Here is a 72,089-nt window from a genome sequence, read left to right as displayed (position 1 = left end):
GGGACTTCACATGTCTAAAATATAACTTACTACTCCTTTAACTCATTCATACCTAAGCTGAATTTATGGGATATTACAGGGGGTTCCTACTCGAAAGCCACGGAGGAATCTTATCCAAGTGAACGTAGATTTGGTCCTCCAATTTATGGAAGATGAAGAAAATGAGGGCAAAAGTCGACGTTGATGCCCGAACTAGGAATCCGGTTGAAGCCATCGAGCCCTCAGAACTGGAGACTTTGCCTCATGGTGAGGAAACTATGAAAAAAGACTCAGGCAAAGCCCTCAAGTCCCCTGAGATCGAGATCATTCCCCCTCTTTCAACAAGTACACCGGAGAGGGCAAGTGCCGAGAATCCCGAAGCTAACTAGAGCTCCCCGAGTTAGGAGCTCGAGGCTATGGCAATAGATCATTCCCCTTGTCTACCATCTTATTCTAAGGAGGCGATAAAGGACGCTCGAGCTCTGCGAATTCCCGACCTAAGCAAGATTCTCGAATAAGGTCCTTTTTAGGATTGTTTCACCGGGGTTGAAGATATCGCCGACCTTAATGACCCATCCACCCTCTTTGGAGAGGCTCATCATCTCTTTTCTCGGGTAAACACTAACTTTTATTGTTGTAATTTTCTTTCTTCTCCTCTTCTTTTGACTAATATCTCTTTGTTTGATGTGTAGGCCATCACCAAGTTTAAGGCCTAGCTCAGGAAGGCTTCGAATTAAGAGAAGGCCCTAAGGTCCGTTGTAGCCAAAAGGAGGAGGAGCTCAAGGACCTTTTGGCTGATTTGGCCAAAGCTCGAAAAAATGAGGTAATATGTACAAGTAGGTAACCATGATTTTGAAAAAGTATTATCTTCTTGGCCTTACTATGGAGGCTAACACTTCAATGTCTCAGCTGCAACAAAAGTTGGAGATGATCGGGCAGCTCCAGGGCGAGGTCGATCAGGTTAAGATTGATTGTCACCGATGGAAGGAGAATATGGATCGGCTTGCTGCTGATAAAAAAGCTGCTCTAGCCCTACTAGCCTTGGCTGAGACTCAGCTCTGATGTATTAAAGTGAAAATTTTGGCCCAAACCAAGAAAATTGAGGAGCTCGAGGACAAACTTGTTGAAGCCAGGGCCGAGGTTGCGGAAGCTAGGGTCGAAGTGGAGAGGACGAAGGCCACGACTGACAAAACCATCACTGTGTACTTAAGGGATGTTGAGGTTGTTCAAGAAAAACTAGGGGAGGCCTCTGACCGGGAAAAATGGAGTAATGATTTGGCCAAGTGCCAATCCTGGAGGGAGACTCTCAAAGAAATACACGCCTGAGGGTTTGACCTCATTGAAGAAATAGCCCAAGCAAAGGCGCTGAGACCGATGCCAGGTTACTAGTTTCTTCCGATGATGAAGATTCCGCTAATAGTTCCGAGAGTAGGGAAGATAAAGATGGAGTCCCCGAGGAGGAAGTTCCCGAAGACGCAACTCCTGAGGATGGAGCTCCCGATGATTTGGCTCCCAAGTACGTGGCTTCCAAAGATGTGGATCCCAGGGAGGCAGCCCCGAAGTAGATTAGGTTCCTTTGTTTAATTTTGTGTAAGGCCCTTTGTGGACGTTGTAAATACTCTATATGAATATAAGTAATTCCCTTTCTTCTTGCTTTATTTTCGATGTGTATCGAATTCTGCTTTGTCTTCTTTTTGTGGAAATTTTTGATAACTTCAGTGATCCGGTGAACATTGACTAGGATTCTGAATATAACAAACCCTTAGATTTTTAGTGATCAATAGGCGATCTTCAAAGTTATAATAGAGTACCTTTTAAGGTTATTGTCAACGCTCGAGCTATGTTTAAGTCAATTTTGCGAGCTCGGGATGATGGGATTCTTAAGTCCGAGTTGAGTGAGAGTAAAGCTCGAACTCCGCATGCTTCGGCCCTTAGGCTCTTTTATATTGGCTCTTAAACTCTTTTAGGTTGGCCCTTAGGCTCTTTAAGTTGGGCCAACTCGGCCTCTAAGAAGGCTATAATTTTTTCCTTTTTTCGGCTAAAAGACTTAGTGAAAATTTCTTTATGCCTTAACATGTGTTTTTGTACCCGTTGGATTTTTCGAAGGTTCAATCGATCAAAACCCCATTTGTAATCCGTTTGTGTTACGATAATTTAACACCTCTTGAGGCCTTTTTGAAAGCTGATATTATCGAAGCCTTTAAATTATTCGAGGGACTGATTTTATCGAAGTCCTGTCTTAATTGCTTTTGCCAAGGGTAGCTTAGTATAACCGGTTTTTCAAAGTATTTGAAGGTTTTTAACTTATGACGGAAGTCGAACATCTCTGAGCTGCATTATTTCGGCTGTAGCCTTTTTTTTATATGACCGTAGTCTTTAATGTGGTCATAGCCTTTAATATGGCAGTAGCCTTTGGGGTGTGTCTCTTGGACTTGTTTCCCAATAACCCTTTGAACTTGTTCAAAAGGTTAGTCCCCGAGTATGATGGTATTGGCCTTGATGTCGAGGGGACGCCTCTTTGAGGTCTTATGAATTCGAGTTTAGGTGACTCGAATGTGTTGACTGTCGATGACAGTCCCAGAGTATTCGAGGTGTATTCGTGTTTTGGCCCTTCAGCCATTTCTTGCAAAATCACAAGCATGATGTTTGTATAGTAGCAAATTTCTTTGAGACACAAAGTGTTTTGATATAGAAAGAATGCTTCTTTTAGTAATTGATACATGCGTACATGTTTTTCCGTTGGGGCTCGACTATTCTATATGGACACTGTTCATCTGACCGTTTGGTCCATTACAAAATCTTCCTATCCAAACCTTCTTTGGCATGAAGTATTTTCTCAAAAATATAATCTCCGAGGGTGATGCCCCCAGTATTCGAGGTTGATAGAAAATAAGCCTTAGATACTGTTGAGTTCTCCTTAGGTAGCACATAGTTGTTGCCTCGTTAAAAACCTTGCCGGTAAAACCCATTTGGGACAAAATCTGATCTAAAAGAAAAAGAGTGCAACACGTGCTTTAAAACCTAAGGTCTTCGTGTAAAAGGGTGCCCTCGATATCTTCAATCGAACACCGGCAATGAGTTAGTTTTAAATTTAAATGTACAGAAGGAGAAAGTCATACCTTAGCAGTAGTATCATTTGAGTAGTGATACGTTCCAATGTTTTGGTAGTTGTTCGCCTCCCATCGTGCCAAGTTTGTAAGATCCTTTACCTACAACTCCGATGACTCAGTACGATCCTTCCTAATTTGGGACCAATTTCCCTTTGTTCGGGTCTCGAGTATTGAGGGTGACCTTCCGTATAACTAAGTCCCTGATTTCGAAATGTCGAAGGTTAGTCCTTCTGTTATATATCTCTCGATTCTTTGTTTTTGCGCCGCCATCCAAACAAGTGCGGCTTTTCACTTTTCATCTAATAGCTCGAGGCTAGTATTCATAGCCCCGTGATTTGACTCCTCCGATGTATGTAAAAACCTAGCGCTGGGTTCTCCGACCTCGACCGGGATTAAGGCCTCGGAGCCATATTCTAAAGAGAATAGAGTAGCCCCTGTGCTGGACTTCGATGTCATTTGATATGCCCAAAGAACCTCGGGTAGAACGTCTCTCCATTTTCCTTTTGCATCGTCCAACCTTTTCTTTAGGTTTTGGAAGATAGTTTTGTTTGTTGACTCGGCCTGTCCGTTCTCGGTGGGTGGTATGGTATTGATAAGATCCTCTTTATTTTGTCTGTTTCAAGGAACTTCGTTACCTTGCTGCTGATGAATTGCTTGTCATTGTCGCATACGATTTCGGCAGGTATCCCGAATCAACACATAATATGGTCCCAAATGCAGTCAATAACTTCTTTTTCTCTGACCTTCTCGAAGGCTTGTGCTTCCACCCATTTAGAAAAGCAGTCAGTCATAAACAAAATGAACTTAACTTTAACTGGGGCCGTTGGCAGGGGGCCGATGATATCCATTTGCCATTTCATAAAAGGCCATGGGGATAGAACTGAGTGAAGTTGTTCTCCGGACTGATGAATCATCGGTGCAAACCTTTGGCATTTATCACATTATTTGACAAACTCCTTAGTGTCTTTTTCCATGTTATCCCAGTAATACCCTACTGTAACAATTTTGTGAATCAAAAACTCGGCACCGGAGTGATTAATTCCACAAGTGCCTCCGTGGACTTCTCGTAGAACATAATCGGTATCCCCCGGTCCTAAACATACCGCCAATGGTCCATCGAATGTCCTTCTGTATAATGTTCCATCTTTATCCATCGTGAACCTGGCAGCCTTGGTTCGCATAGCCCTCGACTCTTTGTGATCTGATGGGAGCTTTCCATTTTTTAAATACTAGATATACTTATTCCTTCAATCCCACATCAAACTTGTATAATTTATCTCAGCATGACCCTCTTCGACCACATATCTCGATAACTAGACAATGGTCCCCAGGACAATATCATCATCTTCAACTGATGACCCCAAGTTAGCGAGTGCATCGGCCTCACTTTTTCTTCTCGAGACACATGGTCTAGAGTTCACTCTTTGAAACGATGCAAGGTTACTTGTAATTTGTCCAAATATCTTTGCATTCTATCCTCTCAAACTTCAAAGCTTTTGTTTACTTGATTTACGACCAACACGAAATCGCACTTGGCTTCGCTGACTTCTTCCCCCAGGCTTTTAGCTAGCTCGAGACCTGCAATCATGGCCTCATACTCGGCCTTATACTCGGCCTCATTAATATTCAACCTAGAAGTTTTAATAGATTGTCTAATAGTACTACCTGTTGGTGGTTTCAAACAATGTCGAGCCAGGACCATTTCACATTCGAGGCACCGTCCGTGAAAAGGGTCCATACCCCCGATAATATACCCGATTTTAACAAAAGTTCTTTCTCCACTTCAGTACGAGGGTCGGCGTAAAATCATCCACGAAGTCAGCTAAGATTTGAGACTTGATAGCCATTCGGGGTTGATATTCGATATCGTACCCGCCATGTTCGACTGCCCATTTAGCCAATCGGCCTGATAGTTCGGGCTTATGCAAAATATTTCAGAGAGGATAAGTGGTTAATACACATATGGTATGACATTGAAAATATGTCTTTAACTTTCTAGAAGCGCTTATTAATGCAAGTGCTAATTTTTCTAAGTGAGGGTATCTAGTTTCAACATCTCTTAGAGTTCGGCTTACATAATAAACAGGGAATTGCGTACCTTGCACTTCTCAAACTAGTACCCCACTTACCACTATCTCGGACATAGTCAAAAATAATTAAGCTTTTCACCTACCTTCGGGGTGTGAAGCAAAGACGAGCAAGATAAGTATCGCTTTAATTCTTCTAAGGCTTGTTGTCATTCCGGGGTCCATGCGAAATCCTTTTTTCCTTTTTAGCAAGGAAAAGAACCTATGACTTCGATCTAATGACCTCGAAATGAATTGACCCAAGGCGGCTATTCGTCATGTTAACCTTTGCAAGGCTTTCACACTATCCACGATTATGATATCTTTGATGGCCTTGATCTTGTCAAGGTTGATTTCGATCCACCTATTTGATACCATAAAGCCGAGGAACTTACTCGAGCTGACTCCAAAGGCACATTTTTCCGGGTTAAGCTTTATGTTGTACTTCCTCAAGATTTTAAATGTTTCCTACAATGATTTAAATGGTCCTCTGTGCGCAAGAACTTAACCAACATATCGTTAATGTAAACTTCCATCGATTTACCTATTTGTTCCTCGAACATTTTGTTAACTAGGGATTGGTATGTAGCTCCTGCATTTTTTAGCCCAAAGGGCATTACATTGTAATAATAAGTTCCAAACTTAGGGATAAACGAGGTCTTCTCCTGGTCCCCTGGGTTCATCTGAATCTGATTGTACCCGGACTAGGCATCGAGAAAGGTAAGGATCTCGTGGTCGGTCGTGGCATCGATCATACGGTCGATGTTAGGCAGTGGACAAGAGTCTTTAAGGCATGCCTTATTTAAATCCTTGTAATCTATGCACATTCTAAGTTTGTTCCCCTTTTTAGGGACTACAACTACATTTGCTAACCATTCGGAGTATTTTACCTCCCGAATGGATCCTGTTTTAAGCAGTTTAGTTACCTCTTCTTTTATGAATGCATGCTTCACCTCGGAGTGGGGCCTTCTCTTTTACTTCACCGGTTTGAATCTGGGGTTAATGCTTAGCCGGTGTGTAGTTATTTTTGGTGGGATCCCTTTTATGTCTATATAGGACCAAGCAAAACAATCCATATTATTGATAAGAAATTGAATGAGTTTTTTCTTGAGTTCAGGGGTTAGCCCCGTTCGCAGGTATACCTTTTTCTCGGACATGTACTCGATCATTATGACTTGTTCTAGTTCCTCGTCCGTTGACTTTGTTGCATCTGACTCTTGGGGAACGACGAAAGTTCGAGGATTAAGGCAATCCTCTTCTTCTTCTTCGATTACTTGTTCCTCCGATTCGGTCGAGGCTGGAGTCGGTGGTTGCTATATGGTTGTCTGTTTATCTTTGATGCTCAATTTTTTCGAGGTCGAAGGCACTGGTGCCGGAGTCACCTCCTCGACTGCAAACATCTCCATTGTGGCGTATTGTTCTCCGTAAACCGTTTTCACACCATCCTCTGTTGGGAATTTCATTATCTGATGAAGGGTCAAAGGTACCGCCCTTATGTTGTGAATCCATGGCCTCTCGAGTAGTGCGTTGTATCTCATATCGCCTTCGATGACATGGAATTTTGTATCTTGGATGGTTCCGGCTACGTTTACTGGTAGGATTATCTCCCCCTTTGTTGTTTCGCTTGCCATGTTGAAGCCATTTAGGACTAGAGAGGCAGGCACAATTTGGTCATGTAGGCCGAGCTGCTCTACGATCCTCGATCTAATTATGTTTGTTGAGCTGCTTGGATCCACTAGAACACGTTTAACTTGAACTTTATTTAACAAAATAGAAATTACCAGGGCTTCATTGTGCGGCTGAGGTATTCCTTCCGCTTCCTCGTCATTGAATGTTAGGATGCCCTTGGGCACATAGCTTCGAGTCCGTTTTTCTCTGGTGATCGACACCTTGGTGCGTTTGAATATGGGTCTTTGTGGAACCTCAACACCGCCAACGATCATATGGATTACATGTTGCGATTCTTCCTGCTCATTTTTTCCGTTTGCATCTCTTTCTCTGAAGTGGTTCTTAGCTCGATCACTGAGGAACTCTCGAAGATGATCCTCGTTGAACAACCGAGTTATTTCTTCTCTGAGTTGCCTGCAATCTTCAGTCCTATGGCCATGTGTTACATGATATTCTGACTTTGAAGTTGAGTGATGGCAATCTGTTGAGCTTGTATAATCTCGAATATTACTTGGGCGCTGATTTCCCCATCTCATACACCATGTGTTCCTTGCCCCCAGGATCGGACTTCCCTGCGTACACTTCCTCCGGGGTTTGCAGCTAGATTCACATTCAAAGCAATGTGTGAACTAACATTAACTGGTTCCACATTTGGCACTTACCCAGGGTTTATTGATGGTACACCGACCCCTACATTGTCATTTTACCCATGAAATCCAAAACCATCGTTGTCGTGTACATGTACGTTTTGCGAGTTTGACATGTTTTTTCCCGAGAAAAAAAATTCTTGACAAGAAAAAGTGTGAAAATAACGTGTGTTATCAGAATCAATACTAAAATAATCACTATTTTCTTTAGCCCCATGGTGGATGCCAAACTATTGACCTCAAAAATATGAGTAACAATTAAATTTGATTTATGGTTTTAAAAATACGTGATTTAGTCCAATACTAATTAATAACCAAGAAAACTAACGTATAAATAAAGGAAATAAGTAAATCAAACCAGTGTGCAAGCCCGTGTCGACCTCGAGCTAAGGTGGTTCGAGGCGGGTTATGAACAATAAAGTAAGAACAATCAAACTAAAGGACAATTCTGATGAACAATGAACAAGAAAGTAAGAGAGTATATTCTTTGCCAAAGATTGATGATGTTTCCAAATGATTGTGGACACCTTTATATAATAGGGGAACCTCAAATAAGGTACATTTATATTTACAATAAAGAATCTTATTGGGACAGCTGTCTAACCGCCTAGTACAGATTCGTACAAATCTATTCCGAGATTTACGCCATGATCTTGGGGACGTGGCAGGAATCTTGCTCATTCTGTTACAAATCTATAACGCCATTATCTCGAGGCCAGTCATATTAGGCTTTGACATTCCTCGAACACTTAATTCTTCGAGCCTTGTACTCTGTCATCGAGCTCGAGATTGGTCCATCGAGCTCGAACTCGATCTATCCTAGATTCGGGCTTAAGGCGACACCTCAAGCCCGGGAAATCGGGCATACTTGATTTCGACCGTATACAAATATTTTTTTTGGTAAGGAGGGAGTACTTCTTAAGTGGGGAGTAGGGCTTCTTGTGTTACATTGTAAAAAAAAAATAACTACATAAATATATATAAATTAAAGTTTGTACAAAAAATTGTGTGATTGTTTTTCTCTAAAAGAAATCGAAAATAAAATTCAACTAGCTAAACTTTTATCTTGCACAAAAAAAAATTCAAAAGATTTTCTGAAACATTATCTTTTTTTCTTCAACTGCTATTTTCTTAATTTGTTTTTTTTACACTTTTAATTATTTAGTTTTAGAAAGTTATAAAGGCTCATAAATAATAGTTGAGTATATTAATCCATATGTATTTCTCAGCTAAAAATTTAAAATTAGATATATAGCAATTCATCGTCGTGCATAGAATGAATAAATTATGAGGAAGCTAAAAAAGTATGGAATATACATAGGTGTATAAAAGGTAAAAGATTTTGTTTATGCAGGATGGAGCATGGTTCTAAAACATGAGTCAAGTTGGGCGGATTGGACTATGACTCATTGTTTAGTCCATTTTGACTCAGCCCATCTTAGCCCAAGTATATTTTGGGATGGGTGAAGCAATGACTTATTTAATGACTCAACTCATCTTGACCCGCCCAAATTCATCATAACTCGTCCATTTGCCATCCCTACATGGAATTCGTTGTACCAAACAACCTTGTAGTGCAATGGTTAATTAGGAATAATGTCGGTTGGAGCTATTGGCATGGAGTGATGATTTTTTTGCCTATTTGGCACAAACCTGAACTAATCGAGCCAATAAATATAAATATCAAATGAAAAGGTCCATATCGAAACCTTAGCCGTGTACACAATTAATCATATACGAAGGTTCATCTTTTTTTTTTTGGGTTTTCCACCGGTGTTCGGTACCCGCATTGGAGTCCGACTATATCCGAATTCGCACCGTGTAAGGCCCCATTCGGGGGAAAGCGCTCCCTACCATAGATTTTTCCATACCCATGACTCGAACCCAAGATCTTTAGTTAAGGGAAGAGCAGTATCATCCACTGCACCACATCCTTTGGTGGTAAGGTTCATCTAACTAATACAGTGTTTAATTTATTTTTTTTAACCATAAAGCGCTATTTTATATCACTGATATAAAGCCTGTTGGGCCAAGTTTTTTGTTTTTGCCAAAATTGCTTTTTTTTTGCCAAATGCACTTTTTGGCCAAAAATTCAGGTGTTTGGCCAAGCTTTTTGAAGGAAAAAAAGTGCTTTTGAGGAGAAGCAGAAGCAGTTTTGGAGAAGCAGAAAAAGTAGTTTCTCTCCAAAAGCACTTTTTTGAGAAACACTTTTGAGAAAAATACACTTAAAAGCAGTTTTTTAAAGCTTGACCAAACACTAATTGCTGTTCAGAAATGTTTTTCAATCTAATTAGTCAAACACAAACTGCTTCTCACCAAAAGTACTTTTGAGAAAAATACTTTTGAAAAAAAGCATTTCTCAAAATAAGTTTATTTTTGCAGCTTTGTCAAACGGGCTAACAGTAGTGTTTAGTCTCTTGTAACGAATCTGACTTGTTTGGTGTGCAATAGTAACGCTGTATAAATAGTTGAGAAATTATACCGGGAATTATTGGAGTATAATCTTATAGATCATATGTGAGATACGAATATATGTATTAAAAATAGGTGAATAAAAGTATTTAATTTAAAGTTTGAATTTGAAGTAGAAAATCTTTGCATAATAACTTGTGTATTTTGTATCTATTACATGAAAATATATACATTCAGCGGTGGAGCTAAGTTCAATGTAAATGTTTTCGTTTATCCCTTTCGTTTATCCCTTTCGTTTAAGTACTATATTGTATAATAGAGTAAAAATAGTATAGTGATTTTTTTATTTTTTTATTTTTTTTTGTATATATGCAAGTTTTTGAATTCCCTAGACATAGATGAAATCTTAAACATAGTGAAAAGACGTTTCAAAAATTATTTTAGATCACAAATCTGAATCTATAAATCTGACATCTTCTTTATTTCTTTTTAATATTCTTAATTAGTAAATTTACCACTAACATAATTGCTATTAGCTGCTAAGTGATGACAACTAAAAATTGTTATTTTATTGTTCGATCACTTCATTAATAGTATTTAATTTGCTACCGTTCAAATTCAAAAAGAAGATTAGAAAAGGACGACAACAACAACAAGTAACATCAAATTGAAAGAAAGTATCATGGATCACTATTATTGCTTTTGGAAACTCAAATCATTCGACTCTTACAAATTAAATTAGTTAAACAACTACTTCTTGACTTCTTGTTGCTCCACCATTTCTTTTTTGGGTTTCACTTCTATAAATTGACACCGTAAACAATAATTGTCTTAAATTATTTGTCAATTTAAAAATTTAAGACAAAATAAATTATTTGTCATCTTAGAAGTTTAAGGCATATATAAGAGTAGAATAATTCAATCACTTTCATAATTAATAGTATTTCTTAAGGGACGTGTAAAAGAGAAACACGACACATAATATGAAACAGAGCGAGTATATCATTGAAGTAATCTCTACGGTAGTTAAAAAATTAATTACTACTCCCAACGATCCATTTTAGTTGTTACATTTCTCTTATTTAATACCCTTCACTTCTAAGTTTCTTATACTATAGCCAATGCTTTTACTTGCAAGAACATTTAATACTAAGGCAAAATGGAAAAAATAAAATAATTATATCTTAATTTTTTAAAAGTAACAACTAAATTGGACCAGATATGTTTAGTAACCACGGTAACATACTAGTATGGACAGGAGAGAGTAATAAGTTAAAAAAAATTATAAATAATTTATATTAACATAAAATTCGACCTTGTGCATGCCTAGCTAGTAATCACTCGAAAGCAGCCCGACTTAGGGTTAGGGTTAGGGTTAGGGTTAGGGTAGGCAGACAGCAGTTGCAATTTTTGACTGGCATTTATTGTTCAAAATCTTCTTAGATAACTTCAATTTGTTTAACTGTTAGATCCAACTACGTAGCCCGTAGGTTCTTATTTGAACGGCATATGTTGTTTATGCATTTTCCTCGAAACCAACTTCCATTCGTGGTTGTTCAAATAAAATAGAAATTTGATAAGCTAGAAATCTTACACTTTCTATCCACTAGAAACAAGTGGCTGAAGTAGAATTTTTATTGAGGGGATTCAAAAAATAAAAAAAGTAAACTAACAAAGAAGATAAGGATAGTCAACATCTAATATATAAACATAAAAAAATATTTAACCTTATATAAATGGTGTTATTTTCGAGCGAAAGGGGTGTTGGATGTGTATGAACAAAGTCTCATATGGAAAGTAAAAAAGATAATAAGCTACTTAGAACCGTCAAAATGGGCTTAACCCGTGAGGCCAGCCCAACTCAGCCCGCTACTTGAATAGGCTTGGGCAGACCCGTGGGTTAAAAATTAACAATTAAATATTTAATATTTAAAAAAGTAAAAACTAAAAAAACTATTAACTATAATCCCCAACCCTAGATTGCTCATTTACCCTTCCATATCAACTAGAATTTACATTTTTGACATGCATGTAATATGACAAAATTAGTTTTTCTTTTGCTTAATTAATAACGAACTCGGAAAATTTTAGTTGGCCAATAATAATCAATTTTCAAAAGAAAATATTACTTTAAGTGGCCAATGATCAGTTTGGATTACTTTAATATACCATTAATATTTAAAGTGCTCTTTAGTATAGAAAAAGAACATTTTTGAATACACCCAAAAAACAACAATTGACCACTAGCAAATTTCAGGAATTTTAAAAATTTTATGGCCTATAATGATGAAATTAGCAAATGATATTAATCCTAAATTAAAAAACCTCAACATTTAAACTTATTGAAGCAATACCTAAATCTGAGGAAAATGAAAGAAAAGCATTAAGAAAATATTCATGTAACTTTAAAAAAGAAGAGTTAGAGATATAGATATTTGCAGTTCAACTACGAGATTCCTCGTCAAATATCAAGTTTTTTTACGCTCTAAGCAAACAGAAATTATTTACATGATTAATTGACTATGTCACGAAAAAATATTTAAGGATTTAAAGAAATTCTTTTTTCTTAAAAATATTGAAGGGCCGACCATTTTAAGGCTCGTTCATGTGGTAGGCCGGCCCGTCCCAGACCACCAAATTTAAAAGCCCGCGAGGCTTGGACTGGGCTGGGCTGGCCCGTTTTGACAACTCTAAAGCTACTTAGCAGTTGGAAACTCTTATTAGTGTGAGGCCATTTTGGTGAAAATCGTGCGGGTTTGGCCCAAAATGGACAATATCACACCATGTTAGGAGTATCTTTGAGCCGTTTTGCCTAACAATTGGTATAAGAGCCAATGGTTTGGCGGGACTATGGAGATGACGGAGTGTGACGTGGGGGACCGACTTAGTGCCTTTGCTCGTCCACAGGGTTTACGACCTTTACACGTAGCTTTGAAAATACATACACAGTCTTTGCGCTTTGGTGTCCGTAAATACTCAAGATCATGTGGATTGCTCATAGTTAATCTCCAAATTAGCCCATAAATAGTGATAAGTCATGTAGAATTTAGTCCATGAAGGAGATTGTTAGGTGTGTGTGAACAAAGTCCACGTAAGAAAGTAGAAAAGAACAATAAGTTACCTATAAGGAGTTGAATATTCTTAATGGTGTGAGACCTTTAGAGAAAAAATGTTCGGGCTTGACCTAAAGCGCACAATATCACATCATGTTAAGAGTACATTTGGGTTAGTTTAGTCCAACATGAGATTCGACTAACCCCCTTCGGCCCACCTAGTTTCGCCCTGCCAAAAGCATTTTATAATTTAAGGCAAAACATGATACACTTGATCAATTGTGCCTCATAGACAATCTACATACAGAGGAAACATATCATTCTGCAACCTTTGCCAGTGATAAGTACTTCTTCATTATTAATTTAAGACCTTGGGTTGGAGTCTTGGGTATGGAATCGTTTGTGTTAGGGCGTGCTTATTTTCAATATGGGACACTCTGACGTAAATACAAATTTAATCAAATTTTAATACAAATATCAAATATCGAGCGGAAACAAAAAATATCATCCCATGGGACTTCACCATCACCATCACCTGCACCTTTCCACCGTTGGGCCCAAATATTTTCTTTTGCACTTGGTCCGCTAGGTCGATTGGCTGCAACTCAAGCCGGCCTTTGTTTTTTCTTCATAAAAATAAGGAAAAGTTTAATTAGACTAGATGCCCGTACTAGTTATAAATTCAAAATAAACTCATTTACTTTTATAACACATTTTAATCAATGTTTACGTATTTTTTTTTTTACCGTTTTTAGCCAATTAAGGAGTTAGGCGAAATGGAAGAAATTTTGATTTTAAATAAAACATAGTATAGCCATGTTTTCCAGAAATGAAAAATGGTATAGCAAGTTTCAACCATTGTTAGTGCTGGTAAAGTAGTACTATATATTATTTGTATATTAATAGTATTTTTTTTATATTTGGCTAGCAGATGTAATTTTTTTGATCGACCGATCAGATGTGTAACTTGTCCAAACATGCAAATGGCCCATTTATTATGGGAAGAAAGACTTTAGAAGATTTAACTGACAAATATAAGGGCCCATTATTCTAAGCCCAGAAGCCCAAGCGTTTCTTCACCAAGCACTTGTACCAAAAACCAACCCCCATTTCTTCTCAATCTCAAATCACAAACCCTAGAATACTTTCAACCAACAAAGAACGATCGGAGCAATAACGCGATGGGGAAGCAACCGGTGAAGCTGAAGGCAGTTGTTTACGCTTTATCGCCATTTCAACAGAAAGTAATGCCAGGTTTATGGAAGGATCTTCCTGGTAAGATCCATCACAAAGTCTCCGAAAATTGGATCAGTGCTACTCTCCTGCTCGCTCCCCTCATCGGAACCTACTCGTAAGTTATTTATTATGTTTGTTGTGTTTTTTGCTCAAAATTTTTATTGTGTTTTTTGCTCAATTTTTTACTGTGTTTATTGTTGTTTTTCCCCTCAATTTATTAAATTCACTTGCTTTTGTATTCGGCTCAGACTCGAATAGAGCGAAATGGATATATAGAATTTATATTTAATCGATTGGACTAATTTATTATCGAGTAACACTTGATTGATTGTTTTCGTAGAGCTAATTTAGTATTGAGGAACTTTCTCATAAGTACTTTTCTATTTTATTTTATTTTTGCTTAATTTTTTTATGTAATTCATGTGTTATTGTTTTGAGCTCGGAACTGAATAGAGCAAAATGAATATAGAGGATTTATATCACTGATTTGAGCTAATTTAATATTGAGGTGTTCTATGTACTTATTGATTGTGGTTTCTTTGCTTAATATTTTAGAAGTTACTTGTTTTTGTTTTGGGCTTGAACCTCAACAGAGCTAAATGGATATAGAAGATTATATAATGCGAACTAATTTAGTACTGGGGCATACTCATAAGTACTTATTGATTGTGTTGTTTGGTTCATTTTTTCACAATTCACTTGTTTTTCTTTTGGGCTCGGACTTGAATAAAGCGAAAGGGATATAGAGAATTTATATAATCGATTTGGACTAATTTAGTATTGAGGCACAGTTAATTGATTGATTTGTTCTCGAGTTATGAATTGAATAGAGTGAAATATAGGTGATTGATGGCTTTGGGACTTTGTTCAATTGACATTTAATCTAGGCCTCCAACTCGAATAAGGTGAAATGGATATGGAGAAATTATATAACCGACTCAAACTAATTTCGTATTGAGGTGTGTTTGTAAGTACATGTTTGTGTTTTCTTTGGTTAATTTATTGTCTCTTTTTTGGGTGGCTTGGACCTGAATAGAGCGAAATGGGTGTATAGGATTTATATAGGAGATAAGTAATTTAGGATTGAGCCAGTTGATTGTTTTTTTTATTCTCGAGTTTATGATTTGAACAGAATTAAATGATATAGGGAATTTATGGCTCCAAGGGTTTGGTTCAATTGGCATTTAATTTAGGGTCGAACATGAATAAAGCGAAATGGGTATGGAGGATCTCTATAACTGACTCGAACTAATTTAGTATTGAGGTGTGATTAATTGGTTGTTCTTTTCTCGATCTTTGATGTGAATTGAGCCAAATTGATATATAGGGGATTTATGGCATATTATCCATTTGGAAGTTGAAACGGCAGATTTCTCAGTCATAAAAAATGGATATAGGGGATTTATTTAGCTGACCCTAACTAATGTAGTATTGAGACGTGGTTAATTGATTGTTTCATAGGGTGAAATGGATATGGAGGATTTATGGCTTCACGGCATTGACAATGGTAAGGAGGCCTCGTTACCTATGGAGTTCTGGAGCTGAAACAACAGATTACTGGTCATAAAAAATTGGATATAATGGATTCATGTAGTTGATCCTAAATAATTTAGTATTGAGGCGTGGTTAATTGAATGTTTTGTCTTGGGGATCTGTCCTAAATAGAACCTAATGGTGATCTTAAGTGACTTATGGCTCCATGGATTTGGTTTAGTTGGCAAAAGAAGGGCGGGCCATTATCCATTGAGTAAGCTGAAACCGCAGATTTCTCAGTCGTAAAAGAAATATATATAGGGAATCCTAACTAATTTAGTATCGAGGCTTGGAAATGTTTGTTTTGTCTTGGGACTTTGGCCTGAATAGAGCATAATGTATATAGGAGATTTATTAAGGGGAATCTTGGAGCAACGGTAAAGTTATCTCCGTGTGACTTACAAACGCTAATGCTTGTATTAGGGTAGTCTATCTATATCACACCTCTTCTTGGTGTGCGACCCTTCCCTGGCCCTGCGTGAACGCGGGATGCCTTGTGCACCGGGCTGTAGTGTTGTCAAAGGCGATCTTAAAGCGTGCTTAAGCTCTGAAGCGAGACTCAAAACATGTTGAGCGCTTCGCCTCGCTTTGTGGGCGCTTCAGTGTCACATCAAGCTCGAAGGCATACTTTTCCTTGCCAATGAGTGTGCTCCTGTAAAGGCGACACTAAACAATTGATATTTCACTTTATCGTAATTTTTTTTTCAATTTTTTTGCACATATATTTGTTATTTATGCTTATAATTATTGTTCTTGGACTACATATACATATGTTTACTTTTTCTCCGGTTGCGCCTTTTTTCATTAAAGCCCACGCTTTATTTGCACTTTATGCCCCAATGGACCTTAGAGTTTTTTTGCGCTTTTCGCCTTTGATAACACTGGGCTGCCCTTAAAAATATAGCCAATCCCAACTAATTTAAGATTGAGGTCTAGGTGATTGAGATTGACTTCTCCTGGGGCTCTGATTTTGAACGTCTCTACCATTTGATTGCGTAGATTGATGCTGTTATTGATGGTTTGACTGATTGTGTATGATATAGAGAGGATGGAAGTGTTGCTTCACCTCCTTAACAATCACTGATCGGATTCTTGACCACATGAATAGTTTATGAAGTGTGTGGAAAAGACTTCAATATACTTATCTTTTTACATGTATTATTAAGGCTTAAAGTTTTTGATTGATCTAGTCTTCCTAGATATTGCTTCCTAGACTATAGCTAATGGAGTGGTTAATTCCTATCGAACTAGTCTCGAGGCTGCTCATTGGTGGGTCCATGATTCTAAATCAAAAGATTGTGGAGTACCGCTGCATTCACTATATCTGTGTGACAACAATAGTGGAGTTAGTATAGATATATATTTTGAAGAAAATAATTAACTTTTTAAGCAACCGCAACCAACATAGACAGGGAAAACAACTTCTTTCTCTATATCATTTTATTTTTTAGAATAGCGGAATAACTAGAACCGTTATAAAAACGCCTCTGTATCTGCTTACAATATATTTGCGATGTGCTAAAAAACAATGAGAATAACAAAATGTAACTCAGACGTAGGAACGTAGATTAGAGCAGAAACATACTCTTACTTGGGCTTTAGTCGGGTTGCAATACCCTATCCGCTTCGTGTAGAGAGAGAATATGCATAAGACTATGGTCTCTAAACTCCTCTTTTTCAGCAAACCGGACCGTGGTTAAGCTGGTAGATGACCTATCAAAATTTTGTACCCTTCACATGTTATGAATTGCAGAACACAGTTCCAAACTTTTGCTGAAGTCGAGATCCATTTTTCTTTCAAATATACGCATGGACTGGAAAAGGCATTGAAATGGACATATACCTTGATTGGTGGAGATCACTGGAGATAAATTTTTGTTTGGAGTTTCCTGTTGTGTGATATCATTCTGCCTGTGTGATCTTTATTCTTAATGAGAGTAGTCAGTATTCTGTTGCCTATTCTCTCAGAGCATAATATGATGACACAGTGGAAGACATATCTAGAGATTTTATGTAGAGGGTCCAACCCTATATTTAATGAGTTTTAAAGCGAGATTAAGCTCAGGTTAACTCAGTAATGTAGATGAGCAGTTTTATTAGAATATTTTTAAAATTTTACAAGGGGATGAAGATTTTCACACTAATAGATAAATGTATTTTGATCACCAATGATATAATGTTTCAGAGAAAGTTCAAGATACTTTATGTTATTAAGATATTTTCCTTTTTTGTAGTAAAAACACAATTCTGTGCAAACATAAATGAGCCAAGTTTACAACTCTAGTCATACCATGCTTTATAAAGTGAAACTTAAAGTTCCCCAGTTTTCACATTCATTATTCAATCAAATAGAATGTCATCGAATGTTTATCTTCTACTTTTTCTGTTCGAATGTAATAAGTAAATTTCCATTTATGAGGACGTTACTCTCAAGTTAAATTCTCAATTTTTATTTTGTCGTTGCTTTCTACATCAGGCAGCTCGCTTACCCTTCTCTAGTACCTTTGGCTAATTATGAAGTAAACTTGTTCTCCTCCTTGCTACATAAATTTGTTTCAACCTCATTGGTTACAAGTTACCATAAATTCTTTTGACCAGTTGAGGTGCTAGAGATTCATATATGTTGGTTGATATTCTAAAAAATATATCTGTGTAAAGAAAAAAGATATCCAACTAAATATATATCTGGCTCTTGAGTTTGATTTAGTTGATAACCTTGAGTGTCTGATGCCTTCCTTCATTCTTTATGCATGCAGATATGTCCAGTACTACCAGGAAAAGGAGAAGTTAGAACACAGATACTAAATCTGTGTTCTTCATATGTCTGAAGAAAACCTCTTATCTCCTTTTGCCATTTTCAACCGGAAATAAGTTACTATTGTTTGTTATTTTTTGGAACTTCTCATTCTGGAGATACTCACTTTTTATGGCCTATAAATTGCAGTTAACCTCTGTATGGTCTTTTGAAATTTTTGTGCATCCTAATCTTATCCAGAAACGGAGTCTGGAAAAAATAAGTTGTAATACCTTTCATTGACATGCTGTTAGATCCCATGGACAAGGAAATATGTTTATTTAAATTGTGGCTTTCGCTTGACTAGGAGTTTAAGGGAATGGTCATAACACATAAGTTGTGTTGCCATGTGGGACGGCATGAAAAGGGTGCTGCATTTTTATTTTATTTTTGCATATGGTGTATGTTGGAAAATGAGCCTTGTTTATCTTCAGAGTCTTTAGTCGTGATCATTCGTTCTCTGCTTTTTATTTTTTTTTTTGGTTTTTTTTTTTTTTGGGGGGGGGGGGGGGGTTCAGGGTAAGTTATGTCAAGTTGGATGAAGTTTCCAACTTGTCATTGTTTGTGGTGCTGCTCTTCTGTGTGTGTTGGCTTATTTAAAGGTCACGGCAAAACCACTTTGCTAATAAGGTGTGTGCATCTGAGAGAACTCGACTCCATTTTGTTTTGTGTACCGAGACACTGAATTTACCATTGATATTTTGATACTACAATTAGTTGGTACATGCATTTAGAACAAATTTGCTAGGCATTATTCCTGTGAGGCTGAAATGTCACTTTTTCCAACTAGGATGAGCATTTTATGAGCTTTTGGCTAAAGTTTACCGAAATGGATTCAACTTTTTATGAGCTGGTATGAGCTTTTCGCTTAGTTTTCCAGCTGAGAGAAAAAATGCTAGCTGATTTCTTGTAATTTGTCTAAGTATTGATAGCTATAGCTCGTATTTGTGCTAGTGGGCGGTAGCAGGTATCCAAGAAAATATAGTCCGGGCACAAACTTTGTAGAATCTGTTGATATTGTATGTTTGAAGACTTGCACTTGCACTTGGACTGTCTTTACATTGTACTCCATTGTAGTAAGCAATTCTTCACTGCTAAAATAAAATAGAAAGATGTGAGAAATGGGAATGTCTCCAAAATTTAGCTTCGTGTAGCTCGCTAATTTGATGCAAAATGTAATTTTAGTAAAAAGAAAGCTCTGGGAATTGGAGCAAATGGAATAAATTTTCAGTGGGATAGTTTTTTTCTTTCACTTCTATGGTTAAAATTCCAAATTTGTCCTTGTACTTTGTTGGAAGGTCTACAATTACCCTCTGTTGGAAGTTGGATTTGTGTAGGTCCTTGCCATTAAACTTTTGAGCTATAAACGTCCTTATTTTATTGCACCTGTTCAATTTGAGATACATATAAAAGTAAATGGACAGCAGAGTAAAAGACGGTATTGCATCCTCCGGTTTAATCATACATAAATTACCAATTGACTTGTATATTATATTAAGAATTAATAATAATAATTGCTTCTCTAATACGACAATAGTAGTAGTGATGATAAAGCTAACTTCATAAATATATCACGACACTGTAAAAGTTATTCAAATAAGCTACTCATTAAGAAGTTAATACACTAAAACCTGCTCAAACTATACAATTTTGTCAGGTGCCTATCTAAACTACCGCATGTTCTCTAAAACCCTCTAATGATAAAACTCCCTCGTCGCTTATGTAGAATTATGTGTGTAATAAATTGCCTAAAGAGTGCGTGACGGCTAAAAAGGTCATCAAAATGGCGTGTCTAATAGCTAATTAACCCTTCTTTTTTAAAAGTTTATATTTCTTTTTATGTTCTCCTCTTTTTATTTATATTTCACCTTTGTTCCTTTTTTTGTTTTTACCTTTCTGCTCCATGTCTTCATTTGAATTCATCTGAAATTCTCTCTCTTATTAACTTTGTTTTTATTTCTTATCTTTCTCGTTCTATCCATCCTTCATTCTTATCTAAATTTATTAGAAAGAAGAAACACTCTTTCAAGCATTTGTGGAGCAAGAGGTTTAATGCTTTTCAAGAAACTAGGAAATAATGAAATAGGACCTGTGTGTAGCGATCTTCTTTAACAATTTAGATATCTCTTTTCAACAATCTTCAGAATTTAGGTCTATCAAAACCCTAATCTTATATATCGATTTCGGAGCAGAAACCCTAGTTTTTGTCCCGATTTTCGAACGAAAGCAAGAATAGACAGTGCGATCGAGGTTAGAACCGAGATTTATGGAGAAAATCGCTACTGAGAAATTAGTGTAGCCATTCTTCGATGAGAGCAAGTCTCTGATGAGTGCAAAGAGAAAATGAGTTTTTTACAATTAACCCACTAGTTTTAACCCTAGCCCCCTTTTTTATTTTTACCGTATAATTTTTTATAATGATATAATAAAGAGTATTAAAATCTTAATTAAGTTTGTTTTTTAGATTAAGATAAACAAATATTCACGTAGATTGCCACGTGGCGGGTTTTAAAAATAATTTGGAGAGTATATTACACGCACTAGTAAGAATGCGACTAGAGGTTTTTATTATAAAGGGGATATAGTTCAAGAGGTTTTTTGGAACATATGTTAGTTTAGGTAGGCAACTGACAAAAATTACATAGTTTAGAGTTTAGACGGATTTTAGGGTGTTAACTCTGTTAATAAATGTAAAATAGCTTAATAATGGAAAGACATAACCATTATTTGAATTGGTTATGCTCAACAGAGGTTACTTGTATAAAAAAGAATAAAGACATTACCATAAATTCATTCTTTGACTATAACTTTTCCATATATTTTCAATAATAAATAAGGTATAACTAATACTTTTACATATCGATATACCACGATTTTATGCTAATCAAATGTAGAATAAACTTATCTTAAATTTAAGGGCTATTTGAGATACTAGAATTGTAGTGTTATTTTTATCTTTATGAAAAGGTATGATAACAGTTTCGAAATAACTAATACTCCCTCCGGTTCACAATAAGTGACCAGTTTACTTTTTCATTTTGGTTCAAAATAAGTGTCCAGTTAGGTAATCAAGAAAAAATTGAATTGTTTTTACTCTTTTACCCTTATGTGCATATTCCTAAAAGGTTTTCTCGCTCCTCACTATAGCTATGTGACCAATATTTAATAAGGGTAGTTTAGTCATACTAGACATTTTTGTATAGTATTTAACATTTTCTTAATGAGCGTGCTGAAAGAAAACTGGTCATGTATTGTGAACCGGAGGGAGTATATAAATATTAATCTTGGGTTAACTTGTTTCCCCGTCAAACGATACCTAGTGGATTACTTAACTAAGGTTAATAAATAAGTAATCCTTTTTTAGCTTAGTGTTTGCACGAAATTCAAAGCAGTAAGGCGCATGTACTCTCACTGTTTTCAAATTTCAAAAAGGCGCTCTCTCCTTTCTCTTCTCTCTGTCTCTCCACATTCGGCCCCTTCAACAGTCAACACCACTGCATTTTTGCTTCAGGTTTGATTATTCCTGTTCTCAAAATTATGTTTTTCATTTTAGGGCTGGCGATTTTATTCTCTATGGTTATTTTTCATTTTGCGAATTCATTTCTGAGACTTTTTTTTTTTTGCTACAAAGATGGCGTTTATTCAAATGCGGACTCATCCCTATGGCATTGTATGTCGTGCCGAGGTGAATTCAGGATTTAAAAGTAGTGAATCCTTTTAATGTATATGAACAAAATTAAAATTTTAATTTAATTTTTTTAAAGCATATGTATATAATCCGAGTTCCAGATAGTGGGTTGCATCCACTCCTAATGCTGCTCGAAACAAGGTTTTTTTGTGTAGTGATTTGCTAATTGCTATTTTCGTGTTTCAGCTTCTCAATCTTTGAATTTTCCCCCAAAAAATTCTTTCTTTTTAATTATAAAAAAAAAAAGGATTTTTTATGTGAGGTTGAACCCGGTCTATGCGAGCTTCCAAAAGCATAGTCAATTATGAAGGTTGATGACTAATATAAAAGTAGTCAATTATGATGAATTTAATTTTCAATTATTTTGGAATTGAGGCATAATTGATTGATTGATTGGATTTCTTTGTGTGGAGTAGAAGAGTGGACTAGAGAGGTATTGACTGTTGTTTAACTATAGCTCTATTTGGTGCTTTTTTGTACTAGAATTTACTAAAGGTGAGCAGGGTTGTATGAGTTTTTCTCTTATTTTATTTTGGTCATTAGCTGATAAAGAAGTCATCTAAATATTTCTGTTGGGATATAATTATTCAAGAGTTTTTGCTTTCTGTTATAACATAGAGAACTTTAGTGTTAGATTAGAAAAACACTAGTCGTCTTGAAAACAAATTCTGAATAACTAGAATGAAAGATGTCCAAATGGAGCGAAATGAATCATAAAGGATTCATATAGCCGACCCCAATTAATTTGTAATTGAGGCTTAGTTATTACAGTAGTTGTAGTTGTTGCTAGACGCTCATTTCGTTCACCTCTGGAGGCCTTTAGATTTTATGTTAAATTAGAGCTCGTGATTGGTGATGTTGTCAAAAGCGCGCTTAAGCCCTGAAGCGAGGTGCAAAGCACGCTGAGCACTCTGCCTCGCTTAGCGGTCGCTCGTAATCAAGGCTCTAAGGTTTTCTTTTCCTTGCCCATGAGCTTAATTCAAAAGAGGTGATACTAAATAGTTGATGTTTCACTTTATCGTAACTTTCTTTAAAAAATTTCTTTATTCATATATTTGTTATTCATGCTTATAATTATTAGTTTTTGACTGCATATATACATATACATATACATATATATATATATAGTTTTTCTTAATTTGTGCCTTTCTTCATTAAAGCCCTCACTTTATTTTCTCTTTGCGCGTAATGCTTACAGGATATTAGAGTTTTTATGCGCTTTTCGCCTTCGTTAATGCTGGATTGGTCAATTGTTGGGAATTTAAATAGTACTGCACTGCAAAGCCACTAGCTTAGAAATGTATTGGCAGTATAAGGGTGCTATCCATGTATAACATTCTTGAAGAAAGTTTGAATGATATTGGTATTGGTAAACAGTACAGTAACTAATCTTCCAGTTGGCGACAGTAATTTCTGCTTCCCATGATTGGTTGGTTATCTTTATGCAATTAGCAAATGACCTGTACTTAATATGATTTGCATGTGAAAAAACGTTAGAGGTGTTTGTTTCACTTTTCAGCTCCAAATTGCATTACAGTAAATACTCTTTCTTCTTCTGATCAGGGAAGTTTTTTGAGTACTACAATCAATGGCAAATGAAAATGGCACAACTAGTTACGAGGAGGTCCGAAGGCAAAGGGTTCTGGACAATAAGAAACGATTCGAGGTAGTAATTTCGTTAAGGCAAAATATCTTTTACTTCTGTTGAGATGGTACTTTTGGGTGCTTCTTTGAAAGAGAAATTAAGTGACCGAAGGCTTACATGTGGATGATATATTAATATCAACTTTATGAAATATTAGGTGGTGTTTGGATTTGATTTGGTTTAAGTTTTCGAAAACAATTTTGGTGGAAAGTAGTATATGTGGATTAGTTTTTATGAACAATGAGAAAAGTTGTATGTGTTCATAAAACCTACCTTTTTTTGCCAACAAGAAATACTGATTGCCTTCTCTTTCTCTTATTATGTTGCTTTCTTCTTTGAAGGATCTGGGTATTTTGAGTATATCTAAAAACCTTTCTGACCTTGCAAAGTCTGAGAAGAAGTCCGACAAGAAATACGAGGTGACATGTTATGAATATTTTCCTTTCTATAAAGATTTAATGTGGCTCTAATATAAGCATGCATTAGCTGATATTATTTTCTTATCATGCATAGGTAACCCGAGTTAGACAAAAAGCAAACGATGTTTACATGTTGGAGCCAAGAAGGTCTGGACGGGCTAGAAATCCTGTTCCATCATACCGCGATGATGTAAGATTTCATGCTTTTCTTTCCGTACACAGAACATTCTACATAGTGAATGATGCACCCTTCAGAATAAAGATAGTAATTGATAAGAATCCACCTAGACTTCTCTAATTGTATGCTCATGCCATTTTCGACATAATACTAGTTTAGATGTACACCTCTTCTCAGGGGCGGATTCACGTGGGCCCAAGCGGTGTCACGTGACATCGCTTCGTTGGAAAATTTAACTAAATTCGTTTATGATAGAGGATATATAAAAAACAAATAAGATATAAAATAAGTAAAGTGACACTGCTTATCAGCGTCTAGCTCTCCTACTGGAGCTCGGGTGTTCGATTATGCTTGCATGAGTTCACTTTTTTGAGCATTTTTTGCTTCTAATAAAAATAGATGCTTCTGTTTGCACGGGTTCGAACTGCCGACCCTTGCTACAAAATATAATGAACAAGCCAGTAGACCAGACACAATAAGAATTATCTATTTGAATACTCGGTAAACTCCTTTACGATTTGCTATTTTTGAATGTGTTGGCTTGCTGCTAGTCTACTTGGCTTTCCATCTCTCTTGTCATCTCCCCTACTTCTATGAGTCACCGTCTACCGATTAATTGTGACACCGCTTACAAAAAATCCTGTTTCTATGTAATTATATGCACAATATTGAATCTGGAAAGAGCATCAAGATTGTGATTATTATTATTGAGATTACATGAAATATTTAATCAAGTATATGGAAGCAATTCTTTACTTGATACGTGATCTTGTTACAAAGTTCTGGGATAATCTTATGGTTTGTCCGCTGTTTCTAACATGGGATCTATTTTGGGCTAAGAGTCTAGGAAATGGACTGCTTATGTTGCTAGTGAAAAATTTTCGTCTCAAAGATTTGTTTGCTAATTTTCTTCCTCTGGTTATCAGTTGTTTATTTTTCTCATTTGTTGCTAATCAATCATCACCTCAGGTTGATATGGAACTTCCATCTTTTCGGAACAGATCAAGATTGAGTTCCTCATGGGCAAGGTGAGATGGTTAATTCTGAGTCTTGACACCATTGTTTTACGTCCCAGTTCTGGAATAATTGCTTTTGTGTTGGCAGTTATCTAGCAAGACCATTGGAAGAAGTAAAAATGGCTTCATGTCAAGCGAGAGCGCAAGCTATCAAAATTGCAGAAAAGCTCCAGAGCAATCTACAGTCTGCAAATCCATCTTTTATCAAGTCTATGGTCCGATCTCACGTCTACAGTTGTTTCTGGCTGGTAAGTTGCCACAGACTCTAGCTACAAAAACCAAGGATACATGGAGGAAACAACAAGGGCTATTTTCATTTTTGGCCTATCGGCCCGAACTAATTACAGACACTAGCCCAAATATACAAAAAACATATACATGGATTATGGATATAATATGTATATTACGTATCTATTTATTTAAACAATATGCATATTATATGTACATTCATTTGACATGCAAAGCATATACATGTGCCGGCTATAGTTTTGGAGAGCATCCCAATAAGGTAATTCCCAAATAACAATAGGAAATTTTTTTTAGTAAAATCTTGCTAGATTCGTATGGTCTATCCTTTCCGTAAAATTCTTATTTATGATAAATAGATTGCTTATGAAATGAGATGACATTGAGCTTTCATCAACATATATCTATGTTTTCACTAAGCATGCTATGATATCAGGGACTTCCTACTAGATTTTGTGAAGACCATCTTCCCAAATCCACCGTAAATGTTCTGTTAGTGGATGAGGAAGGTTCAGAGTATGAAGCTCTCTTTATTGGCAAAAGAACTGGACTAAGTGGAGGATGGAGAGCATTTGCGCTAGATCATAAGCTGGATGATGGGGATGCTCTAGTATTTGAATTGGTTGAGGCAACAAAATTCAAGGTTGGATTTTAGTATGCAATCCTTTTGTCCATGAAATAAGCTAACTTTTAATATAGTCATATGATATAGTTCAAATTCGAAGGGGAGCCTTGGTGTAACTGGTAAAGTTGTTGCCATGTGACCAGGAGGTCACACATTCAAGCCGTGGGAACACCCCCCTTGCAGAAATGCAGGGCAATGCTACGTACAATAGAACCTTGTGGTCCAACCCTTCCCCGGATCTCGTGCATAGCGGAAGCCTAGCCCAGCCTTTGATATAGTTCAAATTCAATGCATTACTAACTCTCGTTTTTGAGATTTACAGGTGTACATAGTTCGAACATCCTATTGTTCAAGTAGAGAGGATAAATCTGGTGCAGAAAAAGGAGAGAATGAAGCTGAAGAAGCATCAAAGAGTGTGACAAAGAAAAGGAAGAAAAGTAGCAAGCAATCAGAAGTTCCAACGGTAGCTAAAGAAGAGATTTCTGTGGCGGCTTCAGCCACGAGACGCAGTACTAGAAGAAAGTAAATCATGTAAAGAAGCATCATTTTGTAGGCATGTCAAAACTTAAACCTTTGTTGGGGTAAGCATATCAAGTTTACTGAAACAATATGCAAAGACATGTTCAAACCTTTGGTGGTAAATTGCATTTACCAAAAACTAATTAGACAACTGCCCTGAAAACTCTTGACATTGGCATTAACGGTACGTAAATGTAACTCGTTGTTCAAAAACTATTCAGAGTTCCTAGAGCTCATCGTAAGGCTTATGAAAGAAATACAACTGTAGCTCTTTTGCACAAAATTTACTAGCTTGTCAAGGTTAAGTGATTCATACTTACAAGTGCGCGAGAAGTTTTATTTTGTGTCTCGTACAACTGACACTAGTTGTATGAGACTCCTTTTTGTCTCACAAATTTGTGGATCTCAATCTTACACTTCTAGGTCCACAGAAATTTGGGTCCACAAAACTGTGAGATAAAAAAGTTGCCTCATACAACTAGTGTCAGTTGTATGAGACAAAATAAAATTATCGGACGCAACTGATGTTACTATTGTAAGAGCATTTTCATTGTGTTATTATGTGAGTAATCTGGCCATATGGTCTCGTGTCAGATCATCTCCAATAGATGATTGATAAAATTTCTCCCAATGCTTGTCCACCATTAGCAGCCTGTTAAGATTGTAAGGGTGGGGGTGGGTAGAGGGGAAATATTTTCCAAAATTCATTTACAACCTTTCCCACCTTATTTCCGATTCCAACCCATGCCCCATCTACCCACCTCCACCCTCACCCTAAATAAAAATATTATTAATAGTACTTTCTTTTTATGTTATAGGTAGATTTTTTTTTATTCCAACAAATGAGTATTTTTTTTCATGTTATAGAAAGAGTACTTTATTTTTAAACCAAAAAAAGAGTATTTTCTTTTTAGTTATGGAGACAAATTTCAACGTTATTTTTGTATAAAAAAGTAAAGCAACACATTAGTTCTTTGGGTTTGTGTGAATTTTTTGAGACTTGGGAAAGGGGGGAGGGGGGTGAGAAGAGTAGAATAAAAAAATATTTTCCAAAAAAGAATTTTCTACACTAGAAAATATTTTCCACTAACCAACCAAACAAGAAAAAATAAGTGATAAAACCACTAATTTTCCATTTACTTCGTACGAAACACACCCTAAATTCCGCTTGCAAAGACTCATTAAAGTGTCCCCCCCCTCCCCCTCATACGCACACACCAGACCTGATGCTTTCCAAGAAACTTATGATTATTGTCATTCCCTTAAATATTTTTCCTACCTGAAAATCTCTGGACATTCATGCCTTTTCTCACTTTTGTGTTTCACTGATTTATTCACTGCTGTATTTCTTTTCTACCCTCCAGATCCCTACAATGGATTTGTTGTTACATTCAAATCTTTTCTCAAAGTTGATAGTACTTTTTTTTTGGTGTTTGTGCACCTAGGTGGCCAGAATGATAATTTTTCCAAGGAATGAGACCCAGAACTAAGAAGCGATTTACGCTGCTTTAACAATCCATCAAAAATAATGTAGGAGGAATTATGAGATAGCTCCCACAAGAAACAAAGTCAACAGCGGAGGAAAGAATATATGTAAAACAAAACTCAACCAAATAAAAGCAAGCCAATCTTTATCAGTAAACTAAAATGTTCAAAGCAACAACTCAAGTAATTGTTCAAAAGTAGATCGATGATCAGGACACAAAATTTCATTCAACAGAAATAGAAAACTACAGGTTCAGTTTGTAAATTCTGCAACTTCAATTCCCTACTGCTTCCAAAAAAGCTCTTCCAGGTTGACGTGCAGCAAGTCGACCATGGCAACCAAGAAGCTGCAAAAGCATAAGAAAAGCAATAAGTTCACATACCACCACGGGTAACAAGATCCATTCTTGTACTGTGTAAATAATGGACTACGAACAAAACGTACCTTGGCATTGACACCATCTGGAATAATACGATTCTCTGACTTGTATTTCAGATAATCAGTACGGCTGAACTTAGTGAACCCCCTGCAATCAAAGAAAAAGAACTGTGATGCAAGCACAACTTCTATCCAGTGGAGCACTTTGGAAACCTAACAATGATTAATCATGTAGTTTTTAAAAGAAAGAGAAATAGTATGCAACACCTTTTGACACCTTAGCACTCAAAGATGCTGCAGTACGAGCCTATACAACAGATCCGGTTCTAGTGAGGCCGCAAGTGAAAATGCATAGTATATTTACATTAAAAGAAGTAGAGCAAGCTAGGTTTCAAGGAACTTAACATGTTTTGGATGGAAGCAGACCCCTAGGAGTTTATCTCCCATTAACGACATTAAAAAAAGAGAGACCAAACTTTGTGATCTCTCTAGTATGAGCTTCTGTGTGATATGAGGTTAGTATATGTTGATCCCTAAAAACTGTATAAGTGTCATAATAAAAGAATAGCACCATGACATGCCTATCCTTCATAAATCAATCATTTTTAGAACGGGAAGATATAAAGTGCTAAAAACCAGTGCAGTGACAAAAATTAAGGTGATGCTTTAGATAAAAGTCTTACCACTTCCTGCTGACGATGATCTTTTGTCGGCCAGGGAACTTAAACTTAGCACGACGCAATGCCTCTTGAGCATGGTTAGCATTACCATCCTTGCAGCGAACAGAGAGAAGAACCTGGCCAATAGCAACACGAGCACAGACTCCCTGTGGCTTACCAAAAGCTCCCCTCATACCAGTTTGGAGCCTATCAGCCCCAGCACATGACAACATCTTGTTAATTCGCAAAACATGGAAGGGATGGACCCTAACCCTGAGGTGGAAAGCATCCTTTCCAGCAGACTTGGTCATGTACTTGTTGCACGCAATACGAGCAGCTTCAAGTGCCTCACTTGAAACATTCTCCTTCTCCCAACTGACCAAGTGCACACAGAAAGGAAATTCATCAACTCCCTTTTTCTTCATACCCACATCATAGATTCTGATCTTTGGATCTGGCACACCACGGCAAAACCGTGATTTTGGGTAAGGCTTGTTCTTAATCTGGCGATAACATCTTGCAGGTCCTGATAAAAAATTCAAACCAGTTACATATGCAGTCAATGACTCACACAACTACAAGTAACCGGGATAGGGTCAACAAATTGTTGTATAAAACAATAGTTAATACCAAATAAGGAGTCTACATTGACAATGCACTCATAACTCCATGTTAGTTTAAAGTCTCCTTATCACCAAAAGGAAAGACAAATAGTATAGAATACCTTGTCAGCAAAATTAAGGAATGTTCTTTCACTCATTAAGATTACCAAAAATAGTGGTGAGCACTTGTCATACTTAAGAGGTTCTGCTTCATGCACAAAACTTAATGCTTCTTAGATACGTTTTTTATCACCAACTTTATTGTTTGCATGGATTAATCAAGAAATTCCCGCAAAATAAGGAATAATATTTCTTTAACAATTTTATCATTTCTAGGACCCATATGGAGTATTTTCTCTCAAAAACACTAACTGTAGCACGGGCATAAAAGTCCTATAAGCTTTAAGCTTAATAAATGTAAAATGCCAACTCAGTTACACCAGCTACGTATTCTTTCTACCCAGAAGCAGATCTAAGATTCAAAACTGATGTGTGTAACCTTTAAAATCTTACCAATAAACTTATTGTGCTTTTGGAACTAGAGCTTGAAATTTAATGTTCTGTTAAAATTTTTATAATTTTTACATAAATATATATAATTTGCGATGGAAATGCTGGGTTCATCAGACAAAGAATACAACTACAACTGGATCCCAACTATCTCTAGCCCTATATGAGTCCCATTATCCATTCCGCTATATCTGATTCAGTGAGAAACCCCCAATAATAACTCATCTTATGGATAAATTAGGGTTCTCAAACGCTATAAGTTCTCTACATTTACTATGAACAGATGAACAAAAAGCAGAATAATGGAAAATCAAATGAAAGCCTCAACCGGTTACCATCTCAAATCACCTCTAATATATCATTTCAGAAATAATAATTTGTCTTGCCGAAAAATTAGGGTTCTCTAGCACTATATGTTCTCTACATTTACCAGAGACAAATGCACAAAAGACAAAAAAAAATGAATGCTAAAAACACATCTAATATATCATTTCAATAATATATCCTAAAAACAACACAAAAGCTATGAACAAAAACATATAGATCCAACAAGTTTTTGGGCAAATTGAAACAATAATAGCTAAATGAATAAGAATATGAGAATTGACGTAAAAAATAGAGAGATTTGGGAGGAAAAAGCTTACTTCTCCCCATGGCTAATTCTCTCTGCGATTGGTCTGCGGCTTGAGGAACACGGTTATGAGAAAACCCTAGGGTTTACGTTCTTTATGTAGGAGTTGTTATCAGGTGAATGAATTGATTGGGCCTTATGGGCTTACGTCTGGGCATGCGTCAGGTAAAATGGTTGGTGGGCCGATATATGCTGAACTTACTTCATGCCTAAGAATTGACCCATTCAGCAGACACAATATTGTAAAAATTGCACGGGCACCTATTTGATTTCCCCCTTTTAACTTATATCCATTTTATTTTTTCGTTTGTATCCGTACCCATTTTTTTTGTTAAAAGCATTTTAAAAAGATGATTTTGCCCTTCAGGACTATTGACAAAACTGTAGACTGCAGGACAAAACTTCAGCATGTTTTGGCATGAAGTTTTAGCAAATGAACTAAATAACTTAAGCATGTTTACTCTGAAATTTTAGCAAATGAATTAAATAACTTCAGCATGCATTAGCAAAAACTCATTAGAAAATTATATACTACAAGACAAAAACTTAAGCATGTTTAGTCTAAAGTTTTCGCAAATGAACTAAATAACTTCAGCATATGTTAACTGAAGTTTTAGCAAATGAACTAAATAACTTAAGCATTTTTAGTGTGAAATTTTAGCAAATGAACTAAATAACTTCAGCATGCATTAACAAAAACTCATTAGAAAATTACATACTGCAAGACAAAAACTTAAGCATGTTTAGTCTGAAGTTTTCGCAAATAAATTAAATAACTTCAGCATGTTTAAACTGAAGTTTTAGCAAATGAACTAAATAACTTCAGCATGTTTAGACGGAAGTTTCGAATAAAACTCATGACAAAACTGTAGACTGTCGGATAAATAACTTCAGCATGCATTAGCATGAAGTTTTAACTTCAATGTAAAATAGCTTCAGCTATTACTGTAGTTGGCTAAAATTTTATACCATCTCGCATGCTAATGAATAACCCCTGATACTGTAAAACAACGTCATCTCCAAACATGAGCATGCTGCTACGTTTATCGGAGGTTGTTTTACAGTATGCTAATGCGAATGAGGTCATCTCTGAAGTAGCATGCTAATGTTAATGCTTCAATGTAAAACAACTTCAGTATGCATTTCATGAATGAAGTTGGAGATCACGCGATTTATCAGGGATGTAATTGTTATATTATTACGGATTTTTTGTCAACTGGCTACCAAATCAATAATTTTTAACAATAAGGTACAGGTTAAAATGTGACACAAATATAGTGTACGGCTGCAGTTCCCCACCCCCCTCCCCCCACAATATTTTTAGAAATATATATTTTTAGCCTTTATAGCAACAAAAAATATTTTTTATATATATATGTATATTATATACAAAAGATAGTTATATTTTTAGCTATGAATGCAATTAGTTTCAGCCGATTGGCCAGTTTTACATTTTTCCCAATATTTGAGGATGATTTTGACAAATAGCCACTTTTATGGATGTTGATGGAATAATCGGTCACTACTTCTAAATTAATTGAAATAAATTTATTCTTCAATAAGTAAATAATATTTGAATAATAATACTTCTCCATATATTAGCGGCACACAACAGCTTCTTCTCTAAAAAGCGCTTCTTTTTCTCCTTCTCTTCCTCCTTCCCAAGTTTCACTAGTAGAAACTGAAACTCACAAGTAAATTCCAAAGGTACCTAAGAAAATAAGGATAATTTAGATCATTTCAATCCATAAACATATAAAGAAAATTATAATAGGATAATTTTATGTGTGGTATGGTACTTATATAAAACTGAAACTCTAGATTCGAACTTACGCAAGTGAAATTCTAGAAAATATATTGATGTTCAAATTTGTGGCCCATGGTTGAGAAGTTTATCTTCTTTCCTACACTTCTATAAATAATAGAAAAGAAGAAGAATAGAAATAACTTATTTATTTTTACGAGTTTGAAAATCAATCTTTCGCAAAATAATAAAGTAAATAAAGAGCAAATGCACAAAAATAATAATTAAACACTAACCTAAAAACCAATCACTTAAGGGTGTGTTTGGTATGAAGAAAAATATTTTTCATAGAAAATATTTTCTTGGAGAATGAATGGTTTTATCACTCATTTTTCCCTTGTTTGATTGGTGAGCGAAAAAAATTATGCAAAATATTTTCTAGTGTTTGGTTAGAGAGTAGAACATGTTTTGTAGGAAAATAACGTTTTATGCTACTCTCCTCGCCCTCTTCCCCCAAATCTCCATATCTTTTGTGCTCCCTTCCTCCACCCCTTCCCATGAGAATACCAACTTTTGACTCTATTTTCTTTAAGAATTTAATTATTCTTTAAAAATTTCACACAATCCAAAAGGAACTAGTATGCTGCTTTATTTTTTCATACAAGAACAATGTTCAAATTGGAGATCCATAACTAAAAGAAAATACTTTTTTTTTATTAAAAAAGAAAGTACTATTTCTATAACAAGAAAAGAAAGTACTCATTTTGTTGAAATGAAAGAAAATACTTGTTATACGTCATGAAAAGAAAGTACGCTTTCTATTGAATGAAAGAAAGTACTTTTTTTACACCATGAAGAGAAATTACTTGTTTTGTTAAAAATGAATAAAAATTACTCTATTTATAACATGAAAAGAAAGTACTCTTAATAATATTTTTATTTAGGATGTGTGATGAGGGTGGGGTTAGGGTAGGCAAGGGTTAGTGTGGGTGAGGGCGTGGTGGGGTTAGGGGTAGGGATAGTGGGGTGGGGGTAGGGGTGGTTTTGGGGCTGGGGTGTGTGGGGGTAGGCTGGTAGTGATGGGGAATATAGTGGGAAGGTTGAAAAAGAGATTTGAAAATATTTTACCGTGCCTTGATAGGGAAAATATTTTCCTTCACATCTAAGCCAACCAAACATGAGAAATTTGAAGAATATTTTCTGGAAATTTTTTTCTTTCATATCAACCACGCACCCTAAGTTTAAGGTTGCAAAACTATAAAAATTAATTTAGGAGTCTATGATCAAGTTAGCCAAAATCAATGGTAGGCGCACAATATGATTCTCTATCGGCGTAGATTAGCAAACATATGTCATCCATGGGAAAGAAAGCTTAAATCTCCTCTCAGAAAGCCCTAATGGCGCAAGCCACTACTGCACGAGGCAACACACATGTGAAACCAACTGGAAACCAAACTAGTACGAGTAGAAGTATGCGCAATTTAGAGAATTTTGAACAATTGGAAGTTGAAGTTGCAAGTGAGTTGGTTTCACAAGAGCCCGAGCAATTTAAGGCTCTGGTGGAATCAATTGGTGAAGCTAAAGAAGTAAGACGAGTATCGAGTCCAAAATCAATAAATCGGAAAGATACTTCTGGTACTGCAAGGAAAAATGGAGAGGGTAATGTTCCATTGCATGTAACAACAGAACACACACATGCTAGAAGGAGTGAGGGATCATGAGTCAACGGGGAAGGGGAAGCTATCGTGGGCTGATGAAGCTGAGGCAGAAGTAGATTCACTGAATTATTGTACTTGAAGAAACTGTGGTGTTCTATGTACTTGGGCACACCCACTCAATGGCTTTATACAAAGAATGTGGGCAAAACATGGAATTAACAAGATCTCTATATTGAAAAATGGGATAGTACTAGTTCGATTTGATACTGAAATGGGGAAAACTGAGGTGGTGCAAGGGAGAATATATCACTTTGATAACAAGACCTTCATAATGAAAACTTGGAATCCTAGTATGGAATTCAATATGGAAGGGTTGTATTTTGTTCCTATATGTGTGAAACTACCATATTCATATTGGAATCCTAAAGGACTTAGTAAAATTGGAAGTCTAATTGGTAAGCCTTCGATGATTGACCAACAAACAGAAAAGAAGATAGGGCTAAACTTTGCTAGGCTTATCATTGACGTGGACATTGATACACTACTGCTAGAGAAGATTATGTTTAGAAATGAAAGGGGTAATCTGATAGAGCAGAAGATTCAGTATGACTGGAAGCCTATCTTATGTAAATGCTGCAACAAATATGGCCATAATGAGGAAGCTTGCAGGAAGAAGCAACCAAGACCAAAATCTCCAGAAAAGCAAATAGAAAATCAGGCAGCTAAAGCAGCTAAAAAGGGTGAGAAGGGTAAGGAGAAGACAATAGAGGGTGCAAAACCAGCCAGTCCTATTGTTGAGAAGGCGCACAATATGAAAGAGGGAGTAGGAACTAAAGAAATGACACAAGATAGAGGAGTTGCAGAGATGAATCGTGGTAGGAGGAACCAGCCGAGTGTAGCAAGCTAGATTACATCACTAAACATAAGTAAGCAAACCTATAGACAAGTGCAACAGCCACAAATACAAAACTCTTTTCAGGTTCTCAACAAAACTGGACCAAATTATCAATTGGGAAACATGGTAGATAACAATGAAAGAGGCTAAAAAATACCTCTCTCAAGTAATGGATAGTATCATGTATTGGAATATTAGGGTCCTTAATGGCCCTAATAAGCAAAAGGAAGTCACAATCCTTTGCAAATAGGAGAATGTAAGTTTTTTTGGTTTGGTTGAAAATAAGGTTAAAGCTAACAAAATTAATGAGGTGCTTAACAAAATGTTTAGGGGTTGAAATTGTATCACTAATTTGGATCATCACTACAATGGTAGAATAATGGTAGTGTAGAGGTCAGATTACTTTCAAGTTATACAACTGGGCAATAATTCCTAAGGTGTGCCTTGTCAAGTATTACACTACATTTTAAAGATATCTTTTGTGCTAACTATGGTGTATGCTTATAACAACAGATACGGAAGAAAGGAACTATGAAGTCACTTGGAGAATATCAATCAGAGGTATAACCTGCCCTGACTGCTCATGGGGGACTTTAATTCTATTTTAAATATGGATGATATGATAGGAGGAAGTCTAATGGCATAACCTCAGGTGAAAGATTTTCAGCAATGTGTGGGTAACTGTGGATTGATAGAACTCCCCTCAAAGGGAAGCAGATATACCTGGAGTGATGAGCAGAGGGATGTAGAGTATACTTAAAAATAGATTGGGTGTTTGTAAACACATATTGGTTAAACATCATGCCAGACTTTGTAGCTACCTTTCGACCAGAGGGTATTAGTGATCATTGCCCTATAAAGATATAGCATATTAAGAATGAGAAGAACTCACAAAAGCCTTTCAAGTGTTGCAATGTGTTGTCATGCCATCCAGAATTTCAAACAAGAGTGGCAAATGTGTGGCAAATACTTGTAGAGAGTGCATGTAACGATTCGACTGATCGTTTTGAGAGCTATAGTTCTGATCCCCTATTAACTTCTTCCTCCGTATCAATTTCTACTATTGTGACTTACCGGGAGGTTTTATTTTGGTTTTTGGAATGTTTTGGGACACTTAGTCCCTAAACGGAGGCTTGAGTCTTAAGATTTAGACCGTAGTCTGAACTGTGTGAATATGACTCCGAAATAGAGTTCTGTCGATTTTGTTAGCTCCGTTGGGTGATTCTAGGTTTAGGAGCGTATCCGGATTGTGTTTTGGAGGTTTGTAGCTCATTTTGGCTTGAAATGATGAAAGTCAAATTTTTTGGAGATTTGGACCTGTAGTGGAATTTTTTATATCAAGATCGGAATCCAATTTCGGAAGCTAGAATAGGTCCATAATGTTGATTATGACATGTGTACAAAATTTGAGGTCATTCGGACGTGATTTGATAGGTTTCGGCATCAATTGTGGAAATTTAAAGTTTCAAGTTTATTAAGTTTGGATTGGAGGGTGACTTGTGTTTTTAGCATTGTTTGATGTAATTTTAGGGCTCGACTAAATCCGTATGGTATTTTAAGATTGGTTGGTATGTTTGGTTGAGGCCCCGGATTCCTCTGGTGTGTTTCGAATGCTTAACAGATTGAGTTTGGGACTTATGCAGTTGTTGAAGCTGCTGCACCTGGTGTAATCGCACCTGCGCACTTTGGGCTGCAGGTGCAGTGCCGCAAAAGCGGCCATGGTGCCGCAAAAGCAGTTTTGGCCCTGTACAGCTGGGGTCACAGGTGCGGCGATAGACCTGCAGAAGCTAACATGCAGAAGCGGAAGAGGATCGCAGGTGCGGGCTCGTAGATGCAGCCCTTGTTCGCAGATGCGGACCTAGTTCCCCTTAAGTGATTTTTGCACCTGCGATAATTTTCCCGCATGTGCAGTTGAAGGCTCGCAGAAGCGAGTTTGCTGGGTAGAAAAGAGAGGATTTCAAGGGTTTATGTCATTTTCATCATTTGACTTTGAGAGCTCGGGTTTAGGCGATAAATTGAAGGATTTTTAGAGGAAGCTATTGGGTAATGATTCCTAACTCGTTTTTTGTTGTATTCCACTAATCTATGGTTAATTTCATCATTTAATTAAGTATTTAAGTTGGAAATTTGGGGGGAAATGGTAGAAACTTTATAGACTAAATTTCGAGTTTTGGAAGGCGATTTAAGGTCGGATTCGAGTAATTCTTGTATGATTAGACTCATGAGTGAATGAATGTTCGTATTTTGTGACTTTTACCTGATTCCAAGACGTGGGCTCGGGGAGGCTTTTTAGGGCGATTTTCCAATATCTTGCTTTAGCTTTGATTTCATTGGCTAGATTAGTTCCTTGTAGTTACATTTATGTTATATAATTGATTTTGGTTAGATTTGGGCCACTCGGAGCCGGATATTCGTAGGAAAGACATTGTGACTGATTGATTGAGCTTGGTTCGAGGTAAGTGGCTTGCCTAACCTTGTGTGGGAGAACTCCCCTTAGGATTTGTACTGTTTTTGATATGTGAGCACCGTGTGTTGATACACAATTTTTTCCTATAATATTTTCAAAACTATGCATTTGCATCAATTAGTACTTTTCATACAAATTCTGCATTTTTAAAAGATTCTAATTAATTTATCCTAGCATTTTATTTATAAAAATATCACTGATTGTGTTACAAATAGTTTTATAATAACTTTTGGCTAAATTTATCATTTGTATTTGTACTGAGTTTCAATTATTACATAAATAGCCACATTTGTATTTTTTAGTTTACAATTGCAATTATTATGCAATTATAGCCTATGCATGCATCATTACATTATTTTACCGGAAAATAGCCTTTTATATTTTTAAAATATTAAGTGATTATTTTAAAACATTTTTAGGCATGAAAATTATTTTTTATAATTTATTAACTATTTTTAAGAAATTGTTTTTTAATTAAATGGGTATTTAACAAATGACCCCTTTTATTTCAGACTTAGCCTAATTAAATGGCCCAATTTCAATCCCAATTAGCCCAAGCACACCCAGGCCTAAATTTGACCCTAACCCAACTAGACCTACCCGACCCAATAACCCCATTAAATCGTGGCCGTTGATCTTTTAGATCAACGGTCCACGATCAAACCTTCTTTTTTAATTCCAAACGCCCCCTAACCTAATTCATTTCTCACCATACTCAGCCGCCCTCATTCCCTCATCTCTTCAGCTCTCTCTCTAAGACCTAAACCTAACCCTAGCCGCCGCCACCCAAAACCAGCCCTAATCCCTCCGATCCTCACTAGATCCATGGGTTTCCATGGGTGTTTGAGACCCCTGCTAATCTTCTACGTCTCCTGGTTGCTTGTTCTTATGATTTCTTAAAAAAATCTTGAAGAGATCTAACCAATTGGTGCAAGACTCTTTGAGAGTCCCTCTATGGTTGTGAGTGTTGCTATCTTGATGCTTTTACAGTCCAAATCTCTTGTTTGAGACGGGATTTCCTTTACCCTTTCGCTCTTTCTTCAAAAGCCTAATTTTTAAACACGGATCTTTCCTGATCTTTGTAGATCTAGAGAGACTCCGAGTTCATCACTAATTGTTTTTTAATGTCCTTCTGTTTCCCTACTGATTAACCGATTTTTTAGCACTATATTACTTTATATTTTTGAGTTCTTTGTTATCTGTTGTTCGAATCTCTGCATACTTGAAATGTTTTCAAGTTTCCATGATTTTTCTTTAATTTTATCTTATTCCTTTACTATTAACCGATTTTTAGAACTATGATAATTTAGGTTTTTGATTTCTCTGATTTTTGTTGCTCAAATCTCTGTATGTTTGAGGTGCTTTCTGTTTCCATGGATATTTCTTTAAAGCTTACATAATCTTCCTTGGACTAATCAACCTTAAGTATCTTTTTAAAAATCCAGGGGTTCTACTCTGTCTGCGCAAAAGATTTGTCTGAAATGTCTTATGTTTGTGTTCAACCCTTTCTTGCATGGTTATGTTTCTGGTTCGATTGTCTGACTATTTATTGTTTGATTTCAACATCTTGTCCGTTATTATTTGAATAATTGATTGATTAGCCTAATTATCTAGGGTTTCCTTTGTTTACCAAACTAATTTACTATCTTCGATTGTTCTCCTTAATCTTAAGTTCTTAATTGATATCTCTTGTGTATCTATGGGTTGATTGAACCTTTAATTAGTCTCTAATTACACGTGTTGCCTTATTTGTGAAACTGATTATTGGATTTAAGAGTTCTAACCCTAATTGGCAGTTAAACCTACTTCCTACCTTATTTGAAATTCAATTAGAGTTATTTATGGTATAATTCCCTAATTTCCTATCCCCAATCAAGCTTGATTGGTTATTTGGTTACTTCCTTTACCTTATTTACAATATTTACCTGCCTTGCGATAGTAAACTATCCGTATGGTTCAGGGATTCTTACTGATTCCTTTACATGGTATGATTGGGATTCTTTCCTTAATTAGACCCCTATTATTACCGTTTGATCAATTACCCCTAATCAAGGGGTCTATTCTGAACTCTTTTTATGTGATTGGATTCTGTGATCCTGTGATTTCCTTAATTGATTAAATATTGTTTCCTTTGCCTTATTTTGTTCTACTCTTAAACTGCTATATATACACACTTGTTTTACCTCTTAAGACACAAACAATTAGTTAAAAAACACCCACACCCACATACAAAAAAAAATCCATCTTCTCTCTCTGTTACTTGTGCTAACTGTTTGTCTAGCCGGCTGAAAGCCAAGGCTAGACTGTGGAACTCTACTTGCTTTACTTTTTGTACTTTGCTTCCTTAACCAGTATGTTCCTAGTTCAATTCTGAAACTCAACTCTATGTGCTCCATGTCTGTTAATCCATGTCTCTTTCTGCACTAATTTAATGGCTTATATATTTAATTGCCATTCTTGTTTACTGCTTTATTCAACATGCTTAAGTTTTGCCCTCTCTTGTTAAAGTGTGTAATCAACATGTCTGGGTATCACTTGTCTTGTTTGATACTTAGCCAACATGTTTACTCGAGTTCTTGTTTATTTCCCTCAACTAGTATGCTCATGTTAGTATCATAGACTCCTAATGTACTTGATTAACACTAAGCGGCATGACTAATTCTCTGTAATAAACCCTTGTCCTCAGCATGACCACTCCCATACCCTGTCTCTATGTCGTACTGCCTATTACTATTCTAATTTTGAGTATGATTCCTTGTTAACACTTTGAAGTAGTAGTTTTGTGTTTTGGATGTCAATCAGTTCCTACTTGTTCTTTCTACTTGCTGGTCTATATGCTTCTCCTCTTATCCATGTTTATGTGTTTCTGATTTGAGCTCTCTATGTCCCAAACCCACATGATCCTTGTTTGTAAAGCTGTTTGTCTTCACTTAGAATCAAGTAATAAATGGCTCTGAATCTGGGCACTCTAAGTTGTTTGTTGTGATTGTGTGTTTTCTCAGAATTGCTTCCAAAATTATTTCCACTCTTATAATTTTTTCTAAAACTGTGTTTATTCCTGAAAACCTTTTTCACTCTTGAAAGTTTTACTTCAACACAATTTTACTAAGTGTTTTCTAAACTATGTCAAGCACTCTCACTTTACTCTTAGACTATTAAGTTCTGCCCCTCTGGTGTGTGTACTGCTTAGGAATCCTTGAGATTCCTCTAAACTCTGGCACACCAGGGCTTTCCCTTCCACACTGCACATAACCGGTTCTCTATTTCAAGAAAGGGTCTTGGTGTGAGCACTGTCCGAGATTCTTGAGGTCCTTAGGAAACTTTGACACACCAGGACATACCATTGGCTATGAGACTTTTGGCATTTGAGACTGTTCTGATAGCCTGGCATCCTCATGTTTACTATTGGGCCTAATTCAGGCTTCCTATAGATAGTTTATATTTATTTATGTAATTCATTCACTATTGGTCTGTAATAATATTTTTTTGTAAACATATATTGGGGAAATTAGTAAAAGGGAGGGGCTTTTATATATATTTTGTGGTAATCGGGTAGAAACCATGCTTATAGGACTGTTATGATTGTCTACATGCAGTAGAAACCATGCTTATAGGACTGTTATGATTGTTTATATGCGGTAGAAACCATGCTTATAGGACTGTTATGATGCATTAGAAACCATGCTCATATGATTGTTATGATTATTTGTACGAGTTAGAAGTCATGCCTACCGGATTGTTATATACATTAGAAAAGATGTTTATAAGATCACTATACTATCTATTCTAAACTGACATTCTGCATTCACTTACTTACATTGAAATCTGGTTCTCAGGTCATTTATCAATTATGTCCTTAATAATCACGTTCAACAACTGCTCTATGTGCATTAGAGACCATGTTCCTAGGATTTTTACTGCATTTACTTAAAACCATGCCTATAGTTTGAACGCGTAAAAAATCAGTTGTCACTTAGCCTATAAGGAGTATGCATAAAAATAATCTCAATACCTAGACATCATACTCTTAGAGATAAAAAATGTGAAATCAATTCTGTAATGCTTGTGATAAGTTTTTCAGCACCTAGAGAGCATAGAGGTTTAATAATAAAAACAAAATATGTATGTCAATTACTGATTTAGAACTATGGTCTTTCATTAATGTCTAGATGACATGTTACTGCTAATCCGCGCCTAGGAAAACCTATAGGTAATCAAGGTTTAATAAATTATGAAACTACTTTGCTTATTGTGACTGCCCAGATTTAACAGGTCCTAAAATCAGTAGGCAAACTGATTAGGTCTTTAACACTTTGCCTTAACTTAGCATTACATATGTTCTGACTTGTGATACCCTGTCATTAGGACTGTTTTCAAATGTTTAAAACACTGATGTCCGAGACGTGCATTTGTTTATTCTATTTATGGAGGTGATATGTGAGCCCCTTTTAATTGTTCTTTAATTGGTAGTCCTATATGTTTTGTATGTCGCCTAGAGTTTCTCCTTTTAATTACTATAGGATAGTCTAGACCCATCCTAACTAGAAGTCCCAAATACCTCCGGACTATATAAGCAAAGGGATAGGTAGTGCACACATATGATACATCTTGAGATTGCTAGAACATTTTAGGCTATGACCAATGGGAAGGGTAATCGGATAGTAGTGGATATGATGACATGTGTGTTAATGCCACGTGTAACCCCTCTATTTGAGGAAGGCTTATCGGGTATTGTACAGATGTAATCCTATAGGCTAACAAACCTAGGACTTCCCTTCCTTTATTTACATATGTATGCTTAGACTACCTATCCGTTAAACCTCCTTTATTTATATATGTGTGCTTAGACTGCTCATCTGTTAAATGACTAATTCACATAACTGAGTTCGGCTGGGACCCACTGTTATGGACCGTGAGGGGTTCCTAACACCTTCTCCTCAAGGTTATTTCGAGTCCTTACCCTAATCTCTGGTAATGCAAGCTAGTTATATGAGTCAATTTGCTCTATGTGCCCTAACGCACCTTAATCCGTTAGGTGGCAACTCTTCAAATACCCAATTCCCAAAAGGAAACGAGTTGTTCCCAATGAATGTCGAAACTCGGACTCCGCGATAGAAAAAGGGGGCACGACACCATGTACATGAGGTGACGAGTACACACGGGCTAATTGTTGTAAAACCCCAATTTTCACTGAGTAATAACCTGTTCTTCTTCTCATTTGAGTTATATCAGCATGTGTAGTATACTGTTAGCTTAGAATAGCACGTCTACTTGCCTTAATTGCTTATCTGAACTCTGTGCAGTATGTTTAGTGAAATTCTTGTTTTTCTTTGGCTTGTACTTAGTCGAAATTGCAGGGTTTCTTAATGTAATCATTATTTCTGTTGTTTGAGCTGCATATTTACTTTGGGACTATGGAACGGTATACCGGGAGATCCCCTTGCATTTTTACTTTGGGACTACGGAATGGTATTCCGAGAGATCCTCCCCCTCCAGTCTTGCATATTTACTTTGGGACTACGAAACATTATTCTGGGAGATCCCCCTGCACATTACGTTTGGGACTACGAGGCGGTATCCTGTGAGGTCCCCTATTGTTATCTCTGTGTTCTGAGCTTTTGCTTTTCTATGATTACATTCTTGTTAAAATTCAGTATTTATTTTTACTATGATATTTCCTTCTGTCTTATTTTATTACATATATACAAGTAGGGCCCTGACCTGATCTCGTCACTACTCAACCGAGGTTAGGATTGGCACTTACTAAGTACTGTTGTGGTGTACTCATGCCCTTCCTTGCACATATTCTTCATGTTCAGATCCAGGTACCGCTTATCAGCTACATTATCAGTAAGGCGAGACAACTTTAGAGACTTCAAGGTATATCTGTCGCCTCCACAGACCTCGGATTCCCTTTCCACTCTTCCCCATGTCAAACACTTCTTGTATTTCCTTTGTTTAGACTCTGGAGTATAGAAATACTGTTTCTTTCTGTAGTTTGTGACTTACGATATTTGGATTTTGGGAGAGTTTATGTACATTTCGAGAGTTGACTATCTCAAATGTGTTATTTAAGTTATCTATTACTATTAGTTGCTATCCTTTATGTTTTCACTTAATTTTTCGCAAATTGTTAGGCTTACCTAGTCGTAAAGAATAGGTGTCGTCACGAAAAGTTCACGAAGGGAGAATTTGGGTCGTGACAGTACATTATGATACAAGTAGTAAGTAAGCTAAAACTTCTAAAACAAAGCCAAAAGGAGCCGAACAGAAAACATTTTAAAAACGTTGATTCTGAGGCAACTAAGGATAGAAAAGAGTTACTTGTGGTGCAATTAGCATTGCAAAACAACCCTTTGGATCAGAGACTGCAAGAACAGGAAAATGAGAGATACCTTAAGTTTAGGAGATCCTCATATCTAGCAGAAGTGTTTCTTCAACAAAGGAGAAATGCATATTTGATCAAACTAGGGGATGATAATACCAAATGTTTTTATGCTGCCATTTATAAGCATAGAAAGCTCTAACAAGCTATAGTTTAGTTGAAGGACAGGGAAGGTAAAATGCAGACAAAACTTGAGACTATAGCCAACATATTTGTATAATTCTACCAAGAACTATTAGGAAAGAAATGTGAGCATAGAATCAAAGCATTTAACAGTTTTTTGAAGAATGGATACACCTTATCAGTAGATCAACAACTAGAATTAGTGAAGGAGTACACTGGGAAAGAGGTGAAACATGCTATGTTTGGTATTTACATCAACAAAAGTCCAGGCCGTGATGGCTATAGTATTGACTTTTTCAGGAAATCTTGGAATATAGTATGGGAAGATGTAACAAAGGCAGTGCTGCAGATTTTGAGAGATGGAAGGCTATTAAAGTAAATAAATGCAACCATGATATCTCTGATTCCTAAAGTTCAAGATCCTTAGTTGGCTAGTCAATTCAGACCTATAGGCTATTGCAATGTGATTTAAAAATGCATTTCTAAGATTCTTTGTACCATATTGAAGAGAGTGCTAAATTAGCTAGTAACAAATATGAAAATTGCATTTGTGGAGGGGAGATCTTTGATACATAATATCCTAATTTATCATGATATACTGAGACACTACAACCAAAGGACAACTCCTAGATGCCTCATAAAAATTGATTTGTAAAAAGTTAGTGACATGGTTAGTTGGGACTTCATAGAGGAGGCTCTAATTAGGTATGGCTTCCCTTGCTCCTTTGTTCAACTAATAATGACATGCATAACCTCTACAAATTTTTTTGTGAAGGTGAATGAAGAAGGGCATGGATACTTTGAGGGGATAAGAGGACTAAGGCAAGAGGATCCAATCCCCCCCCCCCTCTACTATTTGTTAGAGTAATGGGATATTTATCAAGAACCATGCAGAGAATAAGTGAGCTCCCTGACTTCATGTTTTATCTAATGTGCAAGAGACTCAAACTCACTCATTTAGTTTTTGTAGATGATCTCATGATCTTCTGCAAAAGGGATAAAAGATCTATTCAAAGAGTTATAGAAGTATTGGACCATTTCAGTACTGTCACTGGTTTGATTACTAATGCTGATAAGTCAAACATAGTGAAATACAAGAAGAGATTATTACTATGACATGATTTGTACTAGGAACATTTTCCATAGTGTATCTGGGGTACCACTATCTTCAAAGAAGTGGAGTAAGATGGAATACCGGCTGTCACCTCCTTTTTACCATCCGAAATGAGATATAAGGGAATTTTTCCAATTAAAGTAACATTATTCGAAATGAGATTATTTTATTTATTTCAGAGTCGCCACTTGGAATAGTTTATTTGGTGTCCCAAGTTATCGGTTTATTTTACCATCCCAAATCGAGAAAATTTCGACTTTACCTTATAAGTCTGCGAACCAGAAATTCTAGATAAGGAATTCTGTTAACCTGGAAGAAGGTGTTAGGCACTCCCGGGTTCCGTGGTTCTAGCACGGTCGCTTAAAATATTAATAATTAGCCTATTATCTAATTTACTACATGTTTTAAACCTATTGTGCATTTTTAAAACTTTATAATCGCTTTTAATTATTTATTGTTACATTTTGCGAATCATGTCACGGGAACCGTACCCACGATCTACAACATGTTTAAATTAATGAAAAGTTATTCAAAGTTGTGGCCGGGTCATATAAAGGTACTCCCGGATTTAGTAATTAGGTATCACAGCTACGTCACGGGAACCGTACCCGTAGCCATGATGATTTTATTATAAACGCGATTAAAGCAAACTGCGAGTGTTTAAAAAGGTGTTTTTCTATACTAAGTTAATATTAATGTGAAGGCCATAGGTTATGGGTTTTGTTTGTGTATGACACACCTCAATTTATTTTAACAAAGGGTTGCATTTCATTTAATTAAGACTAAGGATCCTAAATTTTGAAGTTCAAACTAAGCATTCTCTTAACTTAAAGTATGGGAAGGCTAGGCATTTAAATTACTTCTCTTGAAACAAGGGTTTAAGCTTGGGCGTTCATCACTGGATTAAATCGGAAAACATTCAGCTTTAAAAAGCTGTATCTGGGCTCAAAGACCTGGCCCGAAAAACAAAAGAGCCTCAGCAGGCCCTTGCTAGTCCAAATTTTTGTTTGAACAAAACTGGCCTATATTGGGCCTGTAAGTGGCGGGCCCAGTCACTATTTGTTTCCTAACTAGGCCCGTCCACCTCTACTCATATATTTATAACAATTAACAATCAACTTGATTTTAAATAAAATCAGGATATACAACATAGCACTAATTCATCAATTGATTACATGGTTTACAAGATGCATAAAAATATATATTTATAATCTGACTGATATAGGGAACTTTTACAGGTGACAGACAAATTTTCAAGCTTGTGGCTCATGCCCAATAGCCTAAGCGTAGATTCTTTGGTATTTTTTTATCTGGGCTTACTCATAGCTTCAGCCCATTTGAATTAGAGGATACCCTTTATCCTTACGGACATGGCTCATAACTTGGCCTGTTCCACCACAATGGTGATAATGGAATGACAAACAAATGTACTCCTAAAGCAAATATTTTGATCCTTAAACATGATATAAAAATCTGATATATTATAGTCCCGACTAAATAACAAATGAAAGAAGAATTTTTTTTTAGAAAAATCCCAAACATGCTGCATTAGATCTATTAACACATAAACTATTATGTAAACTACTCTATTACATTTTTCAGCAACCCAACCAATCCTTGCCTCTTTTGGACATGATTTGTCCATCACAAGCTGATCCACCACATGGAAAATATTAGTTTCAGTATAACTTTAACCACCAGAATACTATCTTTAGCTTAGATCTAGCTGAATTGGGCCAAATGGTGGCCAAATCTGCAGATTACAGCCATGTGACCAAAAGACATATTCACACAAAATTACTTCTAAAAGGAGAGACTACAAGGTTCTTTTAAACAAACTGACCAAATCAAAAGCTCATAAAACAGAAAACTAATCAAATCCAATCAACACAATCACAAGTTAATCATGAGAATGCATTATCATATGAATTCTAGCAGCTTCAGTTTCATATCATTTCAAATAAGAGCTTTACATGAAAAAAGGTTAAACATAGTACCTTGAACAAACAGCAATAAAACCAGCAAGTAAGCAGGTGAACAAAGAAAGTCAGCTGAAGCTTGAAGGAGCAGAAATCAAACAACAACAATAACAGCCCAAAAGAAATCAGAAATTTAAACCAAATCCAGCCAGCTTTAAAACTAGAAAACCCAGCTAAAGAACCTAAGAAAAAATCTTTACTTCAAACCATGTTTTCAGCTTGTAAAACAAGGAATAAGAAGTTTTGAATGTTTTTCTAAAATTTCTAAAATCTGATCTTTTTCATAAAGGAAAAGAGAACTTTTGTGCAATAAAATGATGCTGAATCTGTGTCATTTTTAGAATGAGAGTCTCTATATATAGGCTGCCTAGGATGGTTATTTTTAGGGAATATTCCTTATCCTAAAGTCTGAAAAATAGTACAATACAGCTTTCCCCCTCACCCTATTTCAGCATCTTTTGTAACAGCTAGGACAGCTGTACCATTTCTAGAAACTTCCTCTTCCTAGATATTTTTGAAAATTGTCCTAAGTTCTCCTTTAGTTCAATTATGTCCCTATAAGTTCTAATGATTTACAGACTAGGGCAAACCAAAACAAAAATCTATCAACAAATCAGAAAAATGCAAATTGAAAAATGTCAACATAAATAGAAATAAAAGAGATGATACAATTTGAACTAAAATTAACCTAATTGGTAGACAAAAGTGTTTATCTAATCAAAACAAGACTAAACTTAAACGTCTAAACTTAATTTTAAAACCTTTATTTTACACAAAACAAATCAAGGTGGTGAAGCCAAGAAAAATCTAAGGATTATCATCTAAACTAATGTTTCTAAGGCTAAATCAATTAAGTGTAGAATCAAACTCAATCAACAATTTCAACTACTGAACTTGCATGATTTACTAAAAACAAAAATTGACTAATTATAGCAGATTAAAAACTAATTAACAAGGGAATAAGAAGTCTGAAACCCTAAACTAACCAATTAGTTGACAATTAACTACAAATTAAACCTAATCGACAAAAGAAAACAAACAACAGAATAGATGAACATGTAAAGAAATTAAACATAAGGGGAAACCTAATTACTGGTTATTTGAAACAGAACCTTTTTGTTCATGAAAGAAAAACACAAAGATAATACAAATATCAAGAATAAGGAAAAGAAAAAGAAGAAGAAAGACCTGTGGCTTTGGCGTAGGCAGCTTCGAACTCGGCCAAACTTGAAAAGGGGGAAATATGATCTTGTTTGTCCATTAATCGGCTGTACTTTGTTGAGAACAATCGGCTAATGGACACTTTAGGTTCATATAACCCCACCTTAAACAAAACTCGAGCAGGGACATTAAGGTTCCAGAATCTTGGATTTAAGATTCGACGAGGCTAGGGCTGATTTGAGAGGAACCAAAGGGATATTTGTGAAGAGGAGGAGGAGGAGGATATTGCATGGTGAAGTTTTGGGTTGATTTGGAGAAGTTAGGGTTTGGGTCCGATTTTTGGATCTAAAATTGGTGGATTTGTGCTGTGATTTTGGGGAAATGGATAGTAAGATGGTGTTTGGGAGGACATCAGGGTTATGAGGTGTGAATTTGGATTGATTTGGTGAAGCTCCGCCGCCGTAAGATGATTTCCGAGCGGCGGAGCCGATGAGGCTTTGGGGGCGGCTAGGTTTTGGTTTAGAGACAGAGATGGTTGTGAAGTGAGGAGTGTTTCTAGGGTTAGGGGTGGGTTCAGACAGTGATATAGTTAGTAAAAAGTGAGTTCGGAGTCGTTGGATCATAAAGATCCAACAGTCATGATTGAGAGGGAACGAAACGGGGTCGTTTTGGATGACAAGGGGACGGACCAGGTAAGGGGTTTTGGGCCTGGGTTTTGGGTCAAATTTTGGACAGGTTTTTGGCTTTAAAAATGGCCAAATTGCCGAATTTAGAACCCCATTTCAATTAACTCCTTATTTCCTTTTTATTTTAATTTTTCTACTTTTTTTTAATTAAAAATCTTAAATTTAAAATCCTAAATTAATCTAAATTGCAAAATTAAACTAATTACCTAATTACAATAATTATAAAATTACTTAATCCTATATTAAAAGAGAAAAATCACTAATCTAAACATTAAAGGGTAAAAAATGTAAAATGAGCTATTTTTGTGATTTTCATTTTTAATACAATTAATTAACTAATTAATCCTAAAAAGTATAAAAATAAAATATAAATGCAATACATGTTATTTTGGTATTTTCATGATTTTAATAAGAACTAAACGTGCACAAAATGCAAACAATTAATTAAATCCTACGAAAATCCTACAAAATGGCAAATAATTAAATATAGGAAAAAAATCACATGCTCACAGCTGTCCCTCTTTGCTCGGAAACACAAAGGGTTTTCGGGCAAAGATAAAATGAGCAATTACGAGGGATTTTTACCCGTTTGAAACTCCATGAGAAACAACTTTTGAAAAATCCTGATCGAACCTTACTTCAAGGTTTCCTACATATCCTTGGCTATAAAGGAATCATGTCAGTGTAGTTCTGGAAGTTTTGGTAGCTGGGACTACTGGGAAACTGTGATTTCACTGTTGTTGTTGTTGTTTCTGCTTGCTGAACTCCTTATTACACCAAAATGAAAGATGAAAAGCTAAACTAGCTAAGCCTATCAACTACGAGTTACAAGATTCCTATCTATAAACCTTCTAAAGCTTGATCTTAAGTTTTGGTCGGTTTTTCCTGTAGACTCTGATTTGGATCTTGATGCTCGTTAGCTGCAACCGTTGGTTCTCTTCAACTTTTCGGATCAAGGCGGGACATGCAATACTTGTGACTTCAATCTTATCTTGGGCAGTCCGCATCTTTTCTCTGCTTCTGCACTTAGAGTTTAACTTCTTTTCTTGTTCTTCCTTTCTTTTATTTGGGTTGAGACTTCTTCTTTTGGTCATCTCAAACCTTGTCCCTCACGGTGAAAACCTGTTCAGGCACCAAAGCAAATAAACGAACGAAATTTTCTGCCCCAGTTTTCACTAGGAAAATTTCGTGAGTTATTTGTAACAAAAATTTAAACTATTTCTTTATTAAAAGCAATAAAATCAGAATTGTGTATCCTTGGAAAAAAAGAGATTAGGAAGTGGAGCCCTACATCTATAATAAAATCAACTAAAGAGTGGAGACCCTATGTTGGAAAAACAGACTAGGGAGTGGAGACCCTATGTCTAAATTAACTTCAATTAGAGAGTGGGACCCTATGTTGGAGAAGTGACTAGGGAGTGGAGACCCTACGCCTAAAATAAAATCAATTAGGGAGTGGAGACCCGATGTCTAAAATAACTTCAACTAAGGAGTGGCGACCCTATATTGGAAAAATGACTAGGGAGTTGAGACCTTATGTCTAAAGTAAATTCAACTAGGGAGTGAAAACTTTATGTTGGAAAAGTAGACTAGGGAGTGAAGACCCTATGTTTAAAGTAAATTCAATTAGGGAGTGGAGACCCTATGTTGGAAAAGCGACTAGGGAGTGGAGACCATATGTCTAAAATCAATTCAACTAGGGAGTGGAGATCCTATGTTGGAAAAGAAAACTAGGGAGTGAAGACCCTATGTCTAAAATAAATTCAAATAGGGAGTGGAGACCCTATGTTGGAAAAAGCAGACTAGGGAGTGGAGACCCTATGTCTAAAGTAAATTCAACTAGGGAGTGGAGACCCTATGTTGGAAATGTGACTAGGGAGTGGAGACCCTATGTCTAAAATAAATTCAACTAGGGAGTGGAGACCCTATGTTGGAAAAAATGGAATTAGAGATTGGGGACCCTAGGCTACCATGTTTTTGAATTTTCTTCTCTCTTTTTTATTTTATTTAAGAAAAAATGAGTAAGAATGCAAGAAAAAATTTGGAAGAGACTTCCTTTTTGGATTAATTATTGCTGCAAAACTGTTTCTAGCCCTTGCATAGCTTCTTTTGGTTGCACCTACTTGTTGCAAGGTTGCTTTGGATTGCACTTATTTCATGTTTTCAAACAAAGAACAATTTTTAGTTTGAAACGGTGGTTGGTTTTGTGGCCTTGATTGTTTTGATCTTGGCCTAACTCTTTCGATGAAAACCTCTATTGCTCGTTGGCTTTCTGAGGATTGATCTCTTTTCTAAACCCAGGGATCTTGACTTTTCAAAATTTCACATGATGGTTCACCCGTGTGGGGCTTTGGCCTTTTCATCTTATTCTGCTCTTATGGGCACTTGAATTTGGATTTCTTTCCTTTTCAATAATTTAGAATCTGGAGCATCGGCCATCATGGCTAGTCGAGATCGACTTGATGCTCTTGTTGAGGCTGGGTGGTTTTCCTTGAATTTTGGCTTTCGTTAAACGGAGCCCTGTAAAACCAATCTTGCCACCTTTTCTTTATATTAATTTCGGAGAAGGATTAAACTGAAAGGGATTCAAGAAAAATAAATAAAGGACATGATAACGAACAAGAAGTATCCCTTTCGGGGGAAGAACGAAGTACTTATCTGGAGTGCATGCAGACTTCAATAGAAATAACATGCTTCTTGGACTGGATACCCGATCTGCGCAACCATTCAATCTCTCATAAACCTATCATAACTCCTATCTTAAAACCGAGAAACCTTTCCAGGACTCTATCAGCGCCGATGTTTGTAGGGAGTTCCTTCTTTTTGATCAATGGCGCCCTTTGTGGGTTTTCGCCAACTGACCTCTCTCGTTTCTCTTCTTATCGTCGCCTTATAGTGCTCTTTGCGAGTTTTCACTAACAAGACTCTTTCATTTTCAGTTTCTATGCTCACCATCGCCTTACGGTGCCCATGTAGGTTTTCACCAATAAGACTCTCTCATTTTATTTCTCTCATTTGATTGTATCAGATCCAACAACCTCCCATTATGAACTTCTTTACCGATCGATCCAAATAGCTTTGAACAGGATTTTGGGTAACAAGAGTTTGGATTGAACTACAACTTTGGAACTATTCCGGCGGGATCATTGCCGAACCATTATAACATCTGCCCTAGTTTTACTTTTGGGGGAATTTGGATTTTTATTTTGGTGTGACTGAACCCTAGAGAGAGGCTGCCTACGTATCCTTTCAGAATCAAGTCAAACGTAGTTCAGGGAAACTTTATTTTTGATTTTTTTTATTACAACTGTTTTCGAGTTCCAAAGAGGGTGATCAAAGAAAGGTAACTGGCTCAAAGGGTTAGCAAGAGGTTAAAGTGTTTGGGGTAGCGAGAATGAAAGCCTTCGTCATCCTAGTTAGATAATATTGGTATCGCAGAAGGGTTAAACGTAATACCTCTTGACCCGTCTGCATTGACAGTTGTTTCAGGGTTATTTCCGTCAATGTCTCCCAAATACAATGCCCCTTTCGACAATAATTTTCTTATAATGTATGGGCCCTTCCAGTTTGGAGCGAACTTTCCTTTTGCTTTCTTGTGATGCGGAAGAATACGTCTAAAAATGAGTTGGCCCACTTCAAAGTTCCTGGGCTGTACTTTCTTGTTGTAGGCACGGGCCATTCTTTGTTGATACAATTGCTCGTGGCAAACTGCGGCCATCCGCTTTTCATCAATCAGGGTTAGCTATTCTAAACGGGTCTTGACCACTCACTATCCTCAATCTCAGCTTTGAAGATGATTCAGAGAGAAGGAATTTCAACTTATGCGGGTATTACAACTTCAGTGCCATAAACCAATAGATAGGGTGTTGCTCCAACTGATGTGCGCAAAGTTGTGCGATATCCCAACAATGCAAATGCCAACTTTTCATTCCATTGTCTGAAACTTTGGACCATCTTCCTAAGAATCTTCTTGATGTTCTTGTTTGCTGCTTCGACGGTACCATTAGCTTTGGGTCGATAAGGGGTAGAATTTCGATGCGTGATCTTAAATTTCTCACATATCTCCCTCATCAAATGACTGTTCAAATTTGCAACATTATCTGTAATGATAGTTTTAGGAATACCAAAACGACAGATGATGTTCGCATACACGAAGTCTACCACTGCCTTCTTAGTGACGGCTTTGAGGGTGACCGCTCCAACCCATTTTGTGAAGTAGTCGATGGCAACCAATATGAATCTATGCCCATTTGAAACTTTTGGCTCGATTGGCCCAATGACATCCATACCCCAAGCAACAAACGACCATGGTGCTGACATAGGATGCAGTTCTGAAGGTGGTACATGAATCAGGTCACCGTGCACCTGATACTGATGACACTTTCGGACAAAACTGAAGTAATCTTTTTCCATAGTCATCCAGTAATAGCCTGCTCGAAGGATTTTCTTTACGAGGAAATATCCATTCATATGGGGACCACAGACACTCCTGCGTGCACTTCATTCATGATTCTTCCGGCCGCTTGGGCATCCACACATCTTAAAAGGTTCAGATCTGGAGTCCTTTTGTACAAAACTTCGCCACTCAAGAAGAAACCACTGGCAAGCCTTCTAATGGTTCTCTTTTGGTCTCCACTAGCTTGCTCGGGATATTCTTTTGTTTTCAAAAATCTCTTGATGTCATGATACCATGGCTGATCATTTAGTTCCACCTCAACCGTATTGCAATAACCATGCCTTTCTCGAATTTAGATTTCCAACGTGTCAATGTGGACATTGCTTGGATATGGCAACATCGAGGCCAAAGTAGCGAGTGCATCGGCTAACTCATTGTGAAACCGAGGAATGTACATGAACTCGACTGACTTGAATCGCTTTCTAAGATCTTCCACATGTTGCATGTATGGAATAAGCTTGACATCCTGATTCACCCTGAGATTGTCGGATAATCAAGTCCGAATCTCCCATGATTAATAATTCTTCCACATCTTGGTCGATTACCATGTCCATACCCATAATGCAGGCTTCATACTCGGCAGTGTTGTTGGTGTAGAAAAATCGAAGCCGAGCTGTGGCAGGATAGTGCTGACCAATGGGTGAGATCAAGATTGCCCCAATCCCGACACCTTTGGCATTCACAACTCCATCGAAGAACATTTTCCAAGCATTGGTGTTTTCTGAAATTACCTCAGCTAAATTTACTTCCTCATCCAGAAAGTAAGTACTCAAAGGCTAATATTCATCATCAACAGGATTTTCCGCTAAGTGATCCGCTAAAGCTTGAGCTTTCATTGTCGTGCGGGTGACATAGACTATGTCAAACTCGGTGAGCAGGATTTGCCATTTTGCTAACCTCCCTGTGGGCATCAGCTTTTGGAATATATACTTTAAAGGATCCAACCTGGTGATGAGATAGGTGGTGTAGGCCAACAGGTAATGCCTAAGCTTCTGAGCGACCTAAGTTAGGGCCAGCAAGTCCTTTCCAACAAAGTGTATTTGGCTTCGTAACTAGTGAACTTCTTGCTCAAATAGTATATTGCATGTTCTTTCTTCCCGGTTACATCATGTTGCTCGAGAACGCACCCAAAGGAATTCTCCAACACTGTCAAATACAAAAACAAAGGCCTCCAAGGTTTGGGTGGGACCAAGACTGGCAGATTTGACAAATATTCTTTGATTTTGTCGAAAGCTTCTTGACACTCATCTGTCCATTTAATCGCTGCATCTTTCTTTAACAACTTAAATATGGGCTCACATGTGGAGGTCAACTGAGTAATGAACCAGCTGATATAATTCAACCTTCCCAACAGACTCATAACCTCTTTCTTGGTTCTCGGAGGAGGCAAATCCCGGATAGACTTTGTCTTTGTTGGATCTAACTCAATGCCTCTCCGACTGACTATAAACCCCAAAAGTTTCCCGGATGGTACTCCAAATGCACACTTAGCTAGATTTACTTTAAGTCATACTTACGCAGACGCTCAGAGAACTTTCTTAGATCCCGAACATGGTCGTCCTGCATTCTTGATTTGATGATCACATCGTCCACATACACCTCAATTTCTTGATGCATCATATCATGAAAAATGGCAGCCATAGCCCTCATGTAAGTTGCACCGGCGTTCTTCAAACCAAAAGGCATGACCCTGTAACAATAGGTGCCCTAGGGTGTGGTGAAGGCTATCTTTTCCGCATCTTCTTCATCCATCAATACTTGATGATATCCAGCATAACAATCCACGAATTACTGTATCTCATGTTTGGCACAATTGTCAATAAGGATGTGGATGTTTGGCAAATGGAAGTTGTCTTTGGGACTTGCTTTGTTCATATCCCGATAATCAATGCATACTCGGGTTTTCCCATCTTCCTTTGGCATTGGAACCATATTGGCCAACCATGTGGTGTATCGGACCACTCGGATCACCCCCGCCTTTAACTGTTTGGTGACCTCTTCTTTGATCTTGTCACTGATGTTAGTTTTGAACTTCCTCTATTTTGCTGGAAAGGGGGATGATCAGGGTAAGTTGGCAATCTGTGCACCACTAAATCAACACTTAATCCTGGCATATCATCATAGGACCAAACAGACACATCTTTGAATTCGAACAAAAGTTGGATCAATGCATCCCTAGTTTTTTCATCTATGTGAAAGCTTATCATGGTTTTTGGACCTCTTCTAAACTACCCAAATTAACCGACTTGGTTTCATTTAAGTTTGGCTTAGGTTTATTCTCGAATTGTTCCAGTTCTCGGTTTATTTCCCTAAAAACCTCATCTTCATCATATTCTAGTTCTTGATTCATTATTTCACAGTTAGATAGCATGGTATAATTTGGGCATGATGTCCACAAGCATGTCATATTTAAGTCCACATTATTAGAACTGAAAGAAGAAATAAGAAAAATAACAAAATCAGAAAGAATAAAGAAAGAGATTCATAGACGATGAAATATTGATTTCATTTCATTGAATTTGAAGATAGAGGGGTCTACATTGGAATTTTAAAGACAATAAACTAAAAGAAACATTCGAGTTACACCCTGAAATAACTCAGAATGTAGAAAAGGTGGCAAGACTAGACTACCGGGATTCCTACCTGACTGGGAATGGAGTAGCCTTCCAATTTTGCAGCTTGGCATCGGGCCCCATAAATTGCACCTCAGCAGTGCTCGAGCCTTCTCCCGGCTGGACCATATGAGCTTCATATAACATTTTCCTCATAGCTCCACATATGTCCTCAATTTCCTCGGCCGTGAAGGTCTCATCATCATCATCATCATCATCATCATCTTCTTCTTCTTCTTCTGTGTACTTTGGCTTAACAAATGTCTTGGGGAAATGCGGGACCGGCTGAGGCAACACCCAACCATTGCTCTTTCGTTAATTTGCCCATGTCACATCAGTTTCTGTAGCGTGAAAACCTACACCGAAGAACTTCTCGCTGGCAGCTAAAGTGATAGGTTTTGTGATACCTTGCAAATATACCACGAGCCCCTTCCCGATCTTATACCTGTGCTTGATCATTTTAGTAGCGACTACGATTGACGCATTTGACAGAAAGGGTCACGGGCTCCCTTCCTCACATTGATCTGCGACCACAACCTCAAAAGCTTGATAAACTATGTGCTTGCTACCTTCCCTAGCCTCGAGACATAGGATTGATGGGTCCCTGTAAATTGATTGCTCATCCTCTCCATGGACCACGATTTCCTGATCTTCATGTTCAAATTTTACCATTTGGTGGAGAGTAGAAGGTACGACCCCTACAGCATGGATCCAAGGCCTTCCTAAGAGAAAATTATAGGAGGTATCCATGTCCAAGACTTGAAATGTCACTTCGAAATCCATAGGACCGATAATCAAGATCAAATCAATCTCCCCTATGGTGTCTCTCTTGATGCCATCAAAAGGACGCACACAAACATTGTTAGGCTTGATTCTCTCAGTCCAAATTTCCATTCTTTGCAAAGTTGAGAGAGGGCAGATGTCAAACCCAAATCCATCATCCAGCATGACTCTTTTCATATAGTACCCTTCACATTTAACTATCAAATGAAGAGCTTTGTTATGGGCATCCCCTTCCGGGGGCAAGTCATTTCTGCTAAATAAAATCCGATTGACTTCGAAGAATCATTCCACCATCCTTTCCAGTTTCTCAATAGTGGTTTCAATCGGAACATATGCTTCATTGAGGGTCTTTATCAGTACTTTCTGATGCTCATTCGATCTTATCACTAGAGACAAAAGTGAGACCTGAGAGGGAGACTTCTGGAGTTGGTCAATTACCTCGTAGTTCGCAGTTTTCATTTTTTGGAAGAATTTCTCTACTTCTTCGGCACTGACTGGCTTTTTAAGTGAAAAATGCTTCTTTTTGGCATTGTTCACTTCTTCCAGATTGAGGTACTTCCCAGACGGGTTAGTTTCATTTACTTCCCCTACAATTTCTTTCCCCTTGTACATCACAATTGCTTTATTGTAGTTCCAGGGGACTGCAGTGGGGTCTTTCATGGGCTTTTGTGGTGCGCGGCTAATGATCATAGGCCCACTCAGCCTGGGTGGAATTACTGGTCCCCACGCCACATAAGTCCCTTTGGGTACATACATCTTAGGTCCCTTGTTCAACTCGAACCTTTTAGGAGGACTCAACGTAAATTGTTCTTTCTTGGAGGCGGGGAACATAAAGAATGGCATCCTTAGGAGGTGTTGCCCCTGTTCTGGCTTCCATAATATTTTCTACACTTTGAGGAGTGGAGTTGCTCTTCTTATCCCCCTTTTCTTGCTTTGCAACCGCCCTTGACTTCTTTTCAACGTCGGCAATAGCAATGATGGCTTTTAGAGTTGGGTCAAACTCTTTATCTTCACAAATCATCCTAATAACTGGCTTGTTGTTGTGAGTCAACAGTGGGGTTATTGGTCACATTGGGGATCTCTTCGTCTTTCAGCACTACCCTCTTTTGCTCTATTAAGTTTTCGATTGCCCTTTTAGAGTCCAATAGTCTTCAGTGTCATGCCCTTCCGCCCCTGAATGGTAAGCATATCGAGCACCGTGTCGGTAGGAGGGTGACTCTGGGTTTTGCCTGGTTTGGGGTACGAGTTGCAACAAACCCATTTGGACCAGTTTAGGGAAAAGGCTAGATATGATTCACCAATAGGCGTGAAGTTTATTTTTCTGGGTGGCTTTCGGGCACGGGCATTGTATGGAAAATTATTTTGTGGGGGACGAGGATTATATGGATCTTGGTGAGGAGAGTTATTTCTAGGAAATGGAGCTTAATTTTGGTTAAACTGTTATTGTGGCCGAGCGTATGGCCGGGCATTCATCATCCCATAAGGCTGAGGAGCCATGGCATAAGCCACATCCTGGTGGGGATAATAATGTTGCAGGGTGTTTGGCGGGAAGTAACCTCGGGGTTGACGGGGGTTTCTTAGACTTGAAACCACCATCGCCACTTCTTCTTTCTTCTTTCTATTTACTACACCTCCTGACCCGTTCTGGATTTCCTGGGACGTAGCTCTTATAGCGGACTAGCTCAATATGCGGCCTGTCTTCAAACCATTTTCGACCATATCCCCAATTTTGATAGCCTCAGCAAACTACATTCCCATTGTAGACATCATATTCTGGAAATAGTCAGCCTCTTGGTATTGTAGAAAAACACTAACCATCTCGGTCTTATCCATAGGGGGTTTCACCCTGGTCGCTTGTTCGCGCCATTTAACAGCATATTCTCGGAAACTCTCCGAAGACTTCTTTTTGAGATTAGACAAAGAATTTTTGTCTGGAGATATGTTTATGTTATACTAGAATTGCCTGACAAAATCTCAAGCCAAATCATCCCATATGTGCCAGCGAGACATCTCTTTGTAGACATGTGATTTTTGACCCTCCCCAAGATCTTTTATATATTAGCGTAAAATATTTAATTTAGGCATAATATAGATATTTTAAGTAATTTGTCTCTTTTACTTTATTTTAGTACAAGAAAACAAAAATTACAACAAAAAAAAATAATATAAAAATAGTATCGTATTTTTATCTTTAATATGATATTTTAAAATACAAAAAAAAAATAGATTTGTTTTAATGGTTAGTTTTATTGTAGTAGTTATTTGAATAGTAGGATTAATTAATAAATGGGCTCGTTTTTTTAACCTCGTTCGCAGCGGAAGAATAGGACTTGGGCTTGAGCAACCCATTTTTAGGCCTAATTTTGGGCCTAGCCCACAATTGCAAGGCTCATAATTCCTAGGCCCACACCCCTTAACCTAAAAACCCTACCCCAAAAACCCTAGACTCTACACTATAAAAACAAGGCCTAAGACTAAAGAACGAGGAAGAAGCTGGAGAATGCAGCAAAGCTGCGCAACAAAAACGACCCCACCCCCACCCGGATCATCTTCTTCGCACCCCACCACCTCCCTGAACCCAAACGACCCTATCTCTAAAAATAACCCCTCCTGACTTCGTCGAAAACAAAAAAAGGAAACGAAGAAGGAGCTGAAGAAAAATGCAGCAAAGCTGTGCATGGAAGAGGGGAGCTGAAAGAAAGGCAGCAAAGCTGCGCATGCTTCTTCATTTTAAGAAGCTGATAGGAGCAGCAGCTGGAGGAGCTGCGCAACACAAACGACCTTCCCCCCCCGACCATCATCTTCTAAACGACCCACCATACCTGCGTCGTCTTCTTCACGACCCACCACCCTTGCATCATCTTCTTCGAGCACACGGCCCCCACCCTTTCCCCGTCTCCGTCCTCTAAAAGGAACCACTGTCGTTCTCTTCTCAACCAGCAACCAGTAGAAGACAACACAAAATAACACCTGGGATATGGACTGAAATCTAGAGCTGCGCCGAATACACGACGCACGACCCCCCATTGGACTTCGTCCTCTTTAGGTTGAAGCAACAGTCCAGTCGCTTACGACACCCCATCTTCTTCGTCGACCCAAAAACAAAAACGTCCAAGTCTGAATTCAAAAGAGAAAGTTGGATCGAGTCGAGTTCGTCGAGTTTGTCGGGTCTGTTCAGTTCCGTTAGAGATTCCGGCGGAGGTCCAGGACCGTCTCATGTTCGTTCGAAGCTTTGTTCACAGTTGGTTTCTAAATATAAAGAAAGCTTATCGCGTAAGGTCTATTCTCATACTATTTTACCTTTATTTGCTTTTGCTAGTTTACTGAATGGGTTCTATTCTGCTGCTGCTCTTCGGACTAACCTCCCTTTCATTATGTAGTCTTAGTTGATTTAGTCAGTTTTATGCCGTGGGTGGATTTGTTGGATTCATGTCACCATTTATTGCTTGGTCTTGTTACATGTTAATTTGCCATTTTCTTTCTTTAAAGTTAATGCATATGAATCGTGTTTAGTTAAAAGGAACGTTTAGGTTGGCAACAGTTTTGTTTGTAATTATCATGTTATTGTTTATTTTGGGATGGGAATTCTAATGTTAGTTTTGAGTTAATTGAGAAAGAAACAGGGTAATAGATTGGGGAACAATGGGTTGACTATTAGACTAGACCATTAGGCCGTAAGCATGGGAAATGAACCAATTATGAACATCGTAACTTGCTTTAGGCGCGATTATTATTAAATATCGTGGCTATGGGTACAGTTTCTCGTGGCATAGTCATGATACCTTATCCCCAACTCGGGTGTACATTTATATGACCCAAATCTCAACGGAGTCAAAATGTGTTGACAATCACGGGCGCATTGATTGCGACATGGTTCGAAACGCGTTTTCGCGACATCATAATTCTTAAAAATAAATAATGATAGAATAGAGGTTCACAAATTGAGACGAGCCTCACCGCACAAAAAATAAATAAATGTGGGGCCCTTAGTAAATAATTATCGAAATAATTAGAATTTGGGATGGCCGTTTAGCGAACTTCATGGCTTTTCCCAAAAATAATACTACGTTAGCATCTTTAGGCACGATTTAATTAAATAACCTTCTTAAACTCGGGTGCGCATTGATGCGGCTCAAATCCAAATCTCGACGAAGTCGAAATGTGTTGATAACTACGGGTGCATTGATTGCGACGTGGTTCGAAACGCATTTTCATGACTTCGCCATTCTTAAAAAAAATATTATAATAAAAGCGGTGTAAAATTAATAAAAGGCACATAAGCTAGCATGTATTAAAATCAGATAAAATCAAATACAACAGTTAAGCAACCGTGCTAGAACAACGGAACCCGGGAATGCCTAACACCTTCTCCCGGGTTAACAGAAGTCCTTACTCGGATTTCTGGTTCGCGGACTGTAAATAGAGTCATAAATTTCCTCGGTTCGGGATTCAACCGGTGACTTGGGACACCATTAATATCCCAAGTGGCGACTCTGAATTAATTAATAATTAAATCCCGTTCCGATTGTCCTTTAAATGGAAAAACTCCTTTACGCCCTTGCAGGGGTGTAGGTGTAAAAAGGAGGTGTGACACTCTTGATCCATATACCACTCGGATGCAATGCCGACTGGACTCTCTCCGAAATAAGCCATTAGGAGTTCTTCTTCTCCATATGCCTCTCTTAGTTGATTGCAATACCTCTTGAGGTGGGCTATGGGGTCCCCATGCCCGTCATACTTTTCGAACTTGGGGGTCTTGAAACCGATGGGCAAATGAACATACGGGAACATACATAAATCAGTGTAGAATATGCTCTTTTGGCCACTTAAACCTTGTATATTCTTAAGGCTTTGTTCCATGCTTCTCATTTTTTGAGTGATTTCCTCTTGCTCGGGATTCTTTGTAACTCTCTCTTACCCCACGGTAAACTCATACCGGGGTTGTTGAGGGTAAGAATTGGTTGTGAAATAGGCAGTGTCTGGTGGAAAAGATGGTACTTGAAAGGTAAAGGATGATGGATCAAAGCTTGGCCTGGGCAAGGTTGGTTGTGTCGTAGCCGAAGTTAGCTATACAATAAATATGTTAGAAGCCACTCCCGAAATTAATGCCTGGGAGCGAACCTCAGAAGGCGTTCCAGCGAAGTAGGCTGACATGGTGGGGTATCCAAGTGGGGTGTTCGGGTAACTTATTGGGATGTTGGAAGTTCCACTTGTTCTGGGAAGTAGCTCGAGTAAACCAGGTATGGCGCTCGACGACTCTTTACCATTGGATCAAACGTCCCACATTTCCAACATACGGAGGCGCAGTGCCCTATTCTCTTCAGCAGCCGCTGACTTTGAGGTTGGGATAATCGATATCGGGCTATCCTCTGGGATAGGAATTGTTGGCGGATGACCTTCTGATGACATTTCTACACTTCCCTTAGATCTTGTAAAGTAAGGTTGCGAAGCTAGGTTACCACAAAACCAGCCACCTTAGAACAGAACCTATACTCAACAGTAGACACAATAAACCAATTAGTTTGAAGCAATTAACACATAGGGAATCACACATTGGGGGTGTGATGCACCTATACATTTAAATGTGTTTCTACATGCTTTGCAACTATTGCATGTCTTATCCCGGCTTTTGTTTATCTCCCCGATCTTGCTCTCTTTTGCACTCTCTTACTATTTTCTCTCTTGTTTTTGTTCTCTTTTTTCTTATTTTCTCTCTTTTCTTCTTTGCTTTTCCTTTTGGTTTTCTCTTTTCGTCATTTTCTCTTTTATTTGAGTTATTTAAAATCATGACCGGATCTGATGGGGATTGCCTACGATCACGACGCCGCATGAATCAGATCATCATGTAGTTCAAGGAATAAATGCATCAAATAAATAAACACAATTTTTTTGATTTTTCTTCAAATTTCATTTAAAAATAAAAACTCCTGATCTTTTCTATTACAATGACTCCTCATACTTTTCTAGGAATTGAAAAATTAAAAACAGACTCTAGAACTGGAAATTGAAATACAGACTCGAAATAATAATCAAGAATACATAAGTGCTTCCAACCCAGGGGCCCGCATGATATCAGTCAGTCTCGCCACGGGCCTACGTGCAAGATCTCCTTGGAGGTGGTCCAGGTCATTCATTATTTGGCGAACAAAGGTCATCACTGCGGCGAAAAAAGTGGATCTAGTCATGTCCTCACATTCATGGCATTTCATGATGATGATGTAGTCAGCAATTGCTCTAACTCTTTCCCTGATGATGCCTTTCTCTTGGAGCAAATGTCCAATTTGTTGAGACCTAGCTTCCAGAACTTGGGTGTCATGGTGGTTTTGACCCTGCAACTATTGCATATCCTCTTCTAGCCGAGTCATCAGTGCATAAAAATGTTCCCTCTCTGCCTTGAAGTTATTTGCTTGTTTAGCCATCTCATTCTCGAGGGTAGTTAGCTTTTTATTCAGATTTGTGACTTCTCCATCATATTTCCTTTTTAATTGCCGAACAAACCCTGCCAGTCCCTCTGTGTTCTTCGCCAACTGTGCCCGGGCTCTTGCCAAACTGCCTTCGGATTTTTCTAAATCATTCCAGTACTCACATATTTTCTTCCTAATACCATTCATGAGTCTTTCATCCGCTCGGCTTCTTTCCGGATTCTCAGCAGCTATCTTCATCCTTTGGATCTGGGCCTGGAGGACTTCATTTTCTTGGGCTAACTTTTTCTTCTCACCCTCATTCGCAGCGGCTTGCACATCACTATCAAACTTAAGGTCTCTTATTTTCCCTTCCAACATGCTTATGGTGGCCCGATATTTATTTTCTTTTGTTAACCACTCCCGCTGTTCTTGTGATGCTTCAACAAATTCTTGGAGGTGGGGTCTTTTAGCTGGCTTTCCAAACTCAACTTTCCTTTTGTACCAAGCGAGGTAATCGGGTGAGACTTCACCTTTGGATAGATCACGTACTTGGGTATTTGCCGTCAAATATTGGCACTCACTCCAAATCTGGCGAACCACTACTTCATGAAATTGGCCATCAGAACGGATCTCGACCACATGAAGGCTAAGGTCTTCGTCCTTGGGAACTATTTGACATCTTCCTAGCAGTCTCAAAACCCGGTACGAGGCATAAGGTTGGACACTTCTGAGACCCATCAAGAGGAAGTGAGGACCGGTGGCTGGCATGTATATGATTTCATCAACAGGAAGCCAACCCAACGTCCATTCTATCTGATTCGCTGTGATGGAGCGGAGGCAAGATATCCATTCTGCGACCCCTTCTGGCATTTTGAACCCGTCGACCCTTGTATAAAACTCTTATATACAGCTTTTCTTTATCGACCCATAGTTCATGTACCGAGGACAATGACATAGATAATCAATCATCCACATTTATAGCAACAAGTTGCACCCTTCGAAAAAGTCTACTCCGGCTTTGCAGGTTGTGAGCGCTTGGAATATTTCAAACACTATCATGGGTGCGAGGGTGCTTTTGGCATTGGTAAGCAAAGTGTTGAAGACCCCGACTATCTGTACATCGATATTCCCGTCCTTCCTGGGAAACACTATAAGACCCAAAAATACCACCATGAACGCAAAACATCTATGCTCTTCCCATTTTAATCGGTTCCCTTTGCTACAAATTTTGCCTTTCGGATTTTCAAATCTCCCTAAGTGTCCGTACCGCTAGTATATGAACTGTGGAATGGAAAACCCAGCCGCCAAATCTGCATATTGGACCACCCTGCTTATCTTTAGTAAATCCAGAAACTTGTGAGGGGTGACAACCCTTGGGACGACCAGGTATTTATGTCTTAGGGCTTCGGTACTTCCAACATAACCGGCTATCTCTTCCAAAGTGGGTGTGAGCTCGAAGTCCGAGAAATGCAACACGTTATGAGCTGGATCCCAAAATGTCACCAGTGCTTTTATTATGTCTCCTCTAGGATTGATCTTTAATAACTCGGTGAGACCCCCCAAATGATGGTTGACCATGTCTTGTCCTGATTTACCCAAATCTTCCCACCACATGTGTAGCTCCAAAGGAATCTTGGTCATGACCTTCATTGGCAAGTTTTGACTCGTGCTCATTTTACACATTTAGATTAAGGTGATTGGTTTAAAACAAAGAGAATTTTATAAAAGAGGTCAATTTTGCAAAAAAATTAAATAATATAGCTACTTTTGCAAATACGACCCTTCAGCACTTTGAAAAGGAAGATTTTAGGGTTGTGCTTGCTAGATAGCCAAAATTTGACAAAGAAACCTTCGGTAGCCATTCTTGCAAAAACAGCCTTCCGGCGTCCTGTCAGAGCGTTTGGCTTATTTAGATAAAACGGTGTTACCCAATTTATTTTGACAACAAATGAAGATATTTTCAAATTTTTGGGTTATTTTTGCAAAAAGCAAGGCTAGACCCGATAAGGGTTGCCTACGTATCCTATATCCGGTGAGACTCAACCGCATAGTTCGGTCAGTTTTGACATAATAAAAAGACATGAAATGTTTTGAAGCCATTTTCCCTTCCCTTTCTCTCTTTTTTTTTTCCAAAATTTTGGCAGAGTTTTGCTATATTTTGGACACCAGATTTTCAAAGACGGATAGTTATCTCTCTCATACCTCAATTTGATTTTTTCAATTTTCTCTGTTATTCTAGAAGCCGGTCAATATGCAAACCGAAGCAAATAATTGTACAGGTAGCACATAAAAAATGCATCAGGACGGTCTTGTGATCCTGGTGTCCACCTGTCCTAGACGGACCCAACCCGTGTGTTGAGTCCCCAAAGTCAAATGCATATGATACAAACAAATGTTCCTACTAGGGATCCGGCATGAGACTGAGTTATTCTAGGTTTTAAATCCTGGGTATATTGTTCTAGACTTGGTGCACCCGAGCAGACAACTCAAGCCGGGGGAGGGGTGTTACGTACCGGGAACCAAAAGGCCATCCGGCTTTGTAACTTGTCCGAGCTTCTTTCTAATTTAAGGTATGACACTAACAGAAAGAGGAGTCACGCCAGTGTGAACATCCCCGAAGATGAGAAGAGAAGGGCTTCATTACAATTTATATACAATTGAAATAATATCAAAGCGATAAAAAGCGGCAGTTAGCACATTAGGCTCAAACATGTAAAAATTAGATAATAAATAAAGCCAAGTATAACAGTTATTCTAAGCTCGAATTCTTGCACCCGAAACCAAAAAGTTCTGGGTTATGAATTCCCCAGCACAGTCATCAGAGCTGACACACCTCCTTTTTACCACCCGAAAGGGGATATAAAGGAGTTTTTCCAATTAAAGTGACATTATTCGAAATGGAATTATTTTATTTATTTTAGAGTCACCACTTAGAATAATTTATTTGGTGTCCGAAGTCACCATTTATTTTACAATCCCAAATCAAGGAAAGTTCGACTTTACCTTATAAGTCAGCGAACCAGAAATTCTAGATAAGAAATTATGTTAACCCGGGAGAAGGTGTTAGGCACTCCGGGGTTCCGAGGTTCTAGCACGGTCGTTTAAACTATTAATAATTGGCCTATTATCTGATTTTCTACGTGTTTTAAACCTATTGTGCATTTTTAAAACTTTATAACCATTTTTAATTATTTATTGTTACATATTACGAATCATGTCATAGGAAACCGTACCCAGGATCTACAACATGTTTAAATTAATGAAAAGTTATTTAAAGTTGTGGTCGGATCACATAAATGTACCCGTGGATATGAAAAATAGGTATCACAGCTACGTCACAGGAACCGTACCCGTAGCCATGATGATTTTATTATAAACGCGCCTAAAGCAAACTACGAGTGTTTAAAAAGGTATTTTTCTATACTAAGTTAATATTAATGTGAGGGCCATAGGTTATGGGTTTTGTTTGTGTATGGCACACCTCAATTTATTTTAACAAAGGGTTGCATTTCATTTAATTAAGACTAAGGATCCTAATTTTTGAAGTTCAAACTAAGAATTCTCTTAACTTAAAGTATGGAAAGGCTAGGCGTTTAAATTACTTCTCTTGAAACAAGGGTTTAAGCTTGGGCGTTCATCACTGGATTAAATCGGGAAACATTCAGCTTTGAAAAGCTGCATTTGGGCTAAAAAACCTGACCCAAAAATCGAAAGAGCCCCAACAGGCCCTTGCTGGTCCAATTTTTTGTTTGAACAAAGCTGGCCCATATTGGGCCTGTAAGAGGCGGGTCCGGTCACTATTTGTTTCATAACTGGGCCCGTCCATCTCTACTCATATATTTATAACAATTAAATCAACTTGCTTTTAAATAAAATCAGGATATACAACATAGCTCTAATTCATCAATTGATTACATGGTTTACAAGATGCATAAAAACATATATTTACAATATGACAGATACAAGGAACTTTTACGGGTGAAAGATAAATTTTCAGGCTTGTGGCTCAGGCCAAATGGCCTAAGCCTAAATTCTTTGGTATTTTTTCATCTGGGCTTACTCATAGCTTCAGCCCAATTGAATTAGAGGATAGCCCTTTATCCTTACAGATAAGGCTCATAACTTGGCCTGTTCCACCACAATGGTGATAATGGAATGACAAACAAATGTACTCCTAAAGCAAATATTTTGATCCTTAAACATGATATAAAAATCTGATTTATTACAGTCCCGAATAAATAACAAATAAAAGAAGACATTTTTTTTAGAAAAATCCCAAACATGCTGCATTAGATCTATTACACACATAAACTATTATGTAAACTACTCTATTATATTTTTCAGCAACCCAACCAATCCTTGCCTCTTTTGGACATGATTTGTCCATCACAAGTTGATCCACCTCATGGAAAATACTAGTTTCAGCATAAATTTAACCAGCAGAATCCTATCTTTAGTTTAGATCTAGCTGATTTGGGCCAACTGGTGGCCAAATCTGCAGACCAAAAGACATCTTCACACAAAGTTACTTCTAAAAGGAGAGACTATAAGGTTCTTTTAAACAAACTGACCAAATCAAAATCTCATAAAACAAAAACTAATCAAATCCAATCAACACAATCACAAGTTAATCATGAGAATGCATTATCATATGAATTCTAGCAGCTTCAGTTTCATATCATTTCAAATAAGAGCTTTACATGAAAAAAGGTCAAGCATAGTACCTTGAACAAACATCAATAAAACCGGCAAGTAAGCAGGTGAACAAAGAAAGTCAACTGAAGCTTGAAGGAGCAGAAATCAAAAAATAGCAACAACAGCCCAAAAGAAATCAGAAATTTAAATCAAATCCAACCAGCTTTGAAACTAGAAAACCCAGCTAAAGAACCCAAGAAAAATTCTTTACTTCAAACCATGTGTTTCAGCTTGTAAAACCAATAATAAGAAGTTTTGAATATTTTTCTAAAATTTGTGAAATCTCATCTTTTTCATAAAGGAAAAGAGAACTTTTGTGCAGTAAAATGATGCTGAATTTGTGTCAATTTCAGAATGAGAGTCTATATATAGGCTGCCTAGAATGGATATTTTTAGGGAATATTCCTTATCCTAAAGTCTGAAAAATAGTACAATACAGCTGTCCTCCTTACCCTATTTCAGCGTCTTTTGTAACAGCTAGGACATCTGTACCATTTCTGGAAACTTTCTCTTCCTAGATATTTCTGAAAATTGTCCTAAGTTCTCTTTTAGTTCAATTAGGTCCCTATAAGTTCTAATGATTTATAGACTAAGGCAAACCGAAACAAAAATCTATCAACAAATCAGAAAAATACAAATTGAAAAATGTCAGCAGAAACAAAAATAGAAGAGATGATGCAATTTGAACTAAAAGAGTGTTTATCTAATCAAAACAAGACTAAACTTAAATGGCTAAACTGAATTTTAAAACCTCTATTTTACACAAAACATATCAAGGTGGTGAAACCAAGAAAAATCTAAGGATTATCAGCTAAACTAATGTTTCTAAGGCTAAATCAATTAAGTCTAGAATCAAACTTAATCAACAATTTCAACTCCTAGACTTGCATGATTTACTGAAAACTAAAATTGACTAATTATAGAATATTAAGAACTAATTAACAAGGGAATAAGAAGTCTAAAACCATAAACTAACCAATTAGTTGACAATTAACTACAAATTAAACCTAATCGACAGAAGAAAACAAACAACAGAACAGATGAACATGTAAGAAAATTAAACATAAGGGAAAACCTAATTACTGGTTATTTGAAATAGAACCTTTTTTGTTCATAAAAAAAATATAAAGATGAGACATATATCAAGAATGAGGAAAAGAAAAATAAGAAGAAAGGACCTGAGACTTTGGCGTAGGCAGCTTCGAACTCGGCCAGACTTGAAATGGGGGAAATATGAACTTGTTTGTCCATTACTCGACAGTTCTTTGTTGAGAACAATCGGCTAATGGGCGCTTTGGGTTCATATAACCCCACCTTAAATAAAACTCGAGCAGGGACAATTAGGGTTTCAGAATCTTGGATTTAAGATTCAACGAGGCTGGGGCTGATTTGAGAGGAATCAAAGGGATATTTGGGAAGATGAGGAGGAGGAGGATATTGCATGGTGAAGTTTGGGTTGATTTGGAGAAGTTTGGGTTTGGGTCCGATTTTTAGATCTAAAATTGATGGATTTGGGGAAATGGAATAGTAGGATGGTGTTTGGGAAGATATCAGGGTTATGAGGTATGAATTTGGATTGATTTGTGAAGCTCCTCCGCCGTAAGGCGATTTTCGGGCGGCGAAGCAGGGCGGAGCCAACGAGGGGTTTGGGGGCGGCTAGGTTTTGGTTTAGAGACAGAGATGATTGTGAAATGAGGAGTGTTTCTGGGGTTAGGGGGTGGGTTCAGATAGTGATATAGTTAGTAAGAAGTGAGTTCGGAGCCGTTGGATCATAAAGATCCAACAATCATGATTGAGAGGGAACGAAACGGGGTCGTTTTGGATGACAGGGGGACGGACCGGGTAAGGGGTTTTGGGCCTGGGTTCTGGGTCAAATTTTGGATGGGTTTTTGGCTTTAAAAATGGCCCAATTGCGAAATTTGGAACCTCATTTTCAATTAACTCCTTATTTCCTTTTTCTTTTCCTTTTTCTTCTTTTTTCTTCTCTTTATTAATTAAAAATCCTAAATTAATCTAAATTGCAAAATTAAACTAATTACCTAATTACAATAATTATAAAAATTACTTCATCCTACATTAAAAGAGAAAGATCACTAATCTAAACATTAAAAGGTAAAAGATATAAAATGAGCTATTTTTTGTTATTTTCATTTTTAATACAACAATTAATTAACTAATTAATCCTAAAAAAAAGTATAAAAACAAAATCTAAATGCAATGCATGGTATTTTGGTATATTTTATGATTTTAATAAGAATTAAACGTGCACAAAAATGCAAACAATTAATAAAATCCTAGGAAAATCCTACAAAAATGGCAAATAATTAAAAAAATCTATTTTCTTGGATTTTATAGGAGTAATTCATATAGGGCAAAAATCACATGCTCATACCAGCTGTCACACCTCCTTTTTCCCGAGGGGATAGGGAGTTTTTCCAATTGAAATGACATTAATCAAAATGGGATTATTTATTTAATTTTAGAGTCGCCACTTGGAATAGTTTATGGTTTCACAAGTCACCGATTTATTTTAAATCCCAAATCGAGTTAATTGACTCTAATTTATGGTCCGCAAACACAGAAGACCGGGTAAGGAATTCTGTTAACCCGGGAGAAGGTGTAAGGCACTCCCGAGTTCCGTAGTTTTAGCATGGTCGCTCAACTATTAATAATTGGCCTAATTATCTGATTAATTACATGTGTTTAAACCTATCATGCATTTTTAACTTTATAACCACTTTTATTTATTTATGGAATTATTTCTCGAACAAATTACGATTGTCGTACACTTGTTTGTTTTGGAACACATTGCAAACCACGCTACATGAAATGCACCCACAATTTGCGATATGTTTATTTTATTATTGGTTCGAAGTTGTGGTCGGGTCACATGAAATGCACACCCGAATTTGGATTATATTGTGACTATACCACGGGAACCGTACCCATAGTCACAACAATTATTTAATCGCGCCTAAAGCAAACTACGATTGTTCATGAATTATTTTCCTAATCTTTGAGATTATTGTGAGGCCAAATTTATGGATATGGAATTATTATGGAAAAAGTATATGATTTAGCAACTATGAATTTATTTAAAAGGACACTTAAAACTAAAGATAATGCTACTAACCCAAAAATTTATGCTTGTATCTTTAGTGATGTTGTTGATACCAGATTTTTCCCCAAAATATTTTAAAATTGCATATATACCTTCAAAATCATGCATTAATAGCAATTGGTATTTTTCTATAATTTTCCTATATTTTTATTAATTTATCTAGCATTTTATTCCCAATGAATAATTACAGAATGGCATTACAAATGGTTTCAAAAGCATCTCTTGATTTAATTTATTATTTGCGGTCCTATTTGAATCAAATCCTTTCATAATTGGCCAAATTGACATCTTTTGGCTATAATTGCAATAACTTTATAATTATAGCCCAATCATATGATTTCATACTATTTTTGACCGAAAATTAATCATTTGTATTTTTAAATACTAACTAATCATTTTTAACTATTTTCTATGCATAAAATTTATTTTGTATAATTATTATACAATTTATAAATTATTTTATTCAATTTAATTGGGTATTTAACAAATAGCCCCATTTTTATTTCAATTATAACCTAAATCAAACCAGCCCCAAACCCAATTAAAATAGCCCAATACCCTAGGCCTAAAGCCTAAATCCTACCCGACCCAGTTCCGCCCAAATCCTGGTCGTTGATTATTTTTTATCAATAGTCCAGGTTAATCTTTTCCTAAATTAACCTAAAGACTACCCCCCACCCTCATTTCCTCTCTTCACTCCGCCATT

The 72,089-nt window shown here is 37.1% G+C and overlaps 5 protein-coding genes across 5 annotated transcripts; 3 read left to right on the top strand and 2 right to left on the bottom strand.

Annotated features, from left to right (window-relative positions):
* Positions 1-6,468: 6,468 nt before the first annotated feature.
* Positions 6,469-7,359, bottom strand: LOC138886234 (uncharacterized). The gene has a single exon (XM_070167291.1). It carries the CDS (start codon positions 7,357-7,359, stop codon positions 6,469-6,471), a length of 891 nt encoding a protein of 296 aa, XP_070023392.1.
* Positions 7,360-13,992: 6,633 nt separating this feature from the next.
* On the top strand, positions 13,993-18,784 carry LOC104240786 (cytochrome b-c1 complex subunit 8-like). The gene is made up of 2 exons (XM_009795671.2): positions 13,993-14,286; positions 18,461-18,784. The coding sequence occupies exons 1-2, from the start codon at positions 14,117-14,119 to the stop codon at positions 18,507-18,509; spliced, it is 219 nt and encodes a 72-aa protein (XP_009793973.1). The 5' UTR covers positions 13,993-14,116; the 3' UTR covers positions 18,510-18,784.
* A 3,105-nt stretch (positions 18,785-21,889) lies between these two features.
* On the top strand, positions 21,890-27,117 carry LOC104240785 (putative B3 domain-containing protein At5g58280). The gene is made up of 8 exons (XM_009795670.2): positions 21,890-22,009; positions 23,750-23,852; positions 24,173-24,250; positions 24,345-24,440; positions 25,398-25,456; positions 25,533-25,692; positions 26,127-26,333; positions 26,638-27,117. Exons 2-8 carry the CDS (start codon positions 23,775-23,777, stop codon positions 26,839-26,841), a joined length of 882 nt encoding a protein of 293 aa, XP_009793972.1. The 5' UTR covers positions 21,890-22,009; positions 23,750-23,774; the 3' UTR covers positions 26,842-27,117.
* A 1,331-nt stretch (positions 27,118-28,448) lies between these two features.
* LOC104240784 (large ribosomal subunit protein uL16-like) lies at positions 28,449-31,210 on the bottom strand. The gene is made up of 4 exons (XM_009795668.2): positions 31,114-31,210; positions 29,382-29,883; positions 28,765-28,846; positions 28,449-28,666 (listed from the first exon to the last, which is right to left on the bottom strand). The coding sequence occupies exons 1-4, from the start codon at positions 31,121-31,123 to the stop codon at positions 28,595-28,597; spliced, it is 666 nt and encodes a 221-aa protein (XP_009793970.1). The 5' UTR covers positions 31,124-31,210; the 3' UTR covers positions 28,449-28,594.
* A 3,488-nt stretch (positions 31,211-34,698) lies between these two features.
* On the top strand, positions 34,699-35,409 carry LOC138886233 (uncharacterized). Its single transcript, XM_070167290.1, has one exon. The coding sequence runs from the start codon at positions 34,699-34,701 to the stop codon at positions 35,407-35,409; it is 711 nt and encodes a 236-aa protein (XP_070023391.1).
* The last annotated feature ends 36,680 nt before the right edge of the window (positions 35,410-72,089 follow it).

This window comes from Nicotiana sylvestris, chromosome 2 (assembly GCF_000393655.2).
Source record: "Nicotiana sylvestris chromosome 2, ASM39365v2, whole genome shotgun sequence".
Taxonomy (NCBI): Eukaryota; Viridiplantae; Streptophyta; class Magnoliopsida; order Solanales; family Solanaceae; genus Nicotiana; species Nicotiana sylvestris.
Note: the sequence above shows the minus strand (reverse complement) of the source record. Positions and strands in the feature narration are given on the sequence as shown.

Coding starts and splice junctions, on each gene's coding strand:
- LOC138886234 (XM_070167291.1), bottom strand. CDS start 7,359: ATGAGATGGGGAAATCAGCGCCCAAGTAATATTCGAGATTATACAAGC.
- LOC104240786 (XM_009795671.2), top strand. CDS start 14,117: ATGGGGAAGCAACCGGTGAAGCTGAAGGCAGTTGTTTACGCTTTATCG. Junction 14,287..18,460: donor CCCCTCATCGGAACCTACTC/GTAAGTTATTTA, acceptor TTATGCATGCAG/ATATGTCCAGTACTACCAGG.
- LOC104240785 (XM_009795670.2), top strand. CDS start 23,775: ATGGCAAATGAAAATGGCACAACTAGTTACGAGGAGGTCCGAAGGCAA. Junction 24,441..25,397: donor TTCCATCATACCGCGATGAT/GTAAGATTTCAT, acceptor TCATCACCTCAG/GTTGATATGGAACTTCCATC. Junction 25,457..25,532: donor TTGAGTTCCTCATGGGCAAG/GTGAGATGGTTA, acceptor TTGTGTTGGCAG/TTATCTAGCAAGACCATTGG.
- LOC104240784 (XM_009795668.2), bottom strand. Junction 28,847..29,381: donor ATCATCGTCAGCAGGAAGTG/GTAAGACTTTTA, acceptor CTTTGATTGCAG/GGGGTTCACTAAGTTCAGCC. Junction 28,667..28,764: donor CAGATGGTGTCAATGCCAAG/GTACGTTTTGTT, acceptor ATGCTTTTGCAG/CTTCTTGGTTGCCATGGTCG.
- LOC138886233 (XM_070167290.1), top strand. CDS start 34,699: ATGTGGGCAAAACATGGAATTAACAAGATCTCTATATTGAAAAATGGG.